Here is a 72,089-nt window from a genome sequence, read left to right on the forward strand (position 1 = left end):
CAGCTGTCCTGACTGTATTATAAGGGTGTGCCATCTTAGGCACCCCACGATTCGATTCGATTACGATTCAGGGTGCTACGATTCGATTTTTGAACGGTTATCGCGATTATCATGTTTATTCATGTATCATACTGATTAATAAAGTAGCCAAACAAATTTATGTCCATTGTTTATTTAAAATATCCTTATGATTCAACAGGAACGATGGAAACATGCCCATACAACAAAAAGCTGCCCTTAAAGCAGATATGTGAAGTAAGGTTGGCCAACCATGTTTTTGAATATCAATGGCTAGACAATTATAAGCATATTTTCGTTATTTTTTTTAACGCAACCCTTCCAGATTCTTCGTTTAACCCATAGCAACGCCCTTGACAACAAAAATGCTTTTCTTCGGCAATCTTCGGAAATCTTCGGAAATTACGTCACACTGAGAAGTGTGAGGGAAGTCCGCCATAGAACAGTATTGTTTGTTGCATTGCTTCTCTGTAAGATGCCACGGCGGTGTGTGGCGATGTTTTGTTCTCACTCAAACGAAAAGTTGTATGAGTGGCCAAAGGACAGCAAGGCTCGTAAATGGACATCTTTCGTTCGCACGAAGCGAATGAATTTCACGCCATCATCGAGTAGTGTTCTCTGCTACAAACACTTCGAAGATGCCTGCTTCCTTAACCATTCTGCTTATGATCAAGGATTTGCCAAAAAGTAAGTGTGATTTTTGGATAGATGACTGATGACTTTGTCAAAGCAGAGCTGCCAACTGTTGTGGAATGAACAGTAAAAGCTAGCGACGTTAGCCAAAAGCTAACTCGTGGCAATCCCCGATCATAGTTGTTGTTGCGTTCGCTAGGTTAAGGGTGTTTAAAGAGCATATGACACCAGAAAAAAAGTCTTAAATGGCATTATTATGTGAATTAGAATCATATTTTGAGACGATTCGACTATATACAACAATTTAGCAAAGCGCAGATGACGAGAAATTAGTCTTTTAATCTGCCGGTTAGCCACGCCTACCATTATAGGGCTTTAGCGTCCCCAACAGGTGGATGACGTCAGCGGTAGACTAGGCTCATCGGTTTTACTATTCAGCCCATTGAGGGGGAATTGTTCAGAACGAGGAAAACGCGACGAAGAGAGCTGCAAAATGTCATTGTTTCAGTCTCTCTACTCCCAATATTTTTACAGGATATTCTTTTTATCCAAGTATTTTTCCCCAATAGCTATATAAATGGCTTGAGAAGGACCAGTCAGCCCGTCGAGGGGGAACTATTCACAATGAGGAAAACGCGACGAAGAGAGCGGCAAAATGTCATTGTTTCTGTCTCTTTTCTTCAATATTTTTACAGGATATTCTTTTTACCCAAGTACTTCCCCCAATTGCTAAATAAATGGCATGGTCATGACAAATAACAATCTTGTGCTAAATGGAATATAAAATAATAAAAATCCATTTATTCAAGACGAAATGGCAAAATTACTCCATAATGGTCAAAACAGTTGACTTCACCTTTACTGTCACACCTCCCGAACGATATTTTATGACACCTAAATCGGACATATGTAATTTCCCTTCCCCGGCTTCGGAGAATGTAAACAGACCAGAAGGAGTGACAGCTAGCCGACATGCTAACCCGAACCGAGGGATGTTTCAAAGTCTTCGAAGTGGAAAATCACACATAACTAGCCTGGATTATTTGACATGACGACCCGGTTGTCGAGTTTCTTTGCGGATCGGCAAACCGCCCGGCGGAGAGCAATTTACAGTTCGTTCCCTGGAGGAGGGTGGCTGGAGTTGTTGTGTAGCTAACGTGCTAACAGCTAACTGCTAATGAGCATGAGGATAGCTTTTTACATGCCTATCAATGATCAAACGTAAGTAGTCCTTTATTTAAAGGAATTTTATAGTGTTTACTTTGTAATCACTGTATTCGTATTTGACATAATACAAAACAAGATGTTTACTCACTTCCTTGTAAGTCCAATGGTCCCACAGTAAATATCCACGGTGAATGGGAACCTTTTGAAACTCCAAAAAGGCGCATACGCCTCTCCCGCATACAGAATGATTTTTCTGCAGCCGTTTGGCTGGCGTGATGCAAAAAATAAAAGTATTAATCCGCAAAATCAGCTGAATCCTTCGTCCTCATACACAACAGTACACTGTATAGTGAAGAGAACGTCTTCTACCGTGCACGTCACAGCGCCCTCCTCCTCAATGCAAGACCGAAGCCGGAAGTCACTCATTTTCATGGCGCGGGATTCAAAAAACTAAATAAATATAGCGATCGCTTCCACACACATCCAAGCGGTCCATATCATTCAGGGGCATAAAATACCGCGTGTATTATGAAATAAACATGCTTTTTCGTGTCACAGGCACTTTAAATTGTGCTTCATCTACGATCTTGTCCGAAAGGGTTAATCCACTGTCAATCGGGAAAGGGGTGTGGATGTGCATATAAGCGGGTCGGCGTCGCGGTAATTCACGGGTACGTTGCCATAAGAGACACACACCGCTGGTGAGGTTGTGCGCATTTATTTGTATTTGTATTATGTATTTCCACCTTCATGCTTCAAGCATTGCATTGCATTTGTACAGTTCGGCGTTTCTTTCACGGTGATCGCTTGATAGCCTTCTAGTTTGTGTTTTACGAGAGCCACTGACAGGTGACAACAAGCGTGTTGGTTTTAATGTCTTGCAGCGAATCAGCGAGCGCGCAGGTCACACAGTGAATCATGGGAAATGTAGTCTCGGGACAACACTGAAGTGGTGCTTTGTAATCTGTTCGCTTGTGTGAAAAAACTACATTTCCTCACACCATTAGACGCCACTTCCTGCCGAGAGCCCCAAGCTGTGTTCGACTGCTCCATGTGTTAATAAAGAAACAAAGTTGTCAACACGTCGTGTGTTCGATACCTTTGTCAACAAAAAGCTCATAACAAGACACTATGCATGATCCGTTTAAGAGACGCTGGGACTGGAGAGCTGTGAGTAGTAGGAGGCGAGAGGAAGATGAGCGAGAAGCAAAACTTCGTGGTCAAATGTGGCGGCAGTCTGCTATTATTTTGTTTTCATATTGTTGCCACAATAAAGTGGAGAAAGCTATCAACAACTCATCTCCTTCTTTCCCCCCAACGTTTTTATATTATTGTTTTATATGCACGAGAGCTGCCGGATCTGCCGAAATGAACATGAAGTCTGATTTTTTTTTTTTTTAAACAATGTCATCAGATAGACAAAATCATAAAATGATGTGCAAATGCCTGCATTTTCAAATAATGAAAATAATAACAGCCTATATTTTACCAATCTTGTAAACTCGATGGGTCTTGTCTCCATTCCGCGTCAGGTAGTCTAGGCAAATTGTTTGCATCCTGATTAGCATCTGGCTAATACAAGTTAGGTCCAACATGAAATTCCAACCTCCTCTTCTTCCTCCAACTCTTCAAAAACTTTGATCTCCTCCCTTGCGCTCGATCTATCGCTTATATCGCTGTTTGAATCATTGTTTGAAGGGCTTTGTATGGCGGCCATATGTATGGAGTGCTGCCATCGCTGTTCTCGGTGTGACGTACCACTTCCGGGTTCGTCCCCTTTCAGGCTCGAACTTCGGAAACGCGATTATTTTGTCAAATATACAAAATATACATTATTTTTTCATGCTTTATTTGTTGGACAATGTTTAATTACTTTAATTGTGACCCTATTTGGCATGTTATGAAATTACATCACATTTCTGCTTTAAGCTGCTTTTTTAAAATTTATTTTTTACAAGAAAGTGCAAAAACATTAACCATTTCAAAGGAGTACTTATTTCTCTCAACAATACAATAAAATTTACACCGGTGGAATGAATTCCACATTTTCTGGACACAAAGTTCCCTTGTGTAACTCTTGGAGTGACAGGTGGAAATCACAACTGCTCTTGATTATTTTTAACTTGTGGCGTTTATTGCCAAGCACATAAAAAATTCCGGTAGCCTCCGCCGGGTCGCGCTTCTGGTCTCGCCTGTCTCATACACAAATTTTTTCCCCAGTCTTTTAAAAAGGAGTAAATCTCTCTCCCAGTAACCAGGAGCATCCATCATAACGTTGTGCGTGCGTCCAACGTGTCTTGAATTTTGTCTGCTACGAGCGGCTGTCATAAAGTTATGAGGGAAAATCATCGTTTTTGAACCTTTATGAATCGTAATAGAATCGTCACGTGTCGAATCGCGATGCATGTAATACTCGATTTTTTGGAACTCCTCTACTGTATTACGGGATATTTACCCCAAAAGATATTAACCGGTAACACATTATTTGACAGTGGAATCATACTGTAAGACCAAATGAACCACCATGAAGCTTTGAACCAATTGGCTGCAAAGCTTCATTGCTCCAAAAAGCTTCAATTGGCCATCATTGCTCCCTTGGGGGAGACAAGCTCTGCTGTCACCTGCTGTCAACACTGTTGCCGTCCAACATGCCTCCTAGCATGCATTGCAGCGCTACAGATGAAAATAACAATCAAAATTCATGTTCTGTGCTAATTATTTCTTCAGTTACTGTTCCAGTTGTTTCATTGATTGCTAGTTATGGTATTTGGCAACACTTTATTTGACAGTGGCGCCATAAGACTGTCAAAGAGACAATCATAATTATGACATGACTTACAATAGATGCCTTTTAGTGTCTTCCGGCAAATTATCTCACTTTGGAATGGACTAAAAGATCTGAACTGGACATATAGAGAGTTAGACATAATTTGCATATGCATTCAGTAATGCCCATGCTTGTGTCATAATTATGACGGTCTTATGACAGTCTTATGACGCCGCTGTCAAATAAAGTGTAAATCTATTAGCCCAAATAAATCAACAAATAACCCACAATGGACTATGAACCGAATAGTTCAAAATGAGGGGAAAAGTAGCGCGAAAATTATGTGAATCTGCAGTGTGATCACTCTGCACAGTGATATCCAGGAATAATGTCCATCAGCTTGTTCTGCAGACAGACCTCTCAACTGGTGGTTATCCACATGATGTAGTCTATATTTATTCGGACATGTATGCATGAAATATTGTGTTATTTAGGTGATTATGGCAGTCGTCCACTATTTCGTGGTTATTTTATTTATTTATTTTTGTGTGTGCATTGCTTCTGTCAATTGCCCCACAACGTCAAAGAAATGTGTGGTTTGTAGTCATATTTTTCATACAGTATACTTACTATACCCTAACTGGTAAGGAAGAAAAGGTACAGTTGCCGCTGCTCTTTTTGGCAGAACATTACAATGAGCACATTCAAGCAAAAGCTATTCATTGATGTCAAATGCCAACCTTCCAAAGCACAACTCTTAAAGGCAACTTGTATGCTAGCCTAACGGAAAAAAATAATAAACTTTAAAAAAAAAAAAATCAACATTCTTTTATTGTCTGTATTGTTAATCCTGACAAAGGCTGTGGGATTCTCGAGTCTGCTCCTACCAAATCAAAATATTACATGAAAACAAGCAACATTTTCAATACTGTATAGAAATTAGTCATGCAGGAATTGGACTAGTGAATGCATTTAGTATTGGAGTTTCACTTTTCAAGTTGAAATGGAGCCATAGACTTCATTACCTAGGTTATGAAGTCTATGCTAGAGCAACTGTTCTATAACGTTCAAGTTTATTAAAACGCAATGTGAATGGATAATATAGACCCTACTCACCTACGTCACAAAATGACGTGTCGCTGTATCCGGCCGCCATATTGTCCGTATTTTTTAGACTTATTCTCATTGTTTTCAATTAGTCGTGCAAGTTATAGAGCAATTCATGGAAGCCCCGGTGTTATCTGACGCTGTAAACTCATTGGATGCGTTGCATAAAAGGCGTTATGTGGAAAAGCTTCAGTTTATCCATTCGCCAGATCCATATTTGATGCCTAAATCGATGTTTTTCGACCCGCTGTCTTCGCCGTCTTTGCCTGACATCTGCTAGCTACCCTGATATTTACAACTATCTTGTCCACACAAAATCAGCCTATTCTCACGAAAGTTTGAAAAACTTTAAGAGCTTGGAGGCTTATAAATACTTTGTTGCTGGTTGGGTGAAACAGGTCCTCGTCCACGAAAATTCGGCAGGAATCTATCGTGTGCTCGGGAAGGTGAGTTACGAAATTTTCAATTCAAAATCTTTTGTTCTTGCTAACATCCACTGTCAAGTCTAATGTATTTCATGCCATTTGTCAATGGAGCTAGGGCTTTTAATGTTTATATGGTTTAGCGATAGCACTCTCACTACATACATATATAAAATGTAATAAATATGAAGTGCGATAGTACTACTCCAGATTGTCCCTAGTTGAATTTATTTTTTGGCTTTTGACCTCAATAGTGAAATTGTAAATTAATTGTATGACAACTGTCTGATTATCCCCTTATAATTATATATTTTCAGGTAGTTCATTCACAACGTCTGAGTGTATGGTGTCGGCGATTAGCCTAGCAATGATCTTAATTGTGGTTGTCAGCCCAAAACCCTCTAAATATATATTAAATGCATCTTACCAGATATAAAATGACTACTACATAATCTGTGGTAGTCATTTGTAGCCCAGTTTTCTCGTCGAATTGCAGCAGTCAATCTCGGTCTCCTCTCCGGGTCTCTCGGAATACGGTAAAACTTCAAGTCTCTCCGTCTATCTTCTCTGTTTTTGCAACCGACCGCCACACACGACTTCACCATTTTGATTATTAATGTTAACGAGCAGAAAAACACGCCATAATAGGAGGAATTAACGAAGCGCTAATGCATTAACATGACGAGTATACGGACAACATGGCGCGGGGGCGTGGCTGTGACGTCACGTGAGTAGGGTCTATTGGTGGTCAGTGATTTACGACAATAAGAATTGTCTCCTTAACTTATAAAGACTGGCGAACGGAGGAGGACCGCTGTCCGACATCGAAATCAGCTGTGCTTCCGGCAAAACAAAGAAACTGCGGCAGTATCAAAAATTGTCGTATTTCGAACATGATGTCAGATGTAGGAACAAATAGCGAGTCAAATTTTACGTCGGATGTCGAAAAGATCTTGTCGAAGCGATCGTATGTCGAGGTTCCACTGTATGTCTATATGCTGCCACGGCAGGTTCATAGCACATTAAGCCCCTGAACTATTAATTTGTCCGTTTTACCCTGGAGACCCCCGTTTACAGACACCGCGCAACCGCTTTTGTTTCAACCCAGCCATAAAAAGAAGGTATGTAATTATATTTATTTGAAATGTCTATCATTTTTAGCTTGGAATCATTAATTGATGTCTAATATTTAGTTTACAAAAAAAAAAAAAAAAAAAAAAAAAAAGACTATAAAATTATTCACTCGCATAACTTCTAAACAAATTACGTTACATTGAAAAAAAACATTAAATAGGTCACAGATATCTACCTCATAACCATCGCTTAATTTTATTTATTTTTTGTTGCTGTCGCATTTCCCCCTGATATTTTAGATGATAATCTATCCAAAGAAAAATTGTAAAAAAACAAAATTTAAAAGGGTAAAAATTTTGAAATCTCGACCACTCCTTGGTGTCTGCAATTTCTGCATTGCAACCTTTGTTATATTACCGTGTTTCACCCATAAAATCCCCCAAAAGTCCGGCAGTGGCCATTCACTGTGTCTTGACACTCGGTAAGACATGCTACACGGAGTTTTTGGATCAAAACAAGGAAAGTAAGTGATAAGATCTCGTAAAAATCATGGTGTCTTTAATAATGCTCTTTCGAGTGAGGCTTTAGTTTATTTATTTTTTATTTTATTTTTATTTTTTTTTATATATGTGCCCTCCCGTTTCAAAATTTTCTTCCCCCAGAAAATTACAATTTTAAGCTTTCCGATGATGTATCACACATGCATATCGGACAATTTCATAATTTGACCTAATTAGGTGTCTCAAAGCGGAACTGGTAATAAAAGTCACCTGAGTGCTTTCCACCATATGCATTTCATTTAAATAACCTACGCTTCAACTTTGCAGATTTTCGCATGTGGGGGGGCGGTCCCTATTAACCGCGAAAAACAAGGGATCACTGTTAATACCTATTTTACCCAACAATATCTATTAACAAACAATATCTATTTTATTACTAAAGTCAATCTTATATGATAATACCATATATTCACAATTCACTAGCTACAGTATGTCAGTTTATATCACTAATATCAATACACAAGTGAATGAAACTGAAACCTTTTCCAAATAAAATCTGCATTTGAAACTTGGCACATCACTTGTTCATAGTTTTCATGTTCAAGTAGAAAATTATTTCCCACCCCCATTATTCTGAGCATGAGTCACCCTTTGCATTTGCTTTCACAGCACACAATAAGCCTACACAGAGCTTCCCCACTCAAGGTCAGCCAACTAAAAGCTTTACTTATGCTGTTTTTCTACATTTTTTTTTTTTTTTTTTTTTTTTACAGATTCATGTCTGCTGCAAATGAATGGTAATAAAATATTGACGGACAAAGTCATTAAACATAGGATTGGTTTATTTCCATTTTGTCACAGAGTTCCATAAATGCGATGACATAAGAACAGACTAATTGGCTTTACGGACCACTGCTAAAATCAAGAAGGTGTTACGAATGGCGTTTCAAGTATGTGTAAAATATTGATCATCACATTAATAGTACTGTTAGTTCAATACACACGGAGGACTATGCTCAACTTGAGTCCAAAAATAGTGATAGAATATTAACTAGCTACAGAAATGTACATGTAGACACTCAACATACATTTCTTTCGGTACATCCGCACTGCAAACAAATGCAATTTGAACATGAATACTCTCTAACAGTTATGTAATCAAAACTGATTATTATTATCATTGTATGGTAGGACTTTTCAATATTGGAACTCCTGGAGTTATGCAGTTGTACCAATATGCTTAATGGCAATATCTATCAAGACTGACCTTCACTGTACTGCACTTTTACATTTACCCTCTAAAAGTAGGGTATACACATACCGACAATCTGGAGAAATATAACCAATTTTACCCCCTTTATATGGGGAATGAGAATCACGATTGTCAATGGAGATCAGGTTATGCATGTGCAGTGCTGCCCATTTTGAGTACACCACAAAAAACTAGACAAATCAGCAGAAAGTTTTTCTGCGTAGGGTCGCTTACATTTAACTTAAAAATACATACAAAAAAGTGGATGTGATGTTAAACATTGGCATGCGAGTACACCTGCCTAGCAGTGTGTCACGCCTTGGTTCGACATCAAACTTTATTTACATTTCTTCTTCCGGAAAGCCCGCTTGTAGTTTCCTGAGGTTGGTTCCCGTGTCCGCGCGGGGAATCACAAGGTAGAATTAAGGAACTCCAAAAGTTCAGCTCGATTTTTGTCCCGCTGTGGTAAAAACACATATGCGTGATTTAAGGTGAATGACAATACTTGAATAATAAAGTTGCTTATGAAAAGGGGAATGACCTGTTTATCTTTTTTGGACTTCTTTACTTTCATCTTTATCTTCTTTCCTGAAATCATGCTGTACTTGCTTCCTTTCGTCTTTTCCTTCAAGTACTGCGGGGAATAAACAAGTTGATGTGTTACCATGAGCCTTGATACTTAAACATTTTAGTAATATACTTACAAAAAAATAGTGACATTTAGCTTTCAGGTGAAATTTTAGGGTGAATCTCAAATGCATTACATTTACAAATGAATAGAACTGTCCCGACTAGCACACCATCCCGTCGTCGGTTAATAAAGGGTTAAAAACATATGTGTGCAAAGATGAGAATGGCGGAGCGCAAGCAGGGAAAGCGACAAAGCCATAAAAGTGCACCAAGTGTCTTTTGTGTCGCGTACAGTCTGCAGTGCCAAGCTTGTCGGCCGGAATGAACAATTAAAGTGCCGTCACCCGGTTGTAATTTTAACAGACGACAGGAGACAACAAGCTGGCAGATCGTAAGTCCATATAGCCAGTGTTGTTAATGACGGCATTGGAGTACAACGGCTTTACTTTTGTCAGTAGTGAGTACTAGAGGTGGGAATCTTTGGGCACCTAACAATTGGATTACGATTCAGAGGCTACGATTTGATTATAAATCGATTATTGATGACCCCCCCCCCCACCCCCATTAGCTGCTTTTAATGTTTTGTACATTAGTTACAAAAACTGTAAAAAAAAAAAAAAAAAGCCTCGCAGGCTTAAATAAACGACTATTTCAGTATCAAGTTAACAGTTAAAAACAATAAATAATATACTCAAATCCCCATTCTGTATCAGCAGCTTTAAACTACATTCAATTAATTTAATGTTGTGAATCAACCGTAAAAGTTGTTAAAACTGCTCCCATTATTCCATAATTTCCCTTTTGTCTACTTTCGACATGTGAAAGTTTTAAAACTATTTTAAAGATAGATTCAAGTCAATATTTTACCGATTTAGGAGTACTTTGGATAAAAAGTTAATTAGGTTTGCTTGGAAGGTTCGCTACAACAGCCTTGCAGGGAAGTCAACTGCTTTAAGATGGCGGCTACAACAGCCTTGCAGGGAAGTCCACTGCTTTAAGATGGCGGAAGTTTACTAACGCCTGCATCTAGCTTTCTGTACATGTGCTGCTAACGCTACCGAGTTGATTTTGCATCTAGTCCTATACAAATATGACATCTACCGTACCATTATGTGGACATACTTTGTAGCAGCTGTCGGCAGCAGTCAGGTATGTTGTTGTTTTTTTATTTCACGGCATGAGTTGAGCTCGACCTGTGAGTTGAGCATTGGCTTTACCCAAGGGGCCGGGTAATGACAAGCATGATGTTTAGCTACTCTCGCTCCGTTCCTCATTGCGTCCCGAAGACAGCGGGGCGCGCTGAGTGTGTTTTACTTCCGCTTTACTTGACATATTTCAATAATCGGAATTTGGATGTTTGTGAATCGTTCTAGAATCTTCCACGGCCGAATATCGAATAATCTATGAATCGGAAATTTCGCACACCTCTAATGAGTACCGTATTTTTCAGACTATACTGGACTGTCTCAGGAAATTAGAATACACAATATTCTAATTTCCTGAGGAAATTAGAATATTGTGTATTCTAATTTCCTGAGACAGTCCTGTATATATACACAGGACTGTCTCAAAAAATTAGAATATTGTGTATTCTAATTTCCTGAGACAGTCCAGTAAGTTGCAGTTCTTTTTCATATTTTGGCACAGGGTGGCTCATACTCTGGAGAGACTTATTTGTGATTATTTACGGTCGGGTTGGGCCGACTTCTATCTCGCTTTTTCTAAATAAATATATATCCATATATTTACACTGAAACGATGTATGGATGTTAAATAAAATAAACAATTTGGATAAAACAGAGAAGGCGCTGTGCATGCCTGCGCATGTGAACGCAGTGGCTCTCTTTTCAATCTTCCCCTCCTAGCGCCCTGCGAAGCCCTCCGCGAGCATCCTGGTATTTACTTTTCGATATAGAGCAGCTATAGGAGTGAAAAACTAAAGACAGGGGAATTGAAAAGCAAACAAATGCGGTAGGAGTGGGATATGCAAAGGATTGAAATTGATTGTTGAAGGTGCTATACGGAAACCTGTGTCGGCTTCGCTGAACGTAAATGCCCAGTTGTAATTTTAACAGACGACAGGAGACAACTAGCTGGCAGATCGTAAGTCTATATAGCCAGTGTTGTTAATAACGGCGTTGGAGTACAACGGCTTTATTTTTGTCAGTAGTGAGTACTAGAGGTCGGAATCTTTGGGCACCTAACGATTCGATCACGATTACGATTCAGAGGCTACGATTTGATTATAAATCGATTATTGATGACACCCCCCCGCTATTAGCTGCTTTTAATGTTTTGTACATTAGTTACAAAAACTGCAAAAAAAATAAATAAATAAATAAATAAATAAAAAAGCCTCGCAGGCTTAAATAAACGACTTTTTCAGTATGAAGTTTACAGTTAAAAACAATAAATAATATACTCAAATCCCCATTCTGTATCAGCAGCTTTAAACTACATTAAATTAATTTAATGTTGTGAATCAACCGTATAAGCTGTTAAAATTGCTTCCGTTATTCCATAATTTCCCTTTTGTCTACTTTCGACATGGGAAAGTTTTAAAACTATTTTAAAGATAGATTCAAGTCAATATTTTTACCGATTTAGGAGTATTTTAGAAAAAAAGTTAATTAGGTTTGCTTGGAAGGTTCGCTACAACAACCTTGCAGGGAAGTCCACTGCTTTAAGATGGCGGCAGTTTACTAACGCCCGCATCTAGCTTTCTGTACATGTGCTGCTAACGCTACCGAGTCTATTTTGCATCTAGTCAAATCTAGTCTAGTCTATACGAATATGATATCTACCGTACCATTATGTGGACGTACTTTGTAGCAGCTGTCGGCAGCAGTCAGGTACAGTATGTTGTTGTTTTTTTATCTCGTGGCATGAGTTGAGCTAGACCCGTGAGTTGAGCATTGGCTTTACCCGAAGGGCCGGGTAATGACAAGCATGATGTTTAGCTACTCTCGCTCCGTTCCTCATTGCGTCCCGAAGACCGCGCAAGGAGTGAAAAACTAAAGACGGGAATTGAAAAGCAAACAACTGCGGTAGGAGTGGGATATGGAGAGGCTTCAAATTGATTGTTGAAGGTGCTATACGGAAACCTGTCGGCTTCGCTGAATGTAAACGAATGTGGCGCTTTGGTCTCATACGAGAAATATATTTAACATACCTTTCCAGCTTTATTTTGTTGTATAAATGCATTTATAATGAGCATAAAAATATGAAGACTATTTAAACACTGAGAAAACTTGCGTTCTTTTTTCTGCCAACTCGAGATTAAAATACAGGTCAAATCCACTATCCGCCTGTTAGAACAGACACGCAAATATAAAAGATATAAATGTATATTTAAATAAATATTGAATATCCAGCTTACATTCTTGTTTAACTGGAGAATTTGTTAAAAAAAGACAGGTTTTAATTTGTTATCATCATAGATATATGCACCTCATCGTCACAAACTTGATCACACAAAACGCAATCACGCATCACATCCCCGCATTTCCTCCTTCTCCTGAGTCCTCACAAAAAAAAACAACATAAAATTTCGTTTTTTTTCGGGCAAGCTAATCAAGTTAACTGATTGGGCTTGGGTCGCGTCGGGCTTTCACCCGCGGGCCGGTCGGGTTGGGTTGGATTTTTTAGACCCGATCTAACTTTTAGCATCATGTAATGTTAGCATACCGTACACCTATTCAGCCTGTTGTTCACTATTGTATTTTAAATTGCCTTTCAAGATGACATGTCTGGTCTTGGTGCTGGATTCTATCAAATAAATTTTCCCCAAAAATGCGAATTATACTCAGGTGCGACTTATATATGTTTTTTTCCTTTTCATTGCCCATTTTTTGGCTGGTACGTCTTATACTCAGGTGCGACGTATACTTCGAAAAATACGGTAATTGAATTGATTAATTTTCCCATCTTTGCAACGCCATTACCATTACTCCTGATGTAAAGGTGTTCTTTACTGCAATTTGATTGAATGACACGATCGTGAGATGTCTGAAGTGCACGGAGAGAGCAGAGCGGAAGGGGGAAAAGAGAAGGGGGTTGTGACGCCGTTGCAAACGTGATGCTAGGTGGCTCGGCTCGGAGCATTAGCATAGCATTCATGTTCTAGTCATTTGGGAAATAGTCAAATAGTCATTTGGGACAGCCCTACAAGTGAACACCTAAAGACCAATATTCCTAACTTAGTGTTATTAGAAGTATCCGTAAATATTGCTAACAATCATAATTCTAATTCAATAATTCAGTAGAAAGGTTTAATAATCAAAAAAATATATTTCAAACCTTGGATATCTGAACAGGCCCGGAATTTTCTTCCCCGCTTTTGGATTTCTTTTCCTTTTTCCGTTTATGTCGCTTCTCTTTCTTACCCTTCTGCCGATCATGAAAAATGACAACATATTAAGAAATTCTGCAAAGGATACTGAGAACTAATAGACAACCACTATAATGATCGCACACCCGAGTCGGAGTCACATGATTTTGAGAACCTGTTGATACAGAGTCCCAATCTGATACTGAAAAAAAAAAAAGTCTTTTTTCGCTTATTTGAACAAAAGCTCCAAACCTGCTACAGTACTGTATTGTTTACAGTACTTCCTTTTCCGCTTTTCCAGGAGTGTTGCGGAGAATAAAATGTATATTTTTGTTGTTTTTGGCAATACCATTGTATTTCTGGATCAATTTGTTACTTTCTAACCCTTAATATATATTTCAAATTAAAACCCCGACCCTTTTCACCCAATTCCGATCCTCTAAAAATGGCCCGATTTCCAATCACTTGAATAGAAATCGGGGCTGATTTTTTTCTGAGGATCAGAATCGGATAAAAAAAGATCAGATTTTCAAAATGTGTTCATTTATTTTTAAGTTTTAAGTCTAGGAGTGGGAGCCTCTTGGTACCTCACGATACGATACGGTTTGCGATACAAAGCTCACGATAACGATGATCTGACGATATGGCGATACAACGATTACCGATACATTGGTCAGGAAATCGTTCTAGAATATTCTGAAAACAACTAATAAACAGAAAAACAAGCTTCTGCTGTGAATTGGAATGAGTATATCACTAGTAGACGTCCAATCCATTTGAACTGGGAGGGTGGCAGCGAATGTTGTTCATTCGCTGCCATACGTCCCACTTCAAACGGATTGAACGTCTATGGCCATCAGTAGCAGCCATCGATTGAAAATAATGTACTGTTCTTGCTGAGTGTGTATAATCATAAAAAGAAGTGTTGCGTTCATTTGGTAGCACTAGACCGAATTAATCCTTTAAGTCTCAGGTCATTGTCATCATTGTAAATTTGATATCTGTTTTGGCATCAGCATTTGAAAAAAAAAAAAAAAAACATATCGGTCGACCTCTAATAACCAACTATATTTTCTATATAAGTTTATTTCTCTATAACAAGTTGTTTTAAAGTATTTTTTTAAATTAAAACAAGATTTGGGTACTACAGCTGTATTAAGAACTAAGCCTGAACGATATATCGTATAAACATCACCATCGCGATGTGCACGTGCGCGATAGTCCCATAGCAAGCACGTGCGATAGTTTTTTGTTTTTTTTAAATCCATATACACCTTGCTTTCTACTTTGCACACAGCCTCACACCCTCCCTCTCCCAGCCCTTTGTTCCTCTCAGTCACTGCGGCATTTGCTTATTACAGTTAACGATGGCTTTGATCTGGCCAAAGAAGCAGACTTCACACGGGTATCTGTCAACAATCATCGTTTAACTTGTTAAACAGTTTCTGCAAGGAAGCCGCGCTGGAATGAATGTGTGTGTGTGGGAGACGTTGGAGACATATAAATGCCAGAAATGATCATGAGGAGTTTGAAATTTCTACATGTCACTCCAACTGTCACAGCTAAGGTAGATAAACAGAAGCATTTAATAGAGCCAAGCATTTATCTACTACAGTACTTTATTCTTGTTCAAAAATGATTTGGTTGGACAGGTATGTTTAAAACTGATCATAATTTTGACATATGAAGTGCTTAAAAACCATTTTAAATACATTTTAAAAAATCATTTTGGGGGAAAAAAGAGAGAAAAAACATGTCTTATCTCTTATCTCTTTCCAATGCTAAATCTGAATAAATACATTGAGCACAAAAAACCCCCCCAAAAAAAAAAACCCAAAAAATGGAGTTGGGTGGTGGTACGCTACTTCGTGGTTTTTCACTTATTGCGGCGGATTCTGGTCCCCATTAACCGCGAAAAATGCGGGATCACTGTACACTGTGGTGATGGTGAGTCATCCAAAGTCTTTCCAAACAGCTATTCAAGTCATCAAGTGAAAATGTCTTTTTAAAAATAAAAAATAAAAAAAAACGTATTGTTTTCAATATCGCAATATAATATCGCAACATTTCGCAAACCCATAAAAAATCGCAACAATAGTTTTTTCCAATATCATTCAGGCCTATTAAGAACCCATTTATGTGTCTAGAGCAGGGGTGTCCAAACTTTTTGCAAAGGGGGCAAGATTTGGTTTGGTAAAAATGTGGGGGGCCGACCTTGGCTGACGTTCTTTACGTAGAACAATATACTTAAGCTAATTTTAGCAAGCCATTCCTTGTGTCACATTTGCTTTATCATTTTTTTAAATCAATAATTTCAACAATCTCGCAACTAGCCTTTGTGGCGTTCTCTTTCGACTCTCGGGCTCTTGTGAAATACTGCTGCTGTAAAATTAAACTAGCTTCAAGTTGCTTCAATTTCTCGCTACGTATCTTCCCTGTAATCTTGTCGTACATGTCAGTGTGTCTTGTTTGGTAATATCGCCTCAAATTGAACTCTTTAAAAACAGTGACTGTCTCTTTGCAAATGAGGGAGACACAGTTGTTGCGTATTTTAGTGAAGAAATAGTCCAATTCCCACCTATCCTTGAAGCGTTGGCCGTCATAGTCAGCTTTTTTTGTTGTTGATTTTCGCCATTTTAGAAAATTGGGAGTAAAGAGTCAAATGGGGTAATGTTGCTGAGAGTGCTGCTGCCTTTTAGTGGGTAAATGAGGAGCAGCATTTAGTGTGTAAGCTACTTCATATGCTGGTAGCTGTACTTCTGACCAATTTATTAAGTCTGTGTGCGGGCCAGACGTTACTGACTTTATGACAGAGGCTGGGGGCCGGATGAAATTTGACCAAGGGCCCCATTTGGCCACCGGGCCGGACTTTGGACATGTCTGGTTTAGGGTTGTTTTTTGTTTTTTTTGAGTGTTTAGAGCAAGGGTGTCCAAACTTTTTGCAAAGGGGGCCAGATTTGGTGTGGTAAAAATGTGGAGGGCCGACCTTGGCTGACGTCCTTTACGTAGAACAATATATTTAAGCTAATTTTAGCAAGCCATTCTGTGTGTCACATTTGCTTTAATATTATTTTTTTCTAAAGTAATTTAGGGCTGTCAAAATTATCGTGTTAACGGGTGGTAATTTTTTTTTCCAATTAATCACGTTAAAATATTTGAAGTAAATAACGCACAAGCCCCACTCAAACAGATTAAAATGACAGCACAGTGTCATGTCCACTTGTTACTTGTGTTTTTTTGGTGTTTTTTCGCCCTCTGCAGGCGCTTGGGTGCGACTGATTTAATGGGTTTCAGCACCATGAGCATTGTGCAACTATTGACATCAACAATGGCTACCTACTAGTTTATTTTTTGATTGAAAATTTTACAAATTTTATTTTAAACAAAAACATTAAGAGGGGTTTTAATATCAAATTTCTATAACTTGTACTAACATTTATCTTTTAAGAACTACAAATCTTTCTATCCATGGATTGCTATAACAGAATGTTAATGCCGTCTTGTTGATTTATTGTTATAATAAACACAGTCCTTATGTACAGTATGTTGAATTAATATATCTGTCTTGTGTCTTATCTTTTCATTCCAATAATAATTTACAGAAAAATATGGCATATTTTATAGATGGTTTGAATTGCGATTAATTACCATTAAATAATTTTTAAGTTGTGATTAACTTGATTAAAAATTTTAATCGTTTGACAGCCCTAAACTAATTATTTCAACAATCTCGCAACTAACCTTTGTGGCGTTCACTTTCGACTCTCGGGCTCTTGCGAAATACTGCTGCTGTAAAATTAACCTAGCTCCAAGTTGCTTCAATTTCTCGCTACGTCTCTTCCCTGTAATCTTGTTGTACATGTCAGCGTGTCTTGTTTGGTAATATCGCCTCACATTGAACTCCTTAAAAACAGCGACTGTCTCTTTGCAAATGACGCAGACACAGTTGTTGCATATTTTAGAGAAGAAATACAGTAGTCCAATTTCCAACTATCCTTGAAGCGTCGGCCGTCACTGTCAACTTTCTCTTTTTTGTTGATTGTCGCCATTTTAGAAATGGGGAGTAAAGGGTAAAACACGGGGTAATGTTTCTTAGAGTGCTGTTGCCTTTTAGTGGGTAAATGAGGAGCAGCATTTAGTGTGTAAGCTACTTCATATGCTGTTAGCAGTACTGCTGACCAATTTATTAAGTCTGTGTGTGGGCCAGACTTTATTGATTTTATGACAGAGGCTGGGGGCCGGATGAAATTTGACCACGGGCCGCATTTGGCCCCCGGGCCGGACTTTGGACATGTCTGGTTTAGAGTGTTGGGTTAGCTTTGTTATAATTGGGGGTGGGGTTCACTTTTGCCCCCCACAAATACATTTACTAGGTTTTGCATCAGGACTCAGGACTATCGACAGATCCTCAAATCCGGCGACTCGGACTTGCATGCAAAAATATGATCGGGACATCCCCAACAAATACCTTTTTAATTTTCTCCCTTTTCCTTTTCTTCGACTGTTTTCTGGACTTACTCCGGGAGTCTGGAAAGAAATTGGTGAATGTGTTTAATAACAAAAAATGACAATAAAATTCATGCCTCTATTTTTAATCACCGCTACTCCTGGAACTACTCCGGCTGCTGCTGGATGAGTGCGACGCGCCAGATGAAGAAGACGATGACGTCGATGAAGCAGACGATGAACTGGAGGAGGAGGAGGAGGAGGAGGAGGAAGAAGATCTGCTACGGCTGCGTTTACGCTTCTTTTTTTCTCTACCTGCTTAAGCAGAAAATCTGAGTCATTTTGTCAGCAGATGGGGTAGAATATTCCGACTCGCATGATATGCATATGAAAATAATCATGGATCGTACGACAATCACCGTCAAAGGCATTGAACGTATTAATCAGTGCTGCAATGATTAATCGATTAACTCGAGTAATTCAATTAGAAAAAAAATCTTTGAATCGAATTTTACTTCTTCGAGGATTTGTTTAATTAGAGTGATATTGTAATGGTTTGTTTTTAAAGTGTTGCATTTAGACATATTGATTTCCGTGTATAGACTGCCCTCTAGTGGCAACAGTGAATATGCCCTAAATCGTCTTAAATGGCTGAATCCAGCTGCTCCCTGTTAAGACCAACCCAGGTATGTTTTTGTTTGACCTAATGTTTGTTTATGCATTCTTTAATTAGTTTAGAAGCATATCTAGCAGGTTTTTTTTGTTGGAATATGTGTTTGAATTATTTGTTAAGTGTTTTGAAAACAGCAAAAAAGTTTTTATAGCATTGCAGCTACCGTACTTTTGCTATGCAAGTTTTGCTTTTTGTTGTTGTACCAAGATCCTCGTTTATTTTTTATACTGTTTAAGGCTTAGCTCAGGTATTTTAATTTGGATTTAAAAGTATTTATTCCTCTTGTGAAATGAAAGTGCAATTCTGCAGTTTGAAGAAACACAATTTTATTTTCTATTCACATTTGATGCTCTTTTGAAAGTGTAATCTTAGCAAGCCAAATTGCAAGAATAAACACTTATTTATTTTACATATACCGTAATTTCTGGACTACAAGCCGCTACTTTTTCCCCTCATTTTGGGTCCTGCGGTGTGTGCAATGATGCGGCCAATTTGTGTATTTTTCTGACGGCCGCCAGGGGCACTCGAGCATGGAATGTGGGAGTGAGACACGTGGAATTTATGTATTGAGGAAGACGCTAGTTTGCACCATTACCAGTAGTTTAACTTTGTGCGTTGTGCATGAATAGAGGTGGCGGACCCTCGTCTTTGTGCGTGAGTAGAATTGGCAGACTTGCATCATGGAAAGTGCTTGAAGAAATTAAATTGGCCATCCGAGTTGTATGGGAAGCTTTGATGACGAGCGGCGAGAGATCGTTTGCCAAGACTCGCGGCGAGAGATCGTTTGCCAAGACTCGCGGCATGCGAAGAGCAGCTTTTGCACAGGTTTGCCGGGGGAGCCTGGCAGCGTGAAGCGCTGTGAGAGAGTCCGCCATCACCAACGGGTTTCGAGGGGGCCAGTCTCCTGCATCACGAGGAGGACGACACAGGCTGGGAGTAAATTTGCCTCATTATGTGAGACATTGAAGGCGACAGCGAAGGAGAGACTAGGTGCGTGGCGAAGTGCATCTGAGCGTCTTCATATCCGACACTGAGGGTGAAGACTTTCAAACCATTTGGATGCACAGCAGGAAGATAAAGATTGCTAACAAAGACTTTTATGTTCTTATTAACCAGCACAATTAGTGCTGCACCTCCATGCTGATGCTATGTAACTTCCGTGCCGCTGCTATATAACTGCCGTGTTTGCCGGCGCTGTTTGGAACGAAAAGTTAAGGTGTGTTATTAAAATTTTGAAAACTGTGTATTTCTTTGTCATTGTCTCTTGTTACTAAGTGGGCACACGCGGCTTATGTGGCTTAGGAGAGGCTTATGTGTGTATAAAATGGTTTTTCCTTTAAAAATGTACAGAATGAGGCTTGTAATCAGGGGCGCCCAATAGTCCAGAAATTACGGTACTAAAATTTATTCTGCAACACATTAAATGTTCTTAATCGGATTACTAACTAATTGATAATTCAACGATTACCTAAATTATCGATAGCTGCAGCGCTAGTATTAATGCAAATTTTGTTCAAGGATCTTTTTACTATTAATGTGAGTAATTCTCTGCATTTACATACTTGGCGATTCTGATCTATAGAATTACCTCTTTTGTTTTTACTCTTTTTTTGGCTAATTCATTCATTCCTTTGGGATCAAAACAACCATACCTCTGCTTTTGTCATCTGTCCTAGAGCTGGAACTGGATACTCTGCACTCCGCTTTCGTTGACTGGAAAGAAAGAAGATGGCGATTATTAGGACAAATCAAAACAAAGTGGCTTGAAAATGAGAATAATGTCTTTTGTGTTTATCATTTGCAAAGTTCTGTCAGAGAGCCCAAAAGTGTGTTCATTTTAGTAATATTGTATGTTTTTGGTGAAGAACAACTCAGAACGGTGAAGTCTGAATACATAAGTAACCGCAACAACGAGTTAATTTAGTTTGATGCACACGTACTATTATTTTTTCTGCCAGATGAGCATTGCGAATATGAAACTTTGTCTTTTGCCTCACCTGAATAAATAGGGGTTAAATAAAGAGCACGCCCATTATTATTAACAAACAAATAAATGGGATATGGATCATAACCATGTGGAGCACACTGGAATATTATTTGTCATCATGAAGTTGCGTACTCTTAACATAACGGGGACATCCTTTCAACAAAAACTACCGATCATGCCAAATCGCGTAAATTATTTCAATGACCATAACCTGGGATGGCACACAAAATGACAATACAGGAAACTATTACGATTAGCGGCTCCTTCTCCAATGATGTGACCCAGACTGTAATGCTAAGCTAACGCAACACTCCTTTTGCAAACACTACACGCGCCGTGTGCTTGACGATTAAAAGTATTCGGTACTCACCATGGCAACAATGCAGCAATAGTTATTATCAAAGACTCATTGACCACGAGGCAACGTGCATATGTGTACATTAAATGGCAGAGAAGTTTCGAAAATTAGCATTGGCAAACAACCACAGGAGACATGTTGTATCCCAGAATGCACTGGTGCTTGCTTCCCTTACAAGAAGGAAATGTAAGATTTTTTTTTCCCTAAATAAACTTTGTGGATTGCAAATTTTGAAAGCTAAAACAGGATAATAAAAACGAAAAGAAATAAGGGGATGTTATTTTCTGATCAGGAAGGAAAATATACTTATATTATTATTAGGGCTGTCAAAATTATCGCGTTAACGGGCGGTAATTAATTTTTAAAAATGAATCACGTTAAAATATTTGACACAATTAGCGCACTTGCCCCGCCCACACAGATTTAAATGACAGTACAGTGAAATGCCCACTTGTTAATTGTGTTTTATGGAGTTTTGCCACCCTCTGCTGGCGCTTGAGTGCAACTGATTTTATAGGTTTCAGCACCCATGAGCATTATGTAAGTAATCATTGACATCAACAGTGGCGGGCTACTAGTTTATTTTTTGATTGAAAATTTTACAAATTTTATTCAAACGAAAACATTAGGAGGGGTTTTAATATCAAATTTCTATAACTTTTACTAACATTTATCTTTTAAGAACTACAAGTCTTTCTATCCATGCATCGCTTTAACAGAATGTTAATAATGTTAATGCTAAGTTGTTGATTTATTGTTATAATAAACAAATACAGTCCTTATGTACTGTATGTTGAATGTATATATCCATCTTGTGTCTTATCTTTCCATTCCAACAATAATTTACAGAAAAATATGGCATATTTTATAGATGGTTTGAATTGCGATTGATTGCGATTAATTACGATTAATTAATTTTTAAGCTGTAATTAACTCGATTAAAAATTTTAATCGTTTGACACCCCTAATTATAATTATAATTATTATTATTACTATTATTATTTTTTTAATTTTGTGTTGGCGTCACACCTCAAAGCTCTCTCGTTTATGTTTTTTGGGGACGAGAAATGAAAAGGTAAGACTCTTATAGTGTGGCAATTGGATATAGCAATGGCAGTATGCCTGTGACAACCTGCCACAATTTTCACTCAACAGTCAAATGCCCTAAGCCATTAGGGCAATTACTATACTGTAATTACAACCCTGAGCAAAAAGTATGGAATCACCACTCTCGAAAGAGCACTCACTCAGACATTTTATCTGAACAAAATAAAAAAAAAAGGGAGGCTAAAATCAAGAGGTGGCGGATCTTGTTCCAGCAGGATCCGGCACAAATTAACTCCTGGTTGTCCTTCCCTGTCGTGATGATAGCAGATGGATGCGGTATTTCCAAATTGTCTATTTTTGAGGGATTTTGAGGAGTTACGTTACTCCAGCTCCACTGTTGTTTTGGATGGAGAAATTCTAAAACGGAAGTTGCTAGCAGACATAAAGAAGTAAAGCGGAAGTACCTCGGAAACTTGTCTAATATTGCAACACATTTGCAGTGATATTGAGGTGGATTCATTTGCCACAAAACACACATTTGTGTAATAATGTACAAAACATTTTTATTATGGCAGTGTTAGTTCATTATACAAATACATGTTGCACTGTATAAAAATACAAAACGTTGATGCTTTTCAATGTTTTAGCATCACTCAAAAGTTGACATCTGAAATGATTACTAACTGATGTAGTCAGTTTGATCTCACCTGCAGTCCTAACCTAATGCACGTATACAAAAAAAACATCATTTGTGTCAAATGATTGAGGCAGGATGCAATATTTAGGAAAAAGTCTTTACTCATGTAACTATTGCCCTCTTGATTTTTGGGAAAAATCAAAGTTGTGTACCGGTTTCTTTTTACACTAGAGGGCTATGACCAAACTGACCATGTCAATCAATCCATGAAAGTGTGAACTTGTATGTACATAGAGGAATACATTTGACATAATACACAATAGTAACAAAATGAGCCTTACTGTAGACAGACACAAACACACATACATGCATTCACATATACCCACACGTTGGTTCATCACAGGAACAATGCTCTTCGTAAATAAGGGTAAGGTCTCATGAAGCCCTATTTCGTCCCTGTCTTTCACCAAAGTGTTCGTCATATAGGTGCATAACATAATGCTTGAAAGTGTAAAAAAATACACACTGTATTAATATGTTCAGAGGTAAATAAAGAAAAAGCTTACACGTGTTGCTGTGTTCCAGCATTGAATGTGAACTGTTGATTTCAGTGTAAAGTAAAAAGACAACCATGAGGTTTAATGTGATTAAAAAAAAAAAAAAAAAATCAAGGGATAATATTTGAATCTTATCAAATCTGAATCATTTTTCAGTTTAAAAACTCCATTATGAATCAATTTAGTAATGGTCTCTCTCCATGGATGTTGCTTAATTGAGAATCAATCAACAGTGCCATCTAATGGCAACCACACAATTTTGCCTCATGTTTCAATTCTTTTGCAATCGATTACATTCTAATGTTCAATTAACAAACTGATTTTGCCTCTCCTCAGTATTTAAGACGACCACATTGTTATATGCAGGGATCTGTGCTGCTTTTTAATGTCTCAATTCAAACCAAACTGTAATGAAGAGCATTGTAGAGCAATATTCCCTGCTAAGCTTTTTTTCGTCCTTTCAAATTTTTATACATCTGCTTTGTTCTTTGAGTGATCTGCATGAGCCAAGCTTTCTTCATTCTCCTCTTCCTCTGCAGGGACCTGAAAAAATAGGGCAAAAGTACATATGTAACCATCTTCGCCAACCTGAACAGAGTAGCTACTGGCTGTAATATTAATATTCAGGCACTATCTGGCAGATATGGCCCTGAATTTCAAGTTTAATCATGTGGAATATTACTTTCTTACAGCTACCGTTTTAGAATTAAAATAAGATTTCTTACCTCCCAGTAAATAGAGTCATCGAAGCAATTCTGGTCAGGAGGTTGTCCCCAGATAGGTAGCTTCATTATTAAACCTGGGAAATCAAAGAAAGCTCATTTTCAGGCACGCTCGATCTTATTCTTTTTAAGTACCTTAACCATTTTGCTTACAATCCAAATTTACCATACCAAACCGTGTATTTTTGACATAATTTAGTCAAAGTATTTTTTTCAGATTGCATTCACGTAAACCCTGATTGCACTTTCATGTATCTACATCGCCATGCATCAGATGTGTTGTGGTTTTAACTGAATGGATCCTATTATGCTGTGCTGGGTGAATACTGTTGTTTTCATTTTTCATCTCCACCCACCTGTGATGGCCCCTCCAACCAAAGCGAATCCAAGGGATGAAGCTAAGGCAGCGGCTTGCATGGTAGCTGTACCCCTATAGGCAACCAGCGGGGATTTAACAAACCATCAGCTGAACAGATTTTGTTTTTTGATAGCTCACACATGATAACGCTTACCCATCCTTTTTCCCCAAAGCCACAGCAACAATACCAGCCAAACCACCCAGTATGCCCGGCATGCCGTGCAGATTGTGTACACCGCAGGTATCCTGGATGCCCAGATTAGAGGCCAGAACAGGCTGCAGAAAAAGCAGAAAACATTTGGAATTGAATATTAACACTATACTCTTGTTGTAAATGAATCCATCGTAATTTAAAAAAACCTACTGTCAAGTATTTGAAGCCCAGTGTGGAAATGATACCAGCCACTAATCCAATCAGCATCGCTCCAAAAGGCCCGATGTTCATGTCAGCGCAAGTTCCCACAGCAACGCCGCCAGCCAGGGTGGCGTTTTGAATGTGCACCTTTACATGAGGATATAATGAGAGAACAGTTAAAATATAAGCTCCATTAACCATTAAGTCACATCTAAGAAACACAAACGTTCCCTGACCATGTCGAGTTTTCCTTTGTGCTCCACCAGGCTAGAAATGGCGTAGGCTGAGAGAACACAGGCGGCCAGGGAGAGGTAGGTGTTGATTACTGCAGTGAGTTGGGTGAAACCTGGGTCTGCAATGGCTGAGTTAAAACTGGGCCAGAACATCCAGAGGAACACAGTCCCTGTTCAAGAAAGGCAATCTTAGTTCATGTACTTTATCATATTTCAAAACAAATTTCAAATGTAAAGGGGCAGCAGAAACTAATGTATCAAAATTTTGACAGGATATGCATTGGTTTAGGTTGCTGAACTGAATGTGCGCCCCACAACATGCACGCAACCCTGTTACCAGAGGTGGGTAGTAACGCATTACATTTGCTCCATTACATTAACTTGAGTAACATTTTGAGAAAAATGCATGGAAAATGAATGAATGAATGTACTACTAAGAGTAGTTTTACCACGCCATACTTTTTACTCATACTCGAGTAGATTTGTGATGAAGAAACTACTCTTACTCCTCTACTCTGAGCCACACAACAGTTGTTCCATTTTTAGTCTTTATTCCACATATGAGGTTTTCCTTTTTTTTTTTTTTTTTTTTAAATAATCAACAATAACATGACCACATCATACCAATCAGACATAAAAATCCAGTCACATGACAACATACAAGCTGGCATTCTGAAGTCCTATGATTACACCGGCTTTCTCAATCATGTGACGTCTATAAAGCGCTGTAAAAATTAAAGTATTTGACATAGAGTCATCATTACCTTAAAGCGCAGATTTCAACCTCCCTTACAGTTTTTACTTAGCGCCGACAGACCACAGAAAACCTGACACATAATCATTTTAATGTAATAGTAGGAAATACGTTTTCTCCACTAGAGGGCACTCATGCTCTTTGGAAGGGTGATGTCTTGGATCTGTAGCTCTTTCAGGTCAGAATTCGATTATTTTTGTCTATTTATTTGGTATAATATGGTAATGCAATAGGTTATAGTACAGCAAAAATAATAACATCATACATAATGTTTTGCTGAGAAAAAAAAATACAAGTGTTTAAAAAATATCAGCCGTTGTAAGCAGTTACTCAAAATGTTACTCATTGCTTGAGTATTCTTTACGCCTAATGCTTTTTTTTTTTTACATGCATTTGAGTAAATTTATTGGATGACAACTTTTATTTTACTAGAGTAACATGAAGTAGCGCTACTCTTACTTTAGTAAAATGTTTGGCTACTCTAAACACCCCTGCCCTACTTTAACATTTTTATCATCAGAGACAAAAAAATAGACTTTACATCATTAAACATTTTTTAAGAAACAGCTTGGACAAATGTATGCAATCACTTCCATTTGTAACATTTTTACTACAAAGTTATCCTTAATTGAATGTCTTTATCTACCTTAATTAACCATATGAATATGACCAGAATAAGAAAAAACAATCTTTATTTATTTGCATGAGTAAGTTTGTCCTCTTGGCCAGCTTCTACTTTTGAGGGAAAGCATTAGTACGGATTCGCAACCCTGTTGTCATGATACAAAGTTTTGTAAACACTAAATAAATAATGTATTTAAAATTGTACCATTTATCTATAAGATTAGCTTATCAAGCCCTTAATAGTTTATTGCCTTTTATAGCTGAATATGAGCTGAAAATCAGATAAGTGATGGGGAAAATTTCAAGTATTTTGAAGCCCAAATGTCTTCCATTTCTAGTACGACCCATGTTTTCAGTTAAAACTGCAAGGACATTTATGTCCACTAGAGAGCGGTAATTAACAACATGAAGGAACTTGTCTTTACCAATCATAGCAAACAGATCAGAGTGATAAACGGAGCCATCGTTCTCGTGACCATTCCTCAATCCGGGTCTGTAAAGCACTCGAGCTACGGCCAAACCAAAATAGGCTCCGTAGGCATGAATGATCATGGAGGCTCCGACATCATTAGCCTGCAAAAAAAGTCAATTGTTACGCCAATATTTCATAAATGCTGTTCTAGGTCATATTTCCTCACACACTACAATGAGAGTTATATTCCTCTGGTGGTTGTTTGCAGAATGTGAGCTTGCCTGATGAACTCACCCCCATGACTTCTGCCACCAGATGCTCATTAATGGAGAAGATGGTGATCTCCAGGATGGTCATGATGAGCAACTGCACAGGGCTGGTTTTACCAAGTACTGCGCCAAAGGAAATGAGGACTGTTGCTGTGCTGAAGTCTGCGTTGATGATTCTATAAGAGCCATGTGAGAAGGGTTTCAAGGGCAATTTAATGAGTAGAAAATGTCGTGTATTATCATGTTAGTCACTTCAAAGATCAAAGATCAGATTATGAATTGAACGTAATTGAATGAGATTCCATTATTTACATGAGATTACCTTTATTTGTTCTAAATTTCGATTTGGAGGCGTAGAGGTGCTGGACTTACTTAAAGATGTTGATCTTAATCTTGCCATGATCCAGATGCCAAATGCCCTGCATGAGAAGGCCCCACTGCAGGCCAAAGGCAGCCAATAGCAGGTTGACACCCACGCTGCTGAAGCCATATCTCTTTAGGAAGGTCATCAAGAATCCAAAGCCGATGAAGATCATCACGTGGACATCCTGGAACACTGGAGACACACAGGAAGGGAGGGAGGTAAGCGCTTTGTCAGCCAATTCCCTGTTTAGTCACGGATAACCGCATAGCGGTAGATTAGATGGAACACTTTATTATGTGATGTGTTCAATTTAAAACGGACATCACGCTATTAATTTCCTCCACGCTCATTTTAGCTATTCAAATAATTTATTGGCCGCTGATGGGGATCCCAGGAGTCATTTCCTTACACAGGAGCTGTTTTGTCAGCCGTGACCTGTTGGCTTGAAAAGCAATTCAATCACACTCTCGATGAGATACAGGAGAAACAGCTCTCGCTGTTCCAGTTGAGTTGCGGCCTTGTTCAGCTTCTATGAAGAGCATATGACCTTAATAAGTTTAGATAGGTTTGGGAGAGTGAGCCAAGTGTGTTTTGGGATATGCCAACCATGTCCTTAAGTATGCATGCTAACATTTATTTTCACTCTGGGAGAAAAACAATACTTCAATCATAAATAAGAAAGGTCATTGTTAATGATGGCAATGACCTGTGCTCCTTCAAAGACGGGAAATTGGAACGTCCAACTTAATGTGATGAGCCCCGTCCAAGGAAATAACATCAGAACAGAAAGACAATAGGAGTAATTTCCTTATACTACAAAGAAATTTAATGGCGACCACATTGTTTAGGTTAGACCCCTGCAGTCCACAATTTGTACGATGATTGCTTGTTCAAAGGGTGTTGAAACGGGGGCAATTTTTAGGGCGTCCACTCAAATTACATACTGAACATACATGCATGTTTACCATGAGTTTTAAATATACAGTACAATATACTTTTACTCTGGAGGTTTTTGTTAAAGCTTTACCTTTGGCGGCCATATTTCTACACAGTATGTATGAATATATATGGTATATATAGCGGAAAACACTCAGGTGACTTGAAGTTCCGCTCTGAGACCCCCAATTTGGCCAAATTTCAAAATTGTCCTACATGCACGTGTGATACATCATTGGAAAGCTTAAAATCTCAATTATTTGGGGGAAGAAAATTTTTGAACAGGAGGGCATTAAAAAAACAAACAAACAAACAAACAAAAAACAACCCTAAACCAGTCATGTCCAAAGTCCGGCCCGGGGGGCCAAATGCGCCCCATAGTCAAATTTCATCCGGCCCCCAGCCTCTGTCATAAAATCAATAACGTCTGGCCCGCGCACACTTAATGTTGGTCAGCAGTACTGCTACCAGCATACGAAGTAGCTTACACACTAAATGCTGCTCCTCATTTACCCACTAAAAGGCAGCAGCACTCTAAGCAACATTACCCCGTATGACCCTTCTAATTTTCTAAAATGGCGACAATCAACAAAAAAAAGTTGACTGCGACGGCTGACGCTTCAAGGATAGGTGGAAATTGGACTATTTCCTCACTAAAATACGCAACAACTGCGTCCGCCTCATTTGCAAAGAGACAGTCGCTGTTTTTAAAGAGTTCATTGTGAGGCGATATTACTAAACAATTCACGCTGACGTACAACAAGATTACAGGGACATACGCAGCTAGAAATTGAAGCAACTGGAAGCTAGTTTAATTTCACAGCACCAGTATTTTGCAAAAGCCCGAGAGTCGAAGGAGAGCGCCACAAAGGCTAGTTGCGAGATTGTTGAAATTATTCATAAAAAAAAAAAAAAAAAAAAAAACACCGAAACACCGAGTGTCAAGACACAGCTGTGAATGGCCACAGCTGGACATTTTGGGGATTATATGAGTGAAACACGGTAATATAACAAGGGTCGCAATGCAGAAATTGCAGACACCAAGGAGTGGTCAAGATGTTCTTTATCAAATATTTACCCTTTTAAACTTTTTTTAAATTTTTTTTTTTTATGGATTTATCATTTATCATGTAGACTATCGGGGAAAATGCGACAGTAACAAAAAAAAAATATATACGATTAAGTGATAGTTATGAGATAGATATCCGTGACCTATTTACAGACACTTACAGACACAGATTTTTTTCATTATGACGTTTGTTTGAAACTTTAAAATATGCGAGTGAATAATTTGATAAAATCCTTTAATTTCTAACTAAATATTAGACATCAATTAATTATTCTAAGCTAAAAATGATAGCCATTTAGAATAATACATATAATTACTTACCTTCTTTTTATGGCTGGGTTGAAACAAAAGCGGTTGTGCGATGTGTAAACGGGGGTCTCCAGGGTAAAACATACAAATTAAAAATAGTTCGGGGGCTTAATGCGCCATAAAACTGCTATGGCAGCATTTAGACATATTGTTCTATCAAGCACAACAGTTGTTTTGGCTTAAAATACAGCAGTTTGTTTTAATGAGGGGTGCAAGAGCAGAAACTGATTTTTCAGCCTTGTCTGTGTTTTCCGCCATATATATACACACTGTATTTTCTGCACTATAAGTCACACCTAAAAGCTTTCAATTTTCTCAAAAGCAGACAGTGCGCCTTATAATCCAAAGCACCTTATACGTATATGGATCAATATTGGTTAATCATGGCATGACATTCCCTTTAGAGCAGCGCCATTTAGTGGCTGTATAATACAACCCCAACCACCACCACCACTACTACTACTACTGCGCCTTATAACGGAGTGCGCCTTATATATCAAAACAGTTTTAAAATAGGCCATTCATTTCAGGTAAGTAATTATTGACATCAACAATGGCGGGCTACTAGTTAATTTTTTTATTGAAAATTTTACAAATTTTATTGAAACGAAAATATTAAGAGGGGTTGTAATATACAATTTCTCTAACTTGTACAACATTTTTCTATTAAGAACTACAAGTCTTTCTATCCATGGATCGCTTTAACAGAATGTTAATAATGTTAATGCCATCTTGTTGATTTATTGTTATAACAAACAAATAGTCCTTATGTACAGTATGTTGAATGTATATATCCATCTTGTGTCTTATCTTTCCATTCCAACAATAATTTACAGAAAAATATGGCATATTTTATAGATGGTTTGAATTGCGATTAATTACGATTAATTAATTTTTAAGCTGTAATTAACTCGATTAAAAATTTTAATCGTTTGACAGCCCTACTTTAAATACAATATACAGCTTCTATGCTGCTTGTTCTCAAAAGGTCCACAGTGGCCTGCTTGCCACAACTGTTCACACACCGGCATGGGGAGAACATGTGAACTCCATTCAAGAAGATCAAACAATGTTACCTCAGCATAAAATTAAAAAAAAACAAAAAAACAGCAGTATGTTTTACTATTTGTACCAATTGATACTGATTAATATATACATTTTTGTAGTAACATATTTATTATTGACCAATTAATGGATGGAAAATTAAATAATACTGTACCCTAATCTCCAATGTCTCAGCTGCACAAATTGAAGTAAATTCCGTCAAAAACGTGATTACATAAATCAAAAGTAATTGACCCACCTATTTGATAACACTGTAGTTATGAGCAGCTCACTGAATACAAGGCACTAGATTTGGGAGGAAGCCACAGTGCTTGGCGTCACGCCCAGACCTTAGCTAACACTCACCAGGAGCGATTCTCCCTCTTGAAGATGAATATAGTGAAATATGAATGTAAAGGAGGATGCTTGATTACACTTTTTGATCATGAAAGTGTCATTCATTTCCCTCATTTGTTTGTAATTCTTACCAGTCTTGCACAACTATCTTGCAACTATTTAGTCGGCGCTCAATGCAAACCATGGATGCAAGACTTTTCAAGGTAGCAGTACAGTGAACCCTCGCTACTTTGTGCTTCAAACTTCGCGCCCTCAGTCCATCACATTTTTTTTTTTTTCCAATTAAAAAATAAACACATAAATAGAGATGAGCTCTCCCGATCCGATCACGTAGTCTCCCTCTCCATCCTGCTTTTTTCTTGGTCTTGCAGTGCACTGGAGTTGCTTATTAAAGTTAACGATGATTGACAGACGTTAAGGTTTGCTCTTGCCAGAGACGCTTGGAAGGGGAAACTTCGAAGCGCAGCATGTGTCTATCATCGTTTAGCTTGTTAAACAGTTGCTGTGGCAACTCATTCTGTATAAGTGAGCAGTTTGAGCGGATTTGAGCGGACTCACTCAATGAAGCATTTATGCATTTTTCTACTTTATTTTTGTTAAAAAATAATTTGGTAGGACAGTAACATGTTTAAAGCTTATCATAATTACTACATTTGAAGTGCTTAAAAAACATTTATTAAAATATATACATGTGAGTACATACAAGTACATTTTTTTTCAATTATACTTTGGTGAAAAAAAAGGGAAAAAGCATGTCTTATATGTATCTCTTTCCAATGCTAAATCTGAATACATTGAACACACACACAAAAAGCGCTACGTCGCTGTTTTTCACTGATTGCGGCGGGTTTTGGTCCCTATTAACTGCAAAAAACGAGGGACCACTGTATACGTATATAACAGGCGGCATACACATGACTTGCATTTTTTCCCCTTGTATTTGCCAATAATCAAAATGCATTTCAATGTTAAAACCATACAATGATAATGACCTTCTTCCTGCTTAGCTACTTGCTTACTACATATTTGCTTTTTTTACTCTTATTCCATTGACTTGCAATGTGCAAATTAGGGATCATAACAAAACGATAACTGCCCAATTCATTTAAACTGGCAGGACTGACTGAATATTCAAGATTTTGTGCCAATAACAAATGGCGTCCAATGAGTTACAGAGGGAATATAAAAAAATATATTTGTATCTCATTATTTGTCATTGTATTTGTCAAAAATATCATTAGAACCATTGAAATTCAAACAAAAATAATACTACAGATTCATCCAAAGCCAAACCCTCCAGTTAGAAGTGGGTGAGCTTATCTGTATGGGTCACACTTGCCACACCCAACTGTGATCATGCAGTCACTCCAACACAATGCAATGCAAGTGCTGCAGAAGTTGTATGTAGCGTCACTAGAAATTTTTATCTATTTTTTTTTTCTGAAAAAGCATTTTTCAACAATTCTCTATGACATTACCGACGCTTAACCATGCACAAGTTCTTTCCGGCTGCATAGGAGTGACAAGGCGACAGCAGATGGAGCAGAGTGTGACCCTGTGACTTCTGTTATTGCACTCAGCAGATCTGCACTACAGCAAACAGTTGCTATTTCTGTTTCCTTGTAATTGGTCAATTACACTGATTAATAGAATTCACATTACTCCAATTGAAATCTGAGCATTTAATTTGACAGATTGGATAATAATGTCGAAATCTTGAACAGTCACTCATTTTGTCCAGTGTATTGCATTTTCACATTTCTGAACAAAATGCAAGGGTTCTACTGCTTCAAAGTAAGTTTTATGTCATCCAATTCGTCTTGTACCTTCAATATGATTCAAGTCATATGCTAAGAATGAAAAGCAATTTACTCCCCCTTCAGTTTGTTCACTTCTTTGCCCTCTTCTGTCATAGTCACATACATCAAGCGCTATATAAGTATAACACCATTTAACACCATCACATTCGATCATCTCCCGGCAAACCAGTAGGACCAGTTAAACTTACTGGGATAGAGCTGCATAGGCTGGTCTCCATGGCCCGTGCCGTTGCTGTGTGCATCGTGGCCGTGACCTTTGCCGTCATCGTAAACCACAAAGACTGCAAACAGGATGATGGTAATAACTTCCAAAGCCAAGGCCACGATAGGGAACTTGATTCTCATGTTGGTGGCGTACGCAGGCATTCCGTGTCCCACTCGATATTGCTCTCTGTGAAGCTGACACACACAGGAACACGCAACGGGCCTCACTGTATGACTGAGTGAAGGGAGGGAAGAAAGTGGCGTCTGCTTTTTAACTGATGCTAGATTTTGGCATGACCAATAACGGAGCAGAGGTCTCGGGCCTCCTAGATGATGAACACCCACCCTGCTTCTTTACATCCCGCCTCGTTCATTTACAGGGACGGGTTTCCTTTCTGGTTGACTGACGTGGCACAGCCAAAAAAACAGGTGAAATCATTTCTGGGTTTGCAGCACACACACTTGACAGCTAATTTAACTATTTATCCACTATTTTTCACTTTTAAGAAGTTAGTAATGAGGCAGCCTTGCACTTTTTATCGTACTGTGGCTTATTATGCTGTACATTTGCAACACAAACAAAAATAGTACTGAACCACAACTACCGTATTTTCTGGACTATAAGTGACACTTTTTTGTAGTTTGACTTGGCCTGCAATTTATACTCTGGTGCGAATTTTATACTGTATGTGTGTTTTCTTTTCACAGTGATAGCCACGAGAAACCTTCATGAAGTTGGCCCCCCATCAGACGCAAATTTATATAAAAAGTATGTTAATCGTTTATGCTTACTTGTGCAGTAAAACATTTTGTTTGTGCTGCTATCGTTTTTAAGATATTGACATTCTTTTTAGTGCTGCATCGATTAATCGATTAACTCAAGTCATTTGATTAGAAAAAGGATTTGAATTAAAATTTGCTGCTTCCAGTTTTCGTGTAATTGAAGTGGCGTTGTAATGGTCTGTTTTGAAAGTGTTTGCATTTAGTTTTATTGATTTGGGTGGATACACTGCCCTCTAGTGGCAACAGTGAATATGACATAGTAACTCATTTCACATGGCTGAATCAAGCTGCTCACTGTTGAGACCAACATAAGCTAAGATTTTGTTTGAGCTATTTTTTTTTTTTATAAATGCATTCGTAATGTGGTTTATTGGTATGTTTAGCCGTTTTTGTTGGAATATGTGTTTGAACCATTAAAAATTTTTTTTTTTTAGCATTTTGTAGCATTTAAGCTAGCGGACTTTTGCTATGTAAGGTAGTAAATTGTTGTTTTGTTGTACTTAGATCCTCATTTATTTACTTTTCCATACCGTTTGAGGTATCAGCTCATGTATTTTAATTTTTAATGTTCCTTATCCAATTACTCAATTATTCGAATGAACTAGTTCATCGATTAATCCACTACTAAAATTATAGATAGCTGCAGCCCTAATTCTTTTATAGGTCAATCTGAGGTCACCCAGCCCACCCATTTTGATTAAAAATAGCTAAAAATGGTGGCAATCGTTTATGCTTCATTTGTGCTGTAAAAAGCTTCGATTGCGCTGCTATCGTTTTTGAGATATTGAGATAATAATTCCGAGTAATGACAGCATGCAGCCCACCATTTATTGCCAAATTGTCCCGAAATGTTGGCGTTTGTTTATGCTTTATGTTTGTGCTCGTTTGTCCTGCTATCGTTTTATTGATATTGAGATATTAATTTCGAGTGATGATGTTAATTGCAGCCCCTCCATCGCGGCTGATGGAGCGTAGCATCTCTCTCAATAACAGAAGGGTGTCCCAACAACTAGCGCAAATGTAGCACAAACGAATGTTCCATTTTGCAGTAAATGGGGGGCTGCAAGTCACGTCATCACTTGAAATTAATATCTCAACACCCACATTTACTGCAAAATGGACCTGAAGGGGTGCCATTTGTTTGTGCTACATTTGCGCTAGTTGTTGTGAAATCCCTCTGTTTTTGAGAGTTGGTACACTCCGACAGCCGCGGGAGTTGGATACTGAAAAGCTGCAAGTGACGTCATCACTCGAAGTTAATATTTCAATATCGATAAAATGCGAGCAGCACAAACGAAATTTTTTATAGCACAAACGAGCATAATCGTAGCATAAACGAATGGCACCATTCCGGGTCCATTTTGCAATAAATGGGGGGGGTGCGTGACGTCGTCATTCGAAATTAATATTTCAATATTTAAAAAACGATGGCAGCACAAACGGAACTTTTTACAACACAAACCAGCACAAACGAAACATAAACGATTGACACAATTTTAAGCCATTTTTAATCAAAATGGGGGGCTGGTTGACCTCAGATTGACCAATGAAAGAATTGTAAATATCTTAAAAATGAATGAAACGTTTTACAGCACAAACAAGCACAAACGTTGCACAAACAATTGGTATCATTTTTATATTATGCGTCTGATTGGGGGCCAACTTCACGGAAGTCCACCAGAATAGCACTCTAGGCACTCTATTTACTTGTAGAGTTGGTGGAGTTGTTCAGAAATGATACTGAAGATGAAAACTTTAATAGATTTGATAGTGATTTAGATGAGATTGAGAGTTTGGTAAACAAGTGTTGTTTTTGCTTTTGTTGTCTGAATAACTGTTAGTATGTTATGTTAACAGATTGAAATGGCTGTTCTCCATTTTATTGTTATTACTATAATGTATAATGCTTGTTCTTGGACTCTGATTAAATACAACTCCCCCCAAAAATGCGATTTATACTCCAGACTTAAATATGTTTTTTTCCCCTCTTTATTGCACATTTTTGACTGTTCCAATCTGTAAAAAGGTGAGACTGATAGTCTAGAAGATCTGGTACTTTTGAAGTTTTCCACTTATTCCTAGAATAAAATATTTTTGGGATGGGTAAGAACATTGATAGTAGATATTGATACGATGGAAAATTCATATAAATACCTTTGATTTAATACAAAGATACATACAGTACACTCACTGCAAAGGTTCTCCCAGTGAATTTGATTGTAAGGAGATCTCTTCTGAACAACCTCCCTCCCTTTTCAATTGGATTTAGACATCTGAAGGTTTCACGACCAAATAAACTTGATAGGACTGTCAATATTGACCTTTTGCACTCAGTGATTAATTGCCCAAACAAAGAGTGATTAAAAATCATTAGTCTGTAATCCAACATCAATGCAAATGTAAATCAGTTGACACAAGACAACACATGGCACTCAATCATTGCAAGACATGAGAGCAGCAAAACATGCCTTCTTTTTAACTGGCTGAATTTGGGAGGAAGTGTAAAATTGAAAAGAGCCCAAATAGATATTTCTGTTTTGTTTTTGTATTATGTTGAATGCAATTGTACACTAGCTGTGGCTGCTCAGATTGCGAGAGTGTGTTGAATCACTCCATCACTGTGTAGTTTTTTTCTTCCCCTCCAGGCATCATCACATACTGTACATGGCTGTGTTTCCACTTTCCCAGGCTGACAATTCTATTTAGGCCCACAGGTTCTGATCCACAGCTCGCACAGTGGGGAATAGTTAGCCAAATTAGCCCAAGTGTAGAGGTCGCTCTGTTTGTAAGGCCTAGAGACATTCATGAATGAACAGAGTAGTTAATCAATGCCAACAACACATTTCTGTTTATTTTGGAGCAATTTTCCAAATGTATTTGGGAAATGACTTCCAAATGTTGAGCGATAGAAGAAACACTTATTACTCTTTGAATGTACACTCAAAAGTTTTTCTCTGATATTTGGCAGGGGGTGCATGTATTGTTTTAGAGACAAGCTTGAACTGCAGGATTTACGGTCCACTTACCACAATCATTCATCCTTCACAATCACACTTACATGGTAGTTGTTTTTCAACACTTTTAATATGAACTTACACTATTAATGACAAAATAAACAGTGCCCCTTCCTTATCTAATTTTAATGGCTATTATTGCTGGCCTTGTGCAACCGTCTTTGAACCTTGAGTTGTGGCATTATTTGCCAATATTATTAAACTTTTTTTTTTTTTTTTTTTTCATGGAACCTGTAATAGAGTGCTACTACAGAACTTTAATTATTTGTTTCAAGATTTTTTTTTTAAAGATTTTTTTTTAAAGAATATATTAAATAATAAGATAATATACTATACTTGAGTTGCTGATTTTATGCATTTTCTGAATCCTATCAACTGACTGTTGCCCATCCTTCATTCCCCACCCTTAAAATTTGTCCAATTCTTTCTTTGTAACTTTTTCATTTTTTGCCTGAAATGCATATCCTGCTAAAGTTTCAACAAAAGCTCTTCAAGCCCGCTCAACAGGCAAAAGTGTAACATCATAAAGCTGTCAGGTTGCGCCTACTGTGAATGCTTATAGAGGTATGGGAGCGAGTGACACCTTGTTCACCACACCCTCTGTCTCTGATTGGTTGGTTTTTCTTAGGCGCATGGTAGCAATTCAGAGAGACAAGAGATGATTTTTACTACCGCCAAGTAAGACTGACAGTATTGACAAAACTGACAACATGGTTTCGTTTTTTTAACTTCCAAACTCACCCTTAGGTTAGAAGAAAACCCTTTACATTGGTATAGAAAGACAGCAAAACCTTCCCTCTGAATACAAATGACAATGTAAGCCTCTCAATTCTCTGGAATCACTGAATTAAAAAATAAATCCCGATCCGATCACGTAGTCTCACTGCTGCTTTTCTTGGTCATACACTGGAATTGCTTATTAAAGTTAACGATGATTGACAGACGTTAAGGTTTGATCTTGCCAGAGATGCTTGGAAGCCGAAACTTGAAAGCGCCGCATGCATCAATTATCGTTTAACTTGTTAAGCAGTTGCTGTGGCAACTAATTGTGTCTAAGTGAGCAGCTTGAGCGGATTTGAGTGGACTCACTCAATGAATCCGATCATGTTTTTTTGCTCCCGATCCGATCCCGATCGTTTTAGTTTGAGTATCTGCCGATCCCAATATTTCCCGGTCCGACTGCTTTTTTTTGCTCCCGATTCAATTCCAATCATTCCCGATAATTTTTCCCAATCATATACATTTTGGCAATGCATTAAGAAAAAAATGAATAAAACTCGGACGAATTTATACATTTAACATACAGTACATAAGTACTGTACAGTATTTGTTTATTATGACAATAAATCCTCAAGATGGCATTTACATTATTAACATTCTTACTGTGAGAGGGATCCATGGATAGAAAGACTTGTGACTTTGTATATTATGACTAAATATTGCCATCTAGTGTATTTGTTGAGCTTTCAGTAAATGATACTGAAGGCCATGCCCAAATGCATGATGGGAAGTGGAACCATGACTGTGCGTAGTGCTACCAATTGATATATCTTCTCTGCGTTGGGAAATGACATAAGGTGTTAAGAAAAAGCTCAATTGCTACCTTGCTTCCCCAAATTGCTTCCCATGATATTTCTAATCGAAGGGAGAGGGATTGTAAGGCTTTAGCCAATTAAAATAAGGCTCCAAAGGCTGCCAAAATGCACTCTACTCATTTTACGCTGCCTTTTAGCTCTCTATATAGGCAAAACGGCGCCATTACAGATAGAGCGCGACAATGCATGAGTGGGTCATGCAGCGCATGCATTAATTGCATTAAATATTTCAACATGATACATTTTTTAAAAAATTATTTACCACCGTTATTGGGATAAATTTGATAACCCTACCTTAAGATCGATCGATCTATCTATCTATCTATCTATCTATCTATCTATCTATCTATCTATCTATCTATCTATCTATCTATCTATCTATCTATCTATCTATCTATCTATCTATCTATCTATCTATCTATCTATCTATCTATCTATCTATCTATCTATATACATATACATACATATACATATATATATATATATATATATATATATATATATATATATATATATATATATATATATATATATATATATACACAAGTATTTTGATACACTGCCAATGGGTTTTCCAACTGTATATACATATAGATAGATAGATAGATAGATAGATAGATAGATAGATAGATAGATAGATAGATAGATAGATAGATAGATAGATAGATAGATAGATAGATAGATAGATAGATAGATAGATAGATAGATAGATAGATAGATAGATAGATAGATACAGTGGGGAGAACAAGTATTTGATACACTGTCAATGGGAAAACACATTGGCAGTGTATCAAATAATTGTTCTCCCCACTGTATATGTATATGTATATATATATATATATATATATATATATATATATATATATATATATATATATATATATATATATATATATATATATATATGTATATATATATATATATATATATATATATATATATATATAGAGAGAGAGAGAGAGAGAGAGAGAGAGAGAGAGAGAGAGAGAGAGAGAGAGAGAGAGAGAGAGAGAGAGAGAGAGAGAGAGAGAGAGAGAGAGAGATAGATAGATAGATACAAATAAAAGTTTTAATTATACTTTGTGGAAAAAAGTGAAAAAACATGTGTTATATGTATGTTTTTGTAGTGCTAAATCTGAATAAATACATTGGACACACACAAAAAAAGGCGCTACTTTACGGTTTTTCACTTTTCGCGGCGGGTTCTGGTCCCCATGAACCGCGAAAAACAAGGGATCACTGTACTACAGTGGTATGAAAAAGTATCTAAACCTTTAGGAATTTCTCACCATTCTTATCATAGTTTCACATAAAGTTGATATGTGATGTGTGTGAGATATTGGACAGTGCCAATGATTTCTGTAAGTCTTTAGCTGCTGTAGCAGACACTCTAGGGTTCTTTTTTACCTCTCTGAGTATTCTGCACTGAACTCTTGGCGTCTTCTTTGTTGGACGGCCACTCCTTGGGCAACAGAGAAGCAACTGTGCCAAACTTTCTCCATTTGTAGACAACTTCTCTGACTGTTGATTGATGAACATCCAGACTTTTAGAAATGTATCCTTTCCCAGCTTTATGCTAATCAACAATCCTTGATCGCAGGTCTTCAGACAGCTCTTTTGATTGAGCCATGATACACATCAGACAATGCTTCTCATCAAGACAATTCTAACCAGGTGTGTGTTTTATTGTGGGCTTTAAACCACTCATCAGTGATTGGGCACACACCTGGCTTAAATTGTTTGGTAAAAATTGGTTTCAATTGTTCTTTAAATCTCCTTAGGCAGAGGGTTCACTTCCTTATTTTTCCCCCTTCTGTCATTGTTGGCATGCTATGCTCATTTAAATATGAAAGCCTATAAATGTTTGGGTGGTTTTAGTTAAAGGAGACACTGTTTTTTTCATCTGTGTGATTTTTACAAAGATCAGATCACATTTGATGGTGATTTTATGCAGAAATGTGAGAAATTCCAAAAGGTTCAGATACTTTTTCATACCACTGTGTTAAGTACAGTAATTAGTGTGAGTCAGACTAATACTCCTACACTCATAGACCAAATATCAGATAGCGAGATGTTTCAGTCACGTCATTGCAACAGTTATCGAAAGAGCCTCTCCCTGATTACAACGAAAGAAAATATTGGCTCAATTCAGCAGATATTTCCTCACGTGTCGGCTTGTTGTTTATTCTTCAGCTTGCTGTCTTGCCAGCTGCTCAAACAGTCACAGTGGCGACCCTTTCAGCTGCAGACTCAGTGCTATTTCCCATGAGGTACCACACTCTCTTAAGCAACAACAACACACCTTACACTGAACCATACATGTCACTTAAAATGCCTCCAGCTCTGAAACATGTAACCAATTAAAAGCAGAAGTGAAAATGCATACATTTTCCACACTGGACTTCAAAAGAAGTCTATAGTGTCTAACTCGGTGAAGAAATTGTCTTCCGTTCAGTCATTAATCAAACTTCCGCACATAGTAGCAAAAGCTGTTTGTGAATCCCTAGTCAAGACGGCTTTACATCCCTGATTAATGAAGAGATTGCCTGGAATGTGCCTGCAACTTGTATGTCACAACACCAGCCTCTGGATCGTATCCTGAACGTACATACATATCTATATGTAGAAATCCTCCTAAGCGAGGAATGGTTTGTTGACCCCAAGAGGATCAATGTACACTTCTTCACACGCACACAGGGCAGCCTTATCTGGACAGGAGGACCCTGCATGGGGCTTTGTGCTCCTCAGTGGGATGACAACTGAGTACTTTACGGTTTGCGGAGAAAGTTTTATGACTTTTGATCACATCAATCTGCCGTTACTACTGCGATCAAAGTGCGTTTTTTTTCCTGTTCTCAATCAAGAAGCAATTATTAAAGGCAAATCATGCGACCGACCGCTATTTGACCTGTACATCTGGTTGGTTAAAGCCTTTCTGGGAATGTCTACTTCAAGTGGTAATTCATCTGAAGACTGCCATGCCGTTGAACCCTCTGAGTGTCGGATACCGTACAGGAAGATTCATGTACGCAGCAGATGGCCTGAAGATCATGCGTCCTACTGTATGTTGCATAATGGCACACTGAGAGTAAAGACAAAGAAATAGAGCGCATTTAGGATCGGTTGATTACTTGATTATTTTTTTTATAGGTTGATTTTTTACTAGGTTTTAATGAACCACAAAAACAATGGTGTGATTCGCATGTAAGAAGAAGGATGGATGGTAAAGTGAGTTGTGTGCATTAAAAAAATAAATAAAATAAAATAAAAACATGAAGTTAACAGTAAAATACTGGCAGGTTGGTTGCCGGAATTTACCATTATAATAATGGGAAAATGATAAAATACACATTAAGACTGTACGCTGAATGCTTCGTTAACTGTAAAATATTCCTTTGATTTTTGGAGACTTTGTTTTCATCTAAAAGTTATGGTAGGTCCATATACGTATAATGGGTTTTAATGATGGTGATCACATCATGGCGCACCTTTTCTTTTTCTGCCCCCTTACAACTGGAATTAGTTGGAACAAGTAGGCCTACTGTGTGTGTAGAAGGTTAGAAAAACCTTACTTTCTAAGAACTTAAAAGAGTGTACTGGTGGCTTAGGCTAGATTGGCCGAATGACTCAGTAGCCAGCATGCTTGAATGCCACAGTGATAGTTCGAATGAAAAAAGTAGCGCAGTGACATCACCACTAACAGACCAGTTGCACATACATATGTACTTTACACAGCTGTTTGCTGTAAAAACAATAGTTAAAATTTGGGATGTCCCGGTTGGATCACATGATCGGAAATCGGGCCGATTGTGCCTTTTTTCTGAGGCTGGGAATCTGGTGAAAACGATTAGGTTTTTAATTTAAAAAATATAGTTACAGTGGGGCAAATAAGTACTTAGTCAACCACTAATGGTGCAAGTTCTCCCACTTGAAAATATTAGAGAGGCCTGTAATTGTCAACATGGATAAACCTCAACCATGAGAGACAGAATGTGGGAAAAAAAAAACAGAAAATCACATTGTTTGATTTTTAAATAATTTATTTGCAAATTATGGTGGAAAATAAGTATTTGGTCAATACCAAAAGTTCATCTCAGTACTTTGTTATGTACCCTTTGTTGGCAATAACGAAGCCCAAACGTTTTCTGTAACTCTTCACAAGCTTTTCACACACTGTTGCTGCTATTTTGGCCCATTCCTCCATGCAGATCTCCTCTAAAGCAGTGATGTTTTGGGGCTGTCATTGGGCAACACGGACTTTCAACTCCCTCCTCAGCCCGTGGCGTCAAAATGATAACAAGAATGGTGAGTAAAAATCCCAGAACCACACGGGGGGGACCTAGTGAATGACCTACAGAGAGCTGGGACCACAGTAACAAAGGCTACTATCAGTAACACAATGTGCGCCAGGGACTCAAATCCTGCACTGCCAGACGTGTCCCCCTGCTGAAAAAAGTACACGTCCAGGCCCGTCTGCGGTTCACTAGAGAGCATTTGGATGATCCAGAAGAGGACTGGGAGAATGTGTTATGGTCAGATGAAACCAAAAAAGAACTTTTTGGTAGAAACACAAGTTCTCGCGTTTGGAGGAAAATGAATACTGAATTGCACCATACCCACTGTGAAGCATGGGGGTGGAAACATCATGCTTTGGAGCTGTTTTTCTGCATAGGGACCAGGACAACTGATCTGTGTAAAGGAAAGAATGAATGGATGAATGAATGCATCGAGAGATTTTGAGTGAAAATCTCCTTCCATCAGCAAGGGCATTGAAGATGAGACGTAGCTGGGTCTTTCAGCATGACAATGATCCCAAACACACAGCCAGGGCAACAAAGGAATGGCTTCGTAAGAAGCATTTCAAGGAAATGAAAATAGAAAATCTGTGGAGGGAGTTGAAAGTCCGTGTTGCCCAACGACAGCCCCAAAACATCACTGCTCTAGGGGAGATCTGCATGGAGGAATGGGTCAAAATACCAGCAACAGTGTGTGAAAAGCTTGTGAAGAGTTACAGAAAACGTTTGGGCTTCGTTATTGCCAACAAAGGGTACATAACAAAGTATTGAGATGAACTTTTGGTATTGACCAAATACTTATTTCCACCATAATTTGCAAATAAATTATTTAAAAATCAAACAATGTTAGTTTCTGTTTTTTTTCCCCACATTCTGTCTCTCATGGTTGAGGTTTATCCATGTTGACAATTACAGGCCTCTCTAATATTTTCAAGTGGGAGAATTTGCACAATTAGTGATTGACTAAATACTTATTTGCCCCACTGTATGTTTTTCTGCTTCATGCTCGTACAGCGGCACAGCCTCTCACCATCCCCTCTGCTAAGCAGTGCAGCCAAACTGTCCAGCTTGCGTTTGGTACTCAAAGTTAACAATGATTGACAGGTTTGTAGCTTTGATCTTGCCAGAGAAGCTTGGTGGATCCACGCTCAAAGGCACAAATATGTCAGTCATTGTTAAACTTGCATAAGTGTGCTGTAGCCACTAATTGTGCAGGTGAGAGGCTGTTCTCTGCAGCGTGAGTGGATTTGAGTGGACTCACTCAATGAAGCATTTAATAAACACAAGCATTTTTCTACGCTATTCTGGTTTAATAATAATTCACATTATGAAGCCGGCACAGTGGGACAAGAACTTTTGTTCCAAAAAAACAAAACAAAAAAAACAACATTTTTTTGGGGTATTGCGTAGTGACTCGGTATCGGCAGATTCTCAAAATCAAGTGACTCAGACTTGGGTGCAAAAACATGCGACCGGGTATCCCTGGTTAAAATGTAGTTCTTTCCCGGTAGTTAATTGCAGTGTTGTCAATAACGGCATTAAGAGTATAACGGCGTTACTAACAGCGTTATTGTTTTCACTAGTGAGTAATCTAACTAATTACTTTTCTCATTTTTGCAACGCCGTAACCGTTCCTGAGGATGTGAAGGCGTGCATTACTTTGCGTTACTATGTTGGTTGAATGCAGTGTTGTTAATATTACTTTTAAAAAAGTAATTAATTACAGTTACAAATTACTTCTTCCAAAAAGTAATTGCATTAGTAACTCAGTTACCTGAATGTAAGAGTAATTAGTTACTTGGCAAAGTAACTGGTGATACTTTTCTTTTTCTTTTTTTTTTTTTTCACAAAAAACAAAAACAAAAACAAAAAAATGTAGGTCACACTATGTGAAATTTATGTGAAGTTCAAAGGGTTTTTGGGACAATTGGCCCTAGCCCAATTCTTTACCCTAATTTACCCTTTACCCTGAATCAACCATTAAAAGTTGTTAAAATTGCTCCCATTATTGCATTAGTTCCCTTCTGTCTACTTTTGACATGCGTAAGTTTTAAAACTGTTTCATCATTTAAAGATAGATTCAAGTCAAGATTTAGCCGATTTAGGAGTATTTTAGATAAAAAGTTACTTAGGTTCGCTAGGAAGGTTCTCTACAACAGCCTTCCTAAATAGTCTACTGCTTTAAGATGGCGGCTGTGTACTTACGTATCTAGTTCATATACTGTACATGTTGCTAATACCGCCGTGTCTGTCATTTTGCATCTAGTTCTATATATCTATATATATATATATATATGTGATATCTACCATATCATGTGGGCGTAGTTTGTAGGCTATCGGCTACAGTCAGGTATTATTGGAGCCACCTAGCATCGCGTTTGCTCAGCGTCACAACTTTTTCGCCTCCTCCCCACTCCTGCTCTGCTCTGTCGTCTCGGTGAGTTCGTCTCCCTCAGACTTTTCTTGTGTCATCCAGCATAATAGACAACACAATATAGCAACACATAGTAACGCATGCCTTTCCATCTTCAGTAACGGTAAAGGCGTTGCCAAGATGAGAAAAGTAATTAATTCGATTAAATAAAGCCGTTAGTAACGCTGTTATATTGTAACGCCGTTATTAACAACACTGGTTGAATGACGCGAGAAAAGTCTGCGAGACACTGAGAGAGAAGAGCGGGAGTGGGAAAGGGAGTTGTGATGCTGTTGCAAACGCGATGCTAGGCTAGGTGGCTCCAATAATACCTGACTGTAACCGACAGCCTACAAACTACGCCCACATGATGCTACGCTAGATTTTGCATGTATATGAACTAGATGTGAAATGATACACTTGCCGGCGTTAGTAAACAGCTGCCATCTTAAAGCAGTAGACTTCTCAGAAAGGCTCTGTTGTAGAGAACCTTCCTTGCAAACCTAAGTAACTTTTTATCTAAAATACTCTTAAATCGGCTAAATCTTGACTTGAATCTATCTTTAAATGATTAAACAGTTTTAAAACTTTTACGTGTAGAAAGTAGACAGAGGGGAACTAATGCAATAACGGGAGCAATTTTAACAACTTTAACGATTGATTCACAACATTAAATGACTTCCAAACATAGCAAAGGTTACTATGTAGTTATCAAAATCTCCACAATACCCCTGTGTCTAGTTAAGTTAAGGGTAAAGAATTGGGCTAGGGCAGGGGTCCCCAACCAATGGCCCGCGGGCCAGATACGGCCCACCTCCACATTTGGTCCGGCCCCCTGAACATTTTATTTATCTTTTTCTCAATAGTGTTATTTATTTCCTGGCTTTTTTCTGTGAAGAACCCAGAGAGGGTTATTTGGTTATTATCTATTTAATTAATAGTGTTATTATTATATTATATTTTATTATATTATAATATATATTATTATTATTATTATTTTTTTTTTAATTTACATTTGTTCCGTGAAGAATCCAGAAAGGGTTATTTGATTGTGGCTTTCTGAAAAACAACAAATTTTTACGTTTAGGCACTCCTGCAATCGGCCCCTCATCAGAGAAGGGAAAAGTTATGTGGCCCTCACAGAAAAAACTTTGGTGACCCCTGGGCTAGGGCGACTGTCCCAAAAACCCTTTGAACTTCACATAGTGTGACCTTTTTTTTTTTTTTTTTGAATGGAAAAAAAAAACATGAAAAGTAAAACCAGGTACTTTGCCAAGTAAATAATTACTCTTACATTCAGGTAACTGAGTTACTAACTCAATTACTTTTTGGTAGACGTAATTTGTAACTGTAATTAATTACTTTTTAAAGTAAGATTAACAACACTGGTTGTTAATTTGGGGTGGCGTGGCTCAGTGGTAGAGTAATTGTCCCCCCCCAACCCAGAGGTTGTGGGTTCGATTCTCTGCCCTGATGAACACATCTAAGTGTCCTTGAGCAAGACACTGAACCCCATGTTGCTCCTGGTGCTGCATCACCAGTAGGTGGATGGTGAGATAGTGTAAAGTGCTTTGAGCGCCTTGAAGGGTGGAAAAGCGCTATATAAGTGTAACACCATTCACCATTTAATTTGACATGAAACTTTTTAGGATTTCCCCTTCTTTTAAACAGTAACATTCTGACAGTCACAGCTGCAATTATTCTTTTTTTCAGTGTGGGAAACTTCATAGGAAGCTCTAGTCTAGTTTACATATTCTAAGTGCCATAAACCAATGTTACGGATTCCAACAGAATATCGTCAGGACTACTTGCTACACATAAAGTATACTTTTTAGGATTCATTATCAACAATTGCACACATTTGGAACTTGGGTTTGAATATTCGTTTGTAATCCCAAATTTTTGCGAGAGTGCCTGGTTTACAATTGCACTAAATGTTTTGAGAAGGGAAGATAAACAATTAAGATTCAAGGCAAAAAAAGCAGTCTAATCCACCCTCCAATGTGTAAATTATTTAAGAGTTCTTGCACCAGAATCTCTCTCACAACTTTCCCGTGGTGGTAGTACAATATCTTATCAGACGTGCCATGACTACACCATTCCAATTCAAACAAATGCAGCTGGTTGTAACCAGCCACACAAGCAACTTCCTTCAATAACAGTCGATTGTTTTCTTTAGGGTTTAAAGTTTAGTGTTGGAAATCTTGTCAATCTTATCAGATGTGGAAGCTGTCCGAGCTGCACGTCAGGATAAACCAGAATTTGGCATGTAGTTTGGAGTAAGAACTGACCTAATCAAGCATACTGCACTACCTAATTTCATGATGATCACTTCCATCCGCTAAATAGCCTTGTAAAAATACACCAGCTATTCTTTTGCATTTGTCAAATGTCACCATAAATATCCTAAAGTTCAGTTTTTAGCCTCGTCACAAAGTTGACTGAAAAGGCCATAATGTACAAGGGGGTCCTTATGAAAGTACCGAAATATGACATTTTGAGGTTATAGCTGGTATGCTATTCCCTATTTTTGGCAATGGTGTAAGTATAGGACAGCATGTGGTGCAAGATGTTACAGCCATATTTAATGTGTCATGTTTATAGCTATGGAGTGTTTTTCACACCATAATTATGACTCCACTTCTCTATATTGTGCATTCCAACTTGTGTACATACCAGGCAAGTAGTTGCCGATATCGCCTTGTTAAAAAAACAAAACGCCGCAAGTTCAGTGTGGTTCTCCAACTTAGAAATGATGGGCGAAATATGAAATTTTCATGTTTGGTACATGGTAGGCTGTTAGAGACAATCTTTAAAAAAAATCCAGAAATCACAGTGTATGATTTTTATAAACAATGTATCTGTATTATACTGCTGCAAATAAGTATTTGAACACATGTCTATTAGCTAGAATTGTGAGCCTCAAAGACCTGTTAGTTTCCTTTAAAAAGTCCATCTCGACTCCACTTATTCATCTAAATGAGTGGAGGTGGACTTTTTGAGTCTGACTTTTTGACCTGTTTGAGGTGGTTAGCTCATATAAACACCAGTCCACACCGTACTCCCCAAAGAGCTGTCCAAAGACACCAAAGACAGAATTGTAGACCTCTACAAGGCTGGAAAGAGTTACGGGATACTTGCCAAGCAGCTTGGTGATATAAGATCCATTGTTGGAGCAATTATTAGAAAATGGAAGAAGCTAAACATGACTGTCAATCTCCCATGGACTGGGGCTCCATGCAAGATCAGCCAAGAACTACAAAGGAGCAGCTGGTCAATGACCTGAAATAAGCTGTGACCACCATTTCCAAGGTTACTGTTGGTAATACACTCAGACGTCATGGTTTAAAATCATGCATGGCACCGAAGGTTCCCCTGCTTAAACCAGCACATGTCCAGGCCTGTTTTAAGTTTGCCAATGACCATTTGTATGATCCAGAGGAGTCATGGGAGAAATGGAACTTTTTGGTCTTAATTCCACTCACAGTTTTTGGAGGAAGAAGAATGATGAGTACCATTCCAAGAACACCATCCTTACTGTGAAGCATGGGGGTGGTAGGATCATGCTTTGGGGGTGTTTATCTGCACATGGGACTGGAAAACTGCACTGTATTAAGGAGAGGATGACCAGGGCTGTGTATTGGGAGATTTTGGGGAATATCCTCCTTCCTTCAATTAGAGCAGTGCTTCTCAATTATTTTCTTTTACACCCCCCCACAGGAAGACGTAAATGTTCCGCGCTGCCCCCAACTCTCTGCTGCCACTGTAAATATACCGTAGTATCATTTCTCTACAAAATTCTTATTATTATAATATAAGTACACATCTGCATAAAATTGTGTCCTTTTTAATATTAAAGAAGAAAAAAATAGTGTTAAAAAAAGAACACATCCATACAGTAAAAATAGACTCAAGATACATTTTTTGACCTTTTGACACTGAAAAAAATAAATAAAATTTTAAAAAATAATCATAAAGTCAAATTGATTAGCAACATTAACTCAAGAGGACAATATGCCACACCATAAGACTGAAAAAACAAAAATTAATAGAACAAAAACGACAGTGTCATTGGACAGAGAGGCCGTTTTTATTTTTTCTGCAGGCAGTATCAGCTCCTTTGCTGTGGTGTTGGGTTATTTTGCATTGAGCACTTGGTATGCCACCTTATGTGATGCTGACAGTGCTCGCAGGTTTACTGATGTAACACTGACAAAGCGGGACGATTGTTGGCAATATTCAGCACCTTTTCGCTGAAAAAAAAATTCCTGATGTCCGCTGCGAACATTTTCAGACAAAGTAAACAGACTGGTCTTTTCTCGTCTCCCACTGTACTAAAAGTCAAAAGCCAAATGCTACATACCCTTCATCAAATTTCTTTGTCTTTGATTCTCATATCTCCAGTTCTCTTTGCTGTGTGCTCTTGTTTGGTTCAAAAATACTGCGCAAATGCTAAAAATGAGAGCGCCACTGCCACCCACTCAGCAGATGTCCAATTACACTTTATTCTGGTTCGGCATAAAAGTATGTTCCCCAAGGTCACATGTAGAGATGTCCCGATCGATCGGGTCCGATCACGTCATTTTCAAAGTATCGGAATCGGCAAAAAAATATCGGCCATGCCTTTTTTTAATATATATATTTTTTTTAATTAAATCGTTTTCTAATTATATTTAACGTTACAGACATAATATGTTACACTTATCCAGAGTCTAGTTTAGGCTTAATGTAGGGTTATCAAATCCATCCCAATAACGGCGGTAATTAATTTTTTAAAAAATGTATCACGTTAAAATATTTAATGCAATTAATGCATGCGCTGCACGACCCACTCACGCATTGTCGCGCTCCATCTGTAATGGCGCCGTTTTGCCTATATAGAGAGCTAAATGGCAGCGTAAAATGAGTAGAGTGAATTTTGGCTGCCTTTGGAGCCTTATTTTAATTGGCTAAAGCCTTACAATCCCTCTCCCTTCGATTAGAAATATCATGGGAAGCAATGTGGGGAAGCAAGGTAGCAATTGATCTTTTTCTTAACACCTTATGTCATTTCCCAACGCAGAGAAGATATATCAATTGGTAGCACTACGCACAGTCATGGTTCCACTTCCCATCATGCATTTGGGCATGGCCTTCAGTATCATTTACTGAAAGCTCAACAAATACACTAGATGGCAATATATTTAGTCACAATATACAAAGTCACAAGTCTTTCTATCCGTGGATCCCTCTCACAGAAAGAACGTTAATAATGTAAATGCCATCTTGAGGATTTATTGTAATAATAAACAAATACGGTACTTATGTACTGTATGTTGAATGTATATATTCGTCCGAGTTTTATTCATTTTTTTTCTTAATGCATTGCCAAAATGTATATGATCAGGAAAAATTATCGGGAATGATTGGAATTGAATCAGGAGCAAAAAAAAGCAATTGGATCGGGAAATATCGAGATCGGCAGATACTCAAACTAAAACGATCGGGATCGGATCGGGAGCAAAAAAACATGATCGGAACAACCCTAGTCACATGCGCCACGCCCAGCATCACTCTGTGCCCCCCTGGGGGGGGGGGGGCACTATTTGAGAAGTACTGAGTTAGAGCATTGAAATTGAGTCGTGGCTGTGTCTTCCAACATGACAATGGCCCAAAGCAGACAGCCAGAATAACCTAGGATTGGCTTCGTAAAAAGCATATCAAGTTTCTGGCCTAGCCAATCTCCAGACCTAAACCCAATAGAAAATCTTTGGAGGAAGCTTAAATTCAGTGTTTTTCAGTGACTGCAGAAATCTGATTGATCTAGAGGAGATCCAGGAAAATTTCGAACCCGCCCATCATTGCCAAATGGGAGAAATTGCAAAATCACAGGGTGTTCAAATACTTATTTTCCTCACTGTAGATAAGACAGATAAGCATCATACTGTTTGCACAAACATCAGCAGCATCAACAGAACCAGTATTCCACTTCCTGTTTTGGTTTTGATGTCAGGTGCGTTTCCAAAAAAACAGTAACGTATTGTTTTACTAAACTTCGAACCAGTTGCACGTGTTTCTTAACTGGAATGCAGAGGATGACTTCCCCGACCTCACCCCACTGTGATCATACTCCATACTATGTTTCCTGTGTCAGGAGCTGAGGGAACAGTTGTCCATCCTGATAAGCAAACTTGGAATTTAGAGGAAAGCCATCGCTAGTGGCTAATCAGCCTGTTGGATGTCGGTAATCAAGAACAATCACAAGCTCTCATCATGTTGCAGTTGCAATGTATGCTATTGGGGATGTGTTGTTATGTCTTTTTTTCGAGCATTGCACTTACAGTAGTTTGTCACGTTGCATTACTTCTATTGATTTTTACAGCATTGACTACAAATACTACAAATATGATATATAATGGTAATAGACAAGGTTGCAATGCTGCATTGCAGGAAACTGGCGAATTTCATCACTTTGACAATGCTGCACTTAAATTCAAAGGGTTCCTACTTAGATTTTGACTTCAAAGTGTTTCACATCAAAAATGTGTGTGAGAGTCCATTAGACCAAAAGCTAATCTTTTTTTTTTGTGGTTGGTTTGAACAATTCCTTTGATATTTTCCCAAATACTTAATAATGGAGAGATCACAGTGATATAGTTGTGCAACTATAAAAAGCCTAATAGCAACAGCCTTAACCGCTCACATGTTGCATGTTTCTCACATGCCTTCGTACTGCTGCACGCTTTGAAAAGTTTTGCACACTAGTCCAGATGGGGTTTGAAGACCACTGAGAGCACTTGGATGGTTAACAGGTGCGTGGGGGAAGATTGAGTGGCGTGCCTATCGTGTTGCTGTGGAACGTATAGCAAACATAAGTCAAAGCAGAGCTGACAGGACTATGGAAGCAAAACTGCATGTGCAAAATATCATACGGAGAAATTACAGTTATGTGGATGCTTGAACTTGCCGCAAAGTTGAAAGGAATCCATCGATCTTCAGTACAACATGAGTCACTTTTTTGAATCCATTGATCGTTGGTACGGAAAATGGATTTCCACTTTTTGGTTCCATCATTACCACTTTTTGTGGTATCGCCACATTTAAAATCCCCGAAAAAGCACACCACGTGAAGTGACCAGATGATGGCAGTCTAATGTTAACTCTTTAGCTTCCACTGACGACATGAGACATCCAATCCTTTTGCATGGCTGTCACCCCAGGAGGAAGCCTCTTCTGAAGACAGAACACAAGAAAGCCCTCCCATCTCATCAGACCAGAGGACATGGTTCCAGTAATCCATGTGCTTTGTTGACATGTCTTCAGCAAACTGATTGCGGGCTTTCTTGAGTACCGTCTTCAGAAGCGGCTTCCTCTTGGGGTGACAGCCATGCACACCATTTTGATGTAGAGTGCGGCGTATGGTCTGAGCACTAACAGGCTGACCCACCACCTCTTCAATCTCTGCAGCAATGCTGACAGCACTCCTGTAACGAGTCACATGACATTTTGCAGGGAAAATGACAAGCAGTTCTCAATTTGGACATTTAGGGGTGTACGTAGTTTTCTAAAGGGTGCAGTCACTTTTGATGCCAGGGGTTTAGATATCAATGGCTATATTTTGAGTTATTTTGAGGGGAAAATAGACTACCTTTCATTGTGTCAAAGTGTCATTTCGTCAGTGTTGTCCCATGAAAACATACTGTATAATTAAATATCTGCAGAAATCCGAGGGGTGTACTCACTTTTGTGATACACTGTAAACCTAACCTTAGCACTGTCAGTGGCACTGAAACATGAGCATTTATTACCATCCTCCCTGTTCAAAGGAATTGGACGTCTTTTTCCGTCAATGGCAGGCAATGAGCTAAAATACAGCAGTATAGTTGCCCAAAATGTTGTGAAAAAAGGCAGAGGTTTGAATTATTTTCACAAGCCACAGTTTTAGCATTTATTCTAAAATCAAAGTGCACTGCTCTTAGCTTTTAGAGCAGAGTTCTTCAAAGTATTTCACATGGAGCCACAGTGGGTGCAGGATTTAATTCCAACAAAACAAGATGACACCTTTTCACCAATCAGGTGTCTCACAAGTGTAATCAGCTGATTGTTTTAACAGAAACCTCATTGGTTAAACTGTCTGTTCTCAATCGATAGGAACAAAAACCAGGACCCACAGCGACCCTTGAGGATCGATTTGGACACCCCTTTTTTAGAGAAACGTAATGTACTTAATCATAGAGTTCAATAGAAGTGAAACTAAAAAAATCAATTCTGAGATACTATATCGTGTCACGCTTGTATTTCTTCAAAATCCGTCTGCACTGATCCTTCCATGTGTCTTTTTGGTGGAAATAAACTATCCCGTCCAGTAGTTGGCAGCGTGCAGCAGCGTGGCCTTGAAATCTGCTGAAGTAACAACAACATTACACTAATCAGAGTGGAGATTTTTGTATGTCGTCCTGTAGTGGTTGCTCCGATTAGTCGTGTTATAACTCTGGAATTTGGGCACATTTTGGCTTTGACTGCAAAAACTGAGGCATGGAATAAATAGAATCCTGCATTTAAGCAAGTTTGGACTAAAGCAGGTTTGCACAAAAAAAGGGAAAAAGTTATAATGAAAGCCATATGTTGGTCAAACATAAAAGAATAAAACAAAAACATTTTTACTTGAATGCTGGATGAGGTTTGGGAACAAAATGACATAAATGTACTTATGTTCATTTTTATTTGTTTTTTCTAAAGTGATATACAGTACAGCGCAATAATCGTCTTCAAGCGCAGTATCCGGATTAATCGGACCGAATTAAATCGTGACCTTTGAATCGTGATATGAATCGTATCGCCAGATATCAGGCAAAACGCACCCCTAAGTGCAACTAACTGCAAGTTGTTCTACATTATTTTAAAAGAAACCGTTCTCAAAAATTAAATATGAATATTTTCTCATTTAATTAGAATACAACTGAACTGTACTTGATTCATGCACTGTAGTAGATTAAAATTCATTCATTAGATTTCATTCAGTCAAAATTTTTCATACCACTAGAGGGAGCCCGTGTGTTGCTGGTGGTACTCGCACCACACTTTGAGAACAATAGCATTAAACCATGTATTTAGAGGTGTCAAACTTATTTTTACCACAGGCTGTCCGAGGGCCGTCAAGACAACAAACCAATATAAATGTATGATCGCAACATTTTATTTCATTCGTTCATTCGAGGCTTGAGGGGGTGCTGGAGCTTATCCCAGCTAACTATGGGCAGCAGGTGGCTTATATCCTGAATTGGTTGCTAGCCAATCCCAGGGCACAAGGAGATAGACAACCATTCATATACACAAAAAAATTGAATGATAACTGGTTGTGCCATCAGAAACAAGTAAAAGGGGAGCTTGGAACAATTGAGTTTTAATATGTCACCATTCGTAAAGAGAATTACAGACAGAAACACTTGTAGTTCTTAAAAGATAAATGATAGTGTAAGTTATAATAATTTGATATTCAAACCCTTCCTAATGTTTTCGTTTTTATAAAATTTCAACAATTAGTTTAGCTAGTAGGTCACCATTGTTGTGGACGACACAATGCACTCTGGGCTGTACGTCACTGGGCAGCGCTGCCGTACTTCCACAGTGTCACACGTTAGCTACATAAACATGTCGTCGGTTGTATCCTTCCAATTTGAACCTGAGCGGAAAAGTGATGAGCAGGACAGCACTGTCGATATTTCACAAAATGAGAAGCAAAAGCAATTAAATGAAGGTCTCTGGCACGATTCGAACCCGTGTGAAAGACGAGCGCGTAGACCACAGGACTATACTTCTGCGTGACATTTGAGTCATGATTTTCCTCTTCCTTTAGGAATCACAACCCACATGCGTTGTCTGTCTGTGCGCCAAGGGAATAGGTTGGTCTAAACATTGGAAGGGACGATATAACCTGTATGTACACTTTTGGCTAGGAATGGGACAGTAATAAGACCAAACAGATTGGGTGAACGGGTCAGGGATACATTTCTCACAAATATGAACCTAATTATTTGATAGGCTAAATGATCAATGTAAAATAAATCTGTATTGACTTATACTAATTTTCATGTGTATTGGTTCAGGTGATACCCCACACTGGATTCAAACCTTTGTTTTCAAAAACTACTAGAGGAAACAGTTTGAAAGCAAAAATGTCTGGATTTCATTAGCAAATTTAAATTGCAACATTTCAACATTAATTAAATTACATTTACACACACAATAAATACAAACTTGTAAATAATCTCTTAACTATCCAGGAAGAAAGAAATAGACATTTGTTTTAAGACCACTCAACATTGCTTGTCACAAATAAAGAAATTAAATATAAATATAACATTTCTTAGTCAGCGAATGACAAAAATAATTAAAACTACAGCCTTCCTTCAAGTAAACACTACTGCTTTTGTCCACATGCACAGTAAAACTAAAAAAAGAAAGCTCCTTTGTGCTGCTTTAAGACCACATGAATAAAATAAAAATGGAAATTAGGCAGAAAGGGGTAAACCTCGGTTCACTACATTTCTCACAGTTTAATTAACGTTAACAGTAGAAAACACATACAGGAGGACACTTCTCTCTAAGCTGCTTCCTACTCGAGTTTTGCGAGACGCGACCCTCCTACGTCAATACTACTACCGGTATCTAGGATCGGGTAGACCGGAAGTCACTCGCGTAAAATACGGTGGATCCGGTCGATTTTCAAACTAATATGCAATCGTAACCCACTTTTTGAGTTCATCAGATCTCTTGAGTGGTAGATCGGGGCACAGTTGACTTGTCTTTGTTGATTTACTGCTGTCTTCTCTGCTATAATAATAACCTACACAGCCCCGTGTTCAATACAAAACCCTCCTACCACAACAAAACAAGTAGGAACTAATATTCACATAGGAACTAAAGTTATACAACATAAAATATATAATAGAAATGAATACTACATCACATTTGTAAAATATAAACACATAATAAATTAAATAATAGCCTATTTAAATAAAATAAATTGAAACACCTGTTGCTAAAACACCTGTAATTAAATAATAAGAATAATACACAGATCCTGCGTACACAATTAAATTTATTAATTCCTATGTGGCGCTTTAACTTGAGAAAATCCACCAATAAAGCTTTCGAAAACCATTCATAAGAAAAAAAAAGATTCATTGAGGCATTTCAGTTGTAAAATACATGTTAAAATCTTTGTCATTCGGATTGCTTTTCTCTTTAGCATAGGACTTCTTTTTTCTTCTTACTTTCAGAAAGAAAGCTGACAAATACGCGGGACCTGAAAGGCAAATTGTGGATTATCTTTAAATACCTGCTACTTTTTGAGCAGAATTCTAGCTTTGTATAGGCTAATGTTCCAACTGTTGAAAGCACAAAGGTGTGTAATAAACAACTAGCACATTTATATTTTGCATTTTGTTTTCTTACTGTACCGAAAATGAACCGAACCTCAAAACTGACGTACGTACCGAACCAAGATTTTTGTGTACCGTTAGACCCCTAGTTATAGATATTAGAGTGCTTATTAAGCATAATCATTTTGCCATTTCTTTTTACAAATTTGGAAAAAAAAGTTTTCATTAGGACCTTATTTTTCAAATTTTGGGATTCTCTGATAATTGCTTCATGTTGCAGGTCTTTAAGGGTTAATGTCTTGTGAAAAAAAAAACACCATAAATTGACTGGCGGTTGTCCAGCATCCTTACCCTTTTAAGTTCCACCATTCTGGGTTTTGATTAGAATTACATAATACCTTGATTACAACAGCCGGTTCCTGCCTGTTGGGTCACTTCAACCCTTGCTTACTGTTTGTGGCCTATTTGGGGGGGGTTGTGTGTGTGCCAGCTGTGGAGGAGGCGGGCAGGATGGGGCGGTCTTAATTTGCACCGACGTGGGATTTCATCTGTTTGCTCACGCACGCAGATAAGTCGTTGCTTTACTTTCTAGTTTCCTCAATTAGGAAGATAAAACAAGCCGAAAGCTGGTTTCAGGCCATTGCAAGCCTGAAATGTTTGATAAGATCATCTCGTATTTTAAATTTATTCGTTTGCGCGGAGTGACAAAATGCAAGATGGGAGTGACATGTTGTCACGCGTAAATTACATTTTGATTGTTTTGAATGTTAACAGTAGCTGGATTTGTACAAGCAGAGCCTTCAAAGGACACCTTTTTTTATATTCAGACAAGCGGTTCATCCTGACATTTAACGCAGGGCTTCCTAGTCGCAGCGACATGTAATTGCTTTATCTCGCGTAGCATTCTTTGGACGGCCTCTAATTGAGGCCCTCTTCGCCGCACCCTTTCCTCATTTGGCTCCATGTGGCAATCAACCTGCCATGTTATCACTGCATCCTATTAAAAACTAAAATGATTGGGCCCCAACCCTTCCCATAGAATAGTAACATGAAGGGGAGGGTTGGGTAGATGGGGGTAAAAAGAAAAAAAACATCCTGACTCCAATAGCGTGGGGAGAGGGCTTTCAATACACAGGATGTGGAAAGATTGGTGGGCCGAGGCATGTCGGCAAAGTAGAAAAGGGAGGGAAAAAGGGAGGGAATTTTTTTTGTCACGCAAACGTCAAGCAGCCCATACCATTGGGAGAAGCCTTGTATATACGCTATGATTAATGGCTCATGTCAAACATACTGTAAAGAACTAAAAATGATCAGTTCAAACAACAGGTCATGTATCTTTTGGCTTCTTGGGAAGATTTTAACGAATGCAACTGACTAATTATGTGAAAAAGTGGATTATATTGATCTCTGCTGTCAAAACTTTCTTCACATGTTTGTTATTTAAAGGGAATTCCATACTGGTAGTGTATTTTCATGCCAGATAATATAGAAATTCTCATGTGGGAAACTCTATGTTTGCTCTCCTGTCTTCTAGCCAAATAGTTGAGTCAAATACATTTTGAAAGATAGTATATAATTATTTTTATGTTTGAAAGGAACACAGTAATGTTTTTGCATCTTTCTCACTGGGATCGAGTTTCATTGTGACTGTTGAATAGCTGATATTGCAGCATCCACTATTGTCAAACATGGGAAAATGTCCATTGAAAAGTAATTAAAAAGTAGGCAGGGTTTCCTTGTTTTGCTTTTTATAAACTCCTATTGTTTTTTTATTGCATGTTTACTTAATCAAGGACTAAACAGTAATTTACATTATACAAAGTATAAGAAAAGCTAAATTCTCTTTGAAGTAATGCAAAACTTTTCGAAACAAACAAATCTCAGATCAGGCAAAGTTTTTTTTACTTTTTAACTTTCTTAATACCCGTGAAACAAGGGCGTAGGTTTGGTGTCAATATTGGTGGAGATGATATAACAGCATAACCTGCATATGCACTTCTTGCTGGAGATGGGACATTAAAAAGACCAAACAGATTGGGTGAACGGGGGTCAGGGTTACATTTCTCACAAATATGAACCTAATTAATGGATAGGCTAAATGATCAATGCAAAAAAAATCTGTATTGTGTCATAATAACTAGAGATGTCCTGATCACGTCATTTTCAAAGTATCGGAATCGGCAAAAAAATATCGGACATGCCTTTTTTTAATATATATATATTTTTTAATTAAATCGTTTTCTAATTGTATTTAACGTCACAGACATAATGTTACACTCATCCAGAGTCTTTAGTTTAGGCTTAAGATAGGGTTATCAAATTTAACCCGATAACGGCGGTAATTAATTTTTTAAAATATGCATCACGTTAAAATATCTAATGCAATTAATGCATGCACTGCACAACCCACTCACGCATTGTCGCGCACAATCTGTAATGGCGCCGTTTTACCTATATAGAGAGCTAAAAGGCAGCGTAAAATGAGTACAGTGAATTTTGGCAGTCTTAGGAGCCTTTTTTTAATTGGCTAAAACCTTACAATCCCTCTCTCTACGATTAGAAATATCATGGGAAGCAATGTGGGGAAGCAAGGTAGCAATTGATCTTTTTCTTAACACCCTATGTTATTTCCCAGTGCAGAGACGATATATCAATTGGTAGCACTACGCACAGTCATGGTTGCTAAAGGCGTGTTACATCCACCCATCATGCATTTGGGCATGGCCACAGTATCATTTACTGAAAGCTCAACAAATACACTAGATGGCAATGTTTAGTCACAATATACAAAGTCACAAGTCTTTCTATCCATGGATCCCTCTCACAGAAAGAATGTTAATAATGTAAATGCCATCTTGAGGATTTATTGTCATAATAAACAAATACAGTACTTATGTACTGTATGTTGAATGTATATATTCGTCCGAGTTTTATTCATTTTTTTCTTAATGCATTGCCAAAATGTATATGATCCGAGTTTTATTAATTTTTTTCTTAATGCATTGCCAAAATGTATATGATCGGGAAAAATTATCGGAAATGATTGGAATTGAATCGGGAGCAAAAAAAAGCAATCGGATCGGGAAATATCGGGATCGGCAGATACTCAAACTAAAACGATCGGGATCGGATCGGGAGCAAAAAAGCATGATCGGAACAACCCGAATAATAACTTTTCACACTGAATATTTATATCGTCTTAATCTGATAATTTTTCTGAAATCTAGTCGAATAATTTTCTCCATCTTTTTTTAGTGTTAAAGATTAGTTAACAGATGAATGTGTCAGATTCTTCCACTTACTTTTGGTAAATATTAATATTTGTTCATATTAAGTTCATGCATCTTAAAGTCGGTCATTTTTCACCTAAATCAAGGGGGAACAAAATCCTGTCAAATAATGCTATGAACAATATCTATTTATAGTCAGGGATAGTCAGGGAATAACAAAAAAAAATAAAAATGGAGCCATCCAACTGCTGCTTTTGTCCACAAGCACAGCCAAACTCAACAGAAAAATGAAAGCTCCTTTGGGCTGCTTTAAGACCACATAAATAAAATAAAAATGAAAACTGGGGAGAAGAGGCTAAACCTTGGTTCACTACATTTCTAACAGTATAATTAACGCTAACAGTAGAAAACATCCAAGAGGATATTTCTCTCAAAGCAGCTTCCTCCTCGTGTTCGAGAAATTCGCACAGATTAATGTTATGCTCTGATGCAGGTCGGACTTTCAGTAGCAAAATTAGTGGCGTGTTCCCCACCTGCACAACATTTATGTTTTCAAATTATTTACAGTGGCTGTTGCTGGCGGAAAAAAACTTTGAATTTCCCTCGTCTTCGAAGGGGGAGAAAAGGGGTCAATGTAAGTCTTAACATAATTAAAGTACTGTCATTCTAAATGAGCTATACACTCCTGGCCAAAAGTATTGTCACCCCTGCAATTCTGTCAGATAATGCTATTTTTTCCCAGAAAATGATCGCAATTACAAACGCTTTGGTAGTAATATCTTCATTTATTTTGCTTGCAATGAAAAAACACAAAAGACAATGGGGAAAAAAATTAAATCAATATCATTTTACGCAAAACTCAAAAAATGTGCCGGACAAAAGTATTGGCACCCTTTGAAAAATCATGCGATGCATCTCTAATTTGTGTAATTAACAGCACCTGTTACTTAGCTGTGGCACATAACAGGTGGTGGCAATAACGAAATCACACGTGCAGCCAGTTAAAATGGATTAAAGTTGACTCAACCTCTTTCCTGTGTCCTTGCGTGTACCACATTAAGCATGGAGAAAAGAAAGAAGACCAAAGAACTGTCTGAGGACTTGAGAAGCAAAATTGTGAGGAAGCATGGGCAATCTCTATCTCCAAAGACCTGCATTTCCTCTGTCTACCGTGCGCAATGTCATCAAGCCCATGGCACTGTGGCTCACCTCCCTAGATCTAGAAGGAAAAGAAAAATTGACGAGAGATTTCAATGAAAGATTGTGCAGTTGGTGGATGAAGAACCTCGACTAACATCCAAACAAGTTCAAGCTGTCCTGCAGTCCGAGGATACAACAGTGTCAACCCGCACTATCCATCGGCGCCTGAATGAAAAAGGGACTCTCTGGTAGGATACCAAGTAAGACCCCACTTCTGACCCAGAGAGATACATAAAAGCCAGGCTGGAGTTTACCAAAACTTACCTGAGAAAGTCAAAAACGTTTTGGAAGAATGTTCTCTGGTCAAATGAGACAAAAGTAGAGCTTTTTGGGGTAAGGCATAAGCATAGAGTTTACAGGAGAAAAAACGAGGCCCAAAGAAAAGAACACTGTCCCCACTTTCAAACATGGCGGAGGTTCCCTGATGTTTTGGGGTTGCTTTGCTGCCTCTGGCAATGGACTGCTTGACCGTGTGCATGGCATTATGAAGTCTGAAGACTACCAACAAATTTTGCAGCAATGTATGGCCCTTTGTGAGAAAACTGGGTCTCCCTCAGACGTCATGGGTCTTCCAGCAGGACAATGACCCAAAAGACACTTCATAAATCACTAGAAAATGGTTTGAGGGAAAGCACTGGAGACTTCTTAAGTGGCCAGCAATGAGTCCAGACCGGAATCCCATAAAACACCTGTGGAGAGATCGGAAAATGGCAGTTTGGAGAAGGCACCCTTCAAATCTCAGAGCCCTGGAGCAGTTGGCCAAAGAAGAATAGTCTAAAATTCTAGCAGAGCATTGTGAGAAACTCATTGATGGATACCGGAAGCGGGTATTCGCAGTTATTTTGTCGAAACGTTGTGCTACCAAGTATTAGGCTGAGGGTGCCAATACTTTTGTCCGGCCCATTTTTGGAGTTTTATGTAAAATGATAATGATTTATTTTTTAAATTCTCTTTTGTGTTTTTTCATTGCAAGCAAAATAAATGAAGATATTACTAACAGAGCATTTTAATTGCAATCATTTTCTGGGAAAAATTGAGCAATTGAGACAATTTAAGCATCTTGATAACTTGGTAGTGTGATGTTCTTACCGTCCCTCTGCAAATATATGCTCTTGCTGTAAAAGTTGTTAATGTTGCCTAAACATGAAACCTAGCTGTTACTGTGCAACAACCCATCTTGAAAAAGCCTGACTGAGAATCCAAGCGCCATAGAGAAGGGTCAAAACCCCATTATGAATTGGTTTATTTGAAGCATTTTCATATAATCCCCCCTTGCATTTTATTTATGGTGTCACAGCATCACAATGACTGCATGACGTTTCAAGCAACAGCAATTTTTACAATTCATTTCAGTGGGAAAGGATGATTTGCGATACAAGTGTTTTTTGTTACGAGCGTGTTCATGGGACATAACTCTTCAGTCAACTTGTGGGTAGTATTTAAACGTAATTCTAACAAAACAGTTAATCAACTTCCATTGGAATTACAAAGAGGGCTCAGCTTTCCAACTCATTTTCTCCCACCATATATCTACAAACAAAGAATGCCTCTGAAATAATGAACCCTGAAACATTGACCCTCCCGTGACCACCTTATGGGGTAGAGCTAATAGATTTGGTCCCTACATGTGGCTGACACCAGCTAATGGCTACCAGATTCACGGGGATGAGTAGAAGGAATGTTCTCCCTCCTCCACCACTCATAACACCACCAACCGCCCCCCCTCGTGTGTGAATGTCAAATGTCCGTCTCAGATTACTCTTTGGCGGCAGTGATAATCTGATGTAAAGATCCGTGGGGGTTTATTTATTTAGTCAAGACCTGCAAAAAGATTCAGTAAAGTGCAGCAAGAACATGGAATAAAAGAACTACACTCTCATGCAATATTTATTAAAACGATTTAAGGCCTCCCATGACCCTAAACCCTAAAAAAATTGGCCAACGATCAATTTAAAAACATATGTGAGATTGCGTGGCAAAATGAATCGGATGTCGCACTGATAGATTGCCGAGATAAAATAGAAAAATGGTTGACTAGTTCAGTATTTCGGGAATTGACGTTTCATCCGTAAACACTCTTTTAATGGGTCAAAATTAAATTTCATGAAAAAAAAAAAAATCACCAAGTGTTCAAAAGTCACATCTGGTAAAAGGTTTTCAACACACTTAACCAAGTTTTTTTCTTAAAGGGCTCCACAGATAGAAAGAATTGTAGTTCTTAAAAGATAAACGTTATTATGAGTTAAAATAATTTGATATTGAAACCCATCTTAATGTTTTTGTTTTATACAGTACGTTTTGTAAAATTAGTTAAACTGATAAGTCGCCATTGATGTTGGCGTCGCAGGGCGATGACGTCACATGGTTATGCTGCCGGGCTTCCAGAGTATGACTCTAGCGACATAAAAATGTCATCGGTTCTACCCTATCAATTTGAACCCGAGAGGAACATTAACGAGCATGACAGCACTGTCGATATTTTGCAAAACGAGCAGCAAAAACAAAATGAACAGGAAAGACGGGACAAAACGTGACGAGAGTAGGAAAAAAATAGTGTTCTGCAAAAATGTGCTACACCGGCAAAATGTTGTACATGAGGCGAATTTGACACCCAAAGTACTACCGTGTGCTTTCAGCTTGTTTTGTTTAGATGCATACAGACAGAACATACTAAAGATGTCTAAAGAAAATACTTAAACATAGTAATATCAAATAAGGGTGGTTTAATATGTTACGTGACCAATGTGGTCAACAGATCAACAAAAACAATTTATTAATTAATTAAAAGATTTTTTTTGTTTTTTTTGTTTTGTTTTGTGACCTCACATAGCTTAAGTCTTCGGCTGCCATTAAGATATCCAATTCATTTAACTGAGATTAATCGATCAGTTTCAGCCCCCTCCCAGTTGAAATTGACGTCTGTCAGTCTATCTGTTTCTCTTGCTAACTACCACAACATATACTCTGTGACCTGAACCGGTTTGCTTTTGATCTGGGCTCCCTCGTCGACGTAAACTTCCCATTGATGACAGCATATCATTAATATTCTATTTCTATGTTTTCATGCATAAGTAATTGCTCACATGGATTAGTAGTTAAAATGCACGATGAAATAAATACACTTTAAAAATATTACAGTAACACTTTATTTGACAGTGGCGTCATAAGACCGTCATAATTATGACATGACACTATCATAAGAATTAATAAAAGCTTATGACAGATGTCATTAAGGCTATGTTCATACCGCAGGTCTTACTGCACAAATCCGATTTTTCCGTGTTTTTCCGACTCGAGTCATGCATTAACTTCTGAACGGGACAGGTCGCATAAAAATGGACCATATCAAATCTAATCTAGGTCACTTTCGTATGTGGCAGTGTTGTTTTTGGCTGCCTTTTTAATTTACCATTTTGTCCACAAGGACAACAGCAACTTGGTGATAATACACACTTACCAGGAAATCAGTACATTATTTTCATGTAATTATGCAAACCTGGACGCCACGAAAAAAAAGTCAGAGAGTTTAAGAGGACGCTTGACATTAGCATTAGCCTAATGCTAACACAAATGCAATGCTAACGCTACGAGTTACATTTAGTGTGTGATGATCACTCAGCACAGAGCTCTAAAGGCTAAAGCAACATTACATTTTCTCTCTGGCCAAGATAAGAAAACAAATCTTACCATGTGTGCGTGTGTGCAAGCCTGGAGACTGGAGAGCAGCAGCACGTCACATGAGTGACACAACCAGACACTGCTACGATGAGGGCTAGCTACACATAAAATGTCACACATCGTAAACGTCTCGTCAGACGAAAACTGACACTAGTCTTGTTATGTTTTAGTCTACCAGAACACGTTTTAGCTTGTTATCGTCTTGTTATCATCAATAAAAACATTTTCGTTGTTGAAATATTTTCGTTTTAGTCGTCATTGACGAAAACAAAACTTATATGTGGTTAAAATCTGATCCGGGTGACATTTTTCCAGAATGTGGCTGCGGTTTGAACTGTCAAGTCCCCTAAATCGGAATTCATGCAGCAATTACGTCAGGAAAGAACGGAAGAGATAGGGTGCTACGTTATCGTGGAGCTTAGCAGTAGCTTTAGGACCTAGCTTAAACGCGGCTTTTAGGGACGTGGCGAGCTTGACATTGAACAGACATAAAAAAATAAAATGGGGGAAGGAGTATGCGCAGTGCGTGCATGCTACTAATCCATACAAACTTTCTGTTATTTGTGTCCTCTTTTTGGAAATCAAAATATGATCACCGTAGAATGATGTTGAGCCACCATTTGTTTGATGCTCCTGCGCATGCATGTCATTTTGCACAGCGCATCACAGACTGCGAATTAGTGCGCATGCGTGATACTTGAACGAGCTCAATGGACAAGGCAGTCTGAATGAACACACCAAAAAATACAGATATGACAAAAAACCAGCAAATTGTCCCACTAACTCCATTTATGTCAAGTCCGCATCTTTTACATCCATTCAAAAGTGACATAATTTGCCGGATAACAAATAATGACATCTGTCATAAGCATTCATTAATGCTCATGACAGTTTCATGTCATAAATATGACGACGTTATGACAGTCTTATGACGCCACTGTCAAATAAAGTGTTAAGAATATTAAGCACTTGCATCCAGGACAATGTGATAACCCTTGATGGGCGTGGTGGCCATGCAGTAGCCCTTCAGAGCACAATTCGGCGTGGAGCTGAAATTGACAGAACACCTGCAATGAATGACTTGAGCTAATGTTAACTTTTGAAGCGATGTCCACTAGTGGTGTCAACAATAATCGATGCGGCGATGAATCCCGATGCGGGGCATGGACGATTCGATTCGATGCGGGCAACAAGCCAAATCGATTCAGCGCATTTTAAAATATATACCGTATTTTTCGGACTACAAGTCGCACCTGAGTATAAGTCGATCCAGCCATAAAATGCCCAACGAAGAGAAAAAAAACATATACAAGTCGCACCGGAGTATAAGTCGATTTTTGGGGGGAAATTTACTTGATAAAATCCAACACATAGAACAGACATGTCATCTTGAAAGGCAATTTAATATAAAAATACAATAGAGAACAACATGCTAAATAAATGTACAGTGTACAGTGTATGAACAACGAAATGTTTATATACTGTCCTACGTTAAGGCTCGGTCGTGGCTATACAGCGAACTCCCAAAAGACAATGCTCGACGTCCGTACAATTTGCTGAATCAATTTGGTCCTCGATAGAAAACAGGTTCGCATCAACGTAAATAAATGATAATTAGGTACTATTAGTAATAAGTAACAGGTTAGCATGTGTTCGCTATCATTAGCACATCGTTCAAACAACCACACAACTGGCTCTAAGTGTCCGATCGCGGGTGGAAAACACACAACAACAACAGAAAAGATGACACACGCAGGCGTTGCCTCTGTAGAGTTGATTTAAAAGCATAAACCATGAAAGTAGGTTCGCAGCCGTCTATTCTCTCTAGCTAACTCGCCCACTCAACTCACTCAGAGCTACGTAGCTGTCCGTCTTCTTCTGGCGTGTCACGTAAACAAGCGCGAGTGCGCCCTCACGTGGGCGTGAAAGCGCCACAAACTAAATGCAGCCATTTCAAGATAAAAAAGTCAATAATACAATTGAACATACACAGCCAAAGGCAGAAAACGAACGTGGCCATAGCTATAAAGAGTTATTTAGATAACTATAGCATAAGAACATGCTAACAACTTTACAAAACCATCAGTGTCACTGCAAAACACCAAAATAACATTTGAATTATATCATAATGTGTTAATAATTCCACACATAAGTCGCTCCTGAGTAAAAGTCGCACCCCCAGCCAAAATATGAAAAAAAACGCGACTTATAGTCCGAAAAATACGGTAAGTACGTTAAAAAAATCTTCCCTGCGCAATTCCGGTGATGCAATGGATTTGGTTTCCCCATTTGTATTATTATTCTTTCTATTATTGTTATGTTATGTCCTATCTCTTAGAGGTTCTAGATCTTGTGCCCAAAATGTTAAGCATTCACGTTCGGGTCGGGTTGGTCTGCCGCGCCGACTAATAAAGTATTTTTTAAAAATGGGATAAAACCGAGAGCAGGCTCTCTGTATTCTGCATTTACTTGTGTACGCACATAAACGCTGTGGTGCCGCCCGCTTTTTCTTCTCCTCCCGCTGTGGCACTTGCGATTCATTACGAAAGACACTTTTATTTATGCACACAAAGGCAACACAAATGTGATCCTTTTGAATCTTCTCCTCTGTGTGTCTGCAAAACCGCATGTTTTTTTTTTTTTTTAAATATTAAACTCTCCCGGCGTTATTTTGTTGTGTAAATGCTTTTATAATGATCATAAAAATATGTTGACTATTTAAACATTAAGAAAACTTGCGTTTTTTTCTGCCAACTGAGAATTCGTTACAAAGGATACTTTTATTTATGCACACAAAGGCAACAGAAATGTGATCCTTTGGAATCTTCTCCTCTGTGTGTTTGCAAAACCGTTTTTTTTTTTCTTTTCTTTTTTTAATATTAAACTTTCCGAGCGTTATTTCGTTGTGTAAATGCTTTTATAATGATCATAGAAATATGTAGACTATTTAAACATGAAGAAACTTTAGTTTTTTCTGCCAACTCGAAGAAATGAAAATAAATTGCTGCTGCTGCGTTTTTTTTTTTTCGCATCAACTCCGACAAATTAAAAAAAAAAAAAAATCTGTTTTTTCGGGCTACGACTGCAAATCTAGTTAATTGATCGGGCTCGGGCCGGTTCGGGTTTCAATACCAGCGGGCCGTCTCGGGTCGGGCTGGATTTTTTAGGCCCGATCTAACCTCTATTGCACATATATAGTGGACTAGGCCTATATTTTACTTTTGTTCTATCTTGCAATTTAGTTGATATTTTGTTTGCAACTGAACTGATCCCTGGATTGATATTGCGATAAAGATGCTGCTGCACTACAATATTTTCTTTGTCGTTTTCTTTAATATGTACTTGAATGTTTTTATTGATGGGTCGTTGTGACTAAAATACAGTGACTGTTATTACTGATTTTGCACAGGAGTTCAGATGTTGCACTCTGTGAAAGGCTGCTACTGTGTGTAAAAAAAAAAAGAGAAAGCCCTGGTCTCATTCAAAGACTTATTAAATGCTGTGATCTGTTTATATATATATACAGTGGGGAGAACAAGTATTTGATACACTGTCAATGGGTTTTCCCATTGGCAGTGTATCAAATACTTGTTCTCCCCACTGCATATATATATATATATATATATATATATATATATATATATATATATATATATATATATATATATATATGTAAGTATTTTCATTTGACTTCAACCAGGAGTGACACAAGAGCCAATAAAAAGTTATTTAATGTCTGACCGCTTGTGTTGCCTCATGATTCAAGAAAAATATGCTTTGCCTTTGAATTTTAATGCATCCCAGGCTTTAATGCGTCGCGATGCATTGCCGAATCGAACCGAATCGAATCGTGACCCTCTGAATCGAATCGAATCGAATCGTGGCCCTCTGAATCCTAATCGAATCGAATCGTGAGGGCAGTGCCGATGCACACCTCTAATGTCCACCGTCGTGACCACTGTCACTAAAAGGCTTAATGCCCATTTTAAAACTTGTACATGATTATGAGCTAAAATTAGTTACAATTTCAGTAATTTCTGAGAAAATATTACTGTACAGTGGAAATAAAAGGTGTGCACACCCCTGTTCCAAGTTTTTGTGATATTAAAAAAAAATAGACCAAGGTAACTGTTTAAAAATTTTCCCTACCATTAGTGTTAATTACACCATTCTTAAAATATTTCAAGAAAGTAAAACCAAATAACTGCAATACCGTGGTTGCACAAGTGTACACACACAGTAGGAGAAAAATTCCTGTTTATATCCATTGGATTCCAGGGAGTCCTGTTGCATGTCAGCCGTATCGTTTCATGGCGTGAGCGGCGTTGAGGAGTTGTGATGTTTTAATGCTTAACTTAAATCTTTTTGCCTCCCATTTGTGTCCTAAGTGGTCTAATCAGAGATAACATATGTTATGCTAAATTCCCTATACATCATTTCTTTTATGAGAGAACTGCATTTCATTTACGCACTCTTTATCAATGAAATGTCGGGGGGCGGGGGAATTAATTAAAAGATATTTAATTTCTTAAATTTTTTACTGCATTCCTTGAATTTTAAACTTTGACGCTTACATTGTGTTTGGCCTTTAACCACTTGAACCTTTTCCTGCGCTTTGAGCTCTGGCCCCTATTGTACAATTTGTTTGTTTAAATGTACATTTGGCATGAGGATAACACTGGCGCGTAGAAAAAACAACACAGACCAGGCTGATGGCTGACATGAAGCAGACGCGTTGTAAGCTGAGCATGCTGGGAGAACACCGTCTTTGCTCATAAAACAATAACATGACGTGACTTTAAGGAAGTACTCCACATATATATGGTCTATACTGCAGCCAGAGGTCCATCACTTATGTGAATGTTAGGACAATATATGGAAGTATGTCTACCTTTCCATACAGGCATATGACGTGACTACAGTGGTGTTTTCCACCTTATCAATGAACTCGATCTGTCAATAGTGTGGCATGTGACTGAGCTGTAGTGTTTTTCTAAGACTTTTGCCTTACGCATGCCATCCCAGCATGTGATGAAAGCTTAAAAGGTATATGTTGTTAGCCTGGAAGCCACACACCCGTCACATTTTGCTTTTATCAGAACGTGTTTGACGTTTCCTCACTAGTCATGCAGTTGATGATGGTGACAAACAGGTGGCACCTGCAGTATGAGGCATGCACACGCAATAGGACTGTGACAAGGGTCTCAAACTTGAGGCCTGCAGAACAGTATGTTACACTGCATTACATGAGTGTTCTTACTAATGCGTTACTAAGTAACGCGTTACTGTAATCAGATAACTTTCTTTCAGTAATGGGTGATCTAACGCATTTATTTTTACAAACCAGTAATGTGATAAAGTTAGTTTCTTTAGTGTCTGTGCTTTATTTGAGTGTAGGATGGATAACATCGTAGTCATGTACGGAGAGCATTTTGAATAGAAAATGCTAGAAAGGTTCCTGCTACAAGTTCGTTTCCATGGTAACCGCTCACAATTCTTCCTGTTTTGGTCTCGAGTCACACGTACTTAGTGTTTTGGGACTAACTTGTGTCAGCGCGGGTGCCGCCACCTGTTGCGATGTGCGAGGGAATGTTGACCTGTGTGCATCCATGAATGAACGTGAGAATTTTTCCTTCATTCTGGAGGGTTTCAGCACTAGATTGGAGCCTGTGCATGCGCGGCCGTTTCATTGCTTTGCCTTTGTATTTGTAGCTCATGCTCGTCCTCACGAAGTCGGCGACCATTTTTTACATAGTATTGGTGTTGCACATTTACAGTAGGGCAATGACACATGGGTCACACAGCATTTAACTTGTCAAAAAAGGGCCCATAATCAGTGTTGTCACAGATTACTCTAAAAAGTAATTTAATTACTGATTATGCCTCTAAAATGTAATCTAGTTATTTTATATTTTATTAAACTAGCTAAGTTACTTTAAAAGAAATTTATCGGTTAATTTTCACCCTTTGCTGCCTCAGCATATGAATGACAACAGAAAATTGTCATCACATATACTGGACTGTCTCAGAAAATTAGAATATTGTGTATTCTAATTTCCTGAGACATTCCTGTATATATACACAGGACTGTCTCAAAAAATTCGAATATTGTGTATTCTAATTTCCTGAGACAGTCCAGTACTTAACTACGAAGTAGTTCCGTTCCTGTGCTGGCGATGTAACCTGGATTTCCGCATAAGTCAGAATTGACCCTTTAAATACAGTGCCTTGCAAAAGTATTCGGCCCCCTTGAACCTTGCAACCTTTCGCCACATTTCAGGCTTCAAACATAAAGATATAAAATTTTAATTTTTTGTCAAGAATCAACAACAAGTGGGACACAATTGTGAAGTGGAAGAACATTTATTGGATAATTTAAACTTTTTTAACAAATAAAAAACTGAAAAGTGGGGCGTGCAATATTATTCGGCCCCCTTGCGTTAGTACTTTGTAGCGCCACCTTTTGCTCCAATTACAGCTGCAAGTCGCTTGGGGGTATGTTTCTATCAGTTTTGCACATCGAGAGACTGACATTCTTGCCCATTCTTCCTTGCAAAACAGCTCGAGCTCAGTGAGGTTGGATGGAGAGTGTTTGTGAACAGCAGTCTTCAGCTCTTTCCACAGATTCTCGATTGGATTCAGGTCTGGACTTTGACTTGGCCATTCTAACACCTGGATACGTTTATTTTTGAACCATTCCATTGTAGATTTGGCTTTATGTTTTGGATCATTGTCCTGTTGGAAGATAAATCTCCGTCCCAGTCTCAGGTCTTGTGCAGATACCAACAGGTTTTCTTCCAGAATGTTCCTGTATTTGGCTGCATCCATCTTCCCGTCAATTTTAACCATCTTCCCTGTCCCTGCTGAAGAAAAGCAGGCCCAAACCATGATGCTGCCACCACCATGTTTGACAGTGGGGATGGTGTGTTCAGGGTGATGAGCTGTGTTGCTTTTACGCCAAACATATCGTTTTCTATTGTGGCCAAAAAGTTCAATTTTGGTTTCATCTGACCAGAGCACCTTCTTCCACATGTTTGGTGTGTCTCCCAGGTGGCTTGTGGCAAACTTTAAACAAGACTTTTT

General features: G+C 38.2%; 3 protein-coding genes across 5 annotated transcripts in view; 1 reads left to right on the forward strand and 2 right to left on the reverse strand.

Moving 5' to 3' along the window:
* rd3 (retinal degeneration 3, GUCY2D regulator) overlaps positions 1–156 on the forward strand; it is a 9,475-nt gene extending 9,319 nt beyond the window's left edge. For both annotated transcript variants that reach the window (XM_057823675.1, XM_057823676.1), the window contains exon 3: positions 1–156. This exon is cut by the window's left edge and continues 752 nt beyond it. The gene's annotated coding sequence lies outside the window, so the exon portion shown is untranslated.
* An 8,335-nt stretch (positions 157–8,491) lies between these two features.
* si:ch211-22i13.2 (uncharacterized protein LOC553945 homolog) lies at positions 8,492–21,514 on the reverse strand. 2 transcript variants are annotated; one of them, XM_057823099.1, is made up of 7 exons: positions 21,377–21,514; positions 20,672–20,732; positions 18,500–18,661; positions 18,369–18,427; positions 13,870–13,959; positions 9,482–9,574; positions 8,492–9,400 (listed from the first exon to the last, which is right to left on the reverse strand). In XM_057823099.1, exons 1-7 carry the CDS (start codon positions 21,377–21,379, stop codon positions 9,350–9,352), a joined length of 519 nt encoding a protein of 172 aa, XP_057679082.1. In that variant the 5' UTR covers positions 21,380–21,514; the 3' UTR covers positions 8,492–9,349. The 2 variants fall into 2 exon arrangements, with proteins under 2 accessions (XP_057679082.1, XP_057679081.1); XM_057823098.1 differs by having other exon boundaries at positions 18,500–18,664.
* A 2,023-nt stretch (positions 21,515–23,537) lies between these two features.
* Positions 23,538–33,693, reverse strand: rhag (Rh associated glycoprotein). The gene is made up of 10 exons (XM_057823046.1): positions 33,420–33,693; positions 27,705–27,888; positions 27,358–27,508; positions 27,077–27,224; positions 25,277–25,443; positions 25,050–25,187; positions 24,840–24,961; positions 24,684–24,757; positions 24,331–24,404; positions 23,538–24,148 (listed from the first exon to the last, which is right to left on the reverse strand). Exons 1-10 carry the CDS (start codon positions 33,595–33,597, stop codon positions 24,074–24,076), a joined length of 1,311 nt encoding a protein of 436 aa, XP_057679029.1. The 5' UTR covers positions 33,598–33,693; the 3' UTR covers positions 23,538–24,073.
* Between the last annotated feature and the right edge of the window lie 38,396 nt (positions 33,694–72,089).

This window comes from Corythoichthys intestinalis, chromosome 19 (assembly GCF_030265065.1).
Source record: "Corythoichthys intestinalis isolate RoL2023-P3 chromosome 19, ASM3026506v1, whole genome shotgun sequence".
In the NCBI taxonomy this organism is placed as follows: Eukaryota; Metazoa; Chordata; class Actinopteri; order Syngnathiformes; family Syngnathidae; genus Corythoichthys; species Corythoichthys intestinalis.

Bases quoted from the DNA above. Each gene is read 5' to 3' on its own strand.
- si:ch211-22i13.2 (XM_057823098.1), bottom strand. The intron at 9,575-13,869 runs GTTTGAAATATA...TATTCCCCGCAG, and splicing joins GGCCTGTTCAGATATCCAAG to TACTTGAAGGAAAAGACGAA. The intron at 9,401-9,481 runs GTCATTCCCCTT...TTTTTACCACAG, and splicing joins AGTCCAAAAAAGATAAACAG to CGGGACAAAAATCGAGCTGA.
- rhag (XM_057823046.1), bottom strand. From the start codon at position 33,597: ATGCCTGCGTACGCCACCAACATGAGAATCAAGTTCCCTATCGTGGCC. The intron at 24,962-25,049 runs GTAGGTTTTTTT...CTTTTTCTGCAG, and splicing joins TGGGCTTCAAATACTTGACA to CCTGTTCTGGCCTCTAATCT. The intron at 24,758-24,839 runs GTAAGCGTTATC...GGTTGCCTATAG, and splicing joins GCTTTGGGGAAAAAGGATGG to GGGTACAGCTACCATGCAAG.